The sequence below is a fragment of the Thamnophis elegans genome, unplaced genomic scaffold, assembly GCF_009769535.1.
Source record: "Thamnophis elegans isolate rThaEle1 unplaced genomic scaffold, rThaEle1.pri scaffold_76_arrow_ctg1, whole genome shotgun sequence".
NCBI classification, from domain to species: domain Eukaryota; kingdom Metazoa; phylum Chordata; class Lepidosauria; order Squamata; family Colubridae; genus Thamnophis; species Thamnophis elegans.
Window position 1 is genome coordinate 53029 of NW_022473906.1, and position 53752 is coordinate 106780.

General features: G+C 41.8%; 1 protein-coding gene across 1 annotated transcript; it reads left to right on the top strand.

Moving 5' to 3' along the window:
* Nucleotides 1-7188: 7188 nt before the first annotated feature.
* LOC116523639 (adenylyl cyclase-associated protein 2-like) lies at nucleotides 7189-52959 on the top strand. Its single transcript, XM_032238765.1, has 13 exons — nucleotides 7189-7419; nucleotides 13965-14074; nucleotides 17721-17821; nucleotides 25230-25307; nucleotides 32834-32977; nucleotides 34089-34174; nucleotides 35002-35107; nucleotides 40486-40687; nucleotides 43559-43728; nucleotides 46445-46568; nucleotides 47125-47207; nucleotides 48313-48453; nucleotides 50884-52959. The coding sequence occupies exons 2-13, from the start codon at nucleotides 13966-13968 to the stop codon at nucleotides 50965-50967; spliced, it is 1428 nt and encodes a 475-aa protein (XP_032094656.1). The 5' UTR covers nucleotides 7189-7419; nucleotide 13965; the 3' UTR covers nucleotides 50968-52959.
* The last annotated feature ends 793 nt before the right edge of the window (nucleotides 52960-53752 follow it).

Below are 53752 nucleotides of genomic sequence, written 5' to 3' on the forward strand. Positions count from 1 at the left end.
CCTCAGCTGAGCTCCCAGGACAGGAATGGGCTGGGGCTGAGGATCCTGGGCTGTAGCAGCAGTCTATCTGCAGTCTCCTTGCTGAAAAGTTGGTGCTATCTAATGCCTGCCAGACTGTTTGGCCTGCAGTCCTGCCAGCCACACACAAAGAGGCAGGAAAGGGCAGGATCTGGCACTTTACAAAAAAGAGTTTGCCAACTTTTATTCTAGACTAATAGTAGAACCCATGAAAATCTTGAATTCTAAAAAAACCAATACAGAAATTGAGATGAACTTTCAGATACGGTTCAAACTAGCTCCCAAACTAGGGCAACATTTTGGCATTATAGATATATTAAGGTCAGAAAATTCACACCATGAAGCAGTGGTGGGATTCAAATAATTTACCAAGCAGTTCTCTGCCCTAATGACCAGCTGGGTAGGCGGGGGCTCGGTGGTCATGTGATCATGAGGGCGTGGCCAAGTCAATGTCACTCAGGTCGATGGGCACTTCGCTTCAGTTGTTAACAAGGGTTAACTGGGGAGGCAGTTTCTGTAAGCAGGGCAATAAAGATTAGGCTAGAAACAACACTAGAATGTTTCCTTCCTGCTTTCCTTACAGGATTAGCCCTGTAAAGTGGGAAAAAAACAAAAGATTTCTCCCAACAACCGGGTCTCCAAACTGCTTAGAAAGTTACCATCCGGTTCTCCCGAACAGGTGCGAACTGGCTGAATCCCACCACTGCCATGAACTCTCCCTCTCAATGTCCCGTCCTCCCCTTTGCTCTCTAAGTCATCCATACAATGGCAAAGTGTTACTGCTTTGCTCAGATTCATTGCCCAATTCAGGTAGCTTCGAATTTCAGCCTTGAACTGAGTTGAGTGATGGTATTAAGATTCGGACATATTTGTGGTGGGATGAAAGACAGGAATATACTTTTTTCACACTTCAGCAAGTGTGTGGTACTGCAGAAATAACAAGTCAACCTACTTGTAAAGAAATCTGTAGGGACATTACTTAGGCTTTTAACTGTACTGTCTTCATTTTGGGGGAAAGTACGGATTTAACAGATAACAGAGACCTTGGAGGTCTTCAAATGATCCAACCCTTGCTCAAGCGGGAAACCCTGTACCAGCTCAGACAAATAGTCCAATCTCTTAAAAATCTCCAATGTTGGAGCATCCACAACTTCTAGAGGCAAGTGGGTCCATTGATTAATTGTTGTAATTGTCTATATTACTTTATGATGAACAGTGGTAGCAATATAGTCACCATCTGTAGCAATCCTGCATTTAGTGCCATTTCATAGTTGTTTGCAGATTTCTGGAACTGAGACATTTTGTGCTCTGGTATTCCAGATTTAGATACATTCCATAACTCTCCCTCCCACAGTGGGAACTACTTTTATAGATGCAGCTTAGCTGTCAAAGGCTCTTTTCTAAGGGAACAGAAATTCCACCTGAGCTATAAACAGTGTTTGAAGCAAGGGAATGCTTTTTTATTTATTGAAAAACACTAACTGCTGTTGAGTATCTCTTTTGAGAAAGGCAGTGAAGGATATAATTATCCTAAATAAATAAGTAAGAGTACAGGAGATGTGACACTGTGTGAATACAATTAACATTCAATGTTTTCTATTTTTAAGTCTCTCTTAGGGCATCCTCACATTGCACATATTTATAAATATACATCATGTTTCCTCTCGCAGGCCTGCCCTAGGTTTTATGCTTCTAATCTGAAATTATTTTAATATTTGCTTTCATAAAAAAATAGGAAGTTTAATATAGAGACATTATTTTCTATCAGTGCCTGCCTTTCAGTTAACATGTGCGTCTAATCCGTCATTATAGTATGTGCTTTTAACCCTTTCCTTTAAATGTTAATATATTGGCGGCCGGGCTTTTCGCTCCGGCGTTCACATGGGAAAAATAGCCAAAGAAGAGAAATTGCCCCCAGAAATCGAGCTTGAGAGAGACCAGGGCACGGGCGATTTCTCGGAGGGTCTGGTGCTGGCAACGGACTGGAGAGATTTTGCTCTCCAAGGCTGCCTTCCACGAAAAACGCCGACGCCGCTCGGAGGTGCCCGGAAGACGCCGCGGCTCAGCTGATTAGTGAGGCGCTTAAAGACACCGCCCGGGTGCCGTTCGGAGCCTGAAGAGAGATCAGGGCACGAGCGATTTTACGGAGAGTCTGGTGCAGGCAGCGGACTGGAGAGATTCTGCTCTCCGAGGCTGCCTTTTGCGAAAGACGCTGACGCCGTTCGGGGACGCCCGGAAGACGCCGCGGCCCAGCTGATTTAGCGCGGCGTTTGAAGACACCGCCCGGGTGCCGCTTGGAAGGCGTTGCGGCCCAAGTCGGCCAGAGTCGTTGGGTAACTATTGTTGGAGGTTCGTTGTGACCCGGCTGACCTGAGAGAGCCTTGACTCTCCTCCACTTGCTGGCTGAGAGAATCTCCCCCCCCCCTTTTATGCTAGTTTCTTTGTCTCGTCTGTGTTTTGGCTGCTGTGGACTTGCATTGGATTATTCATCGCCCCAGGGAGAAGGCGGTTAGCCTGGAACAGCACTGGGAGAGAATGGGAGGCTGTCTTCATCTGCTGCTATTGCACCCCCCTTCCTCTCCCCTCGGCTTGGCCTCCCCTGTTGGTGCATTCCCCCCTCCACTGGGCCGTCGCCATCGCAGGGCCTTTTGCTGGGCGAGATTAGACTCCTCTTGGAATGCGGCTTTTGGACTTCTTGGAGTATATCTTCATCTGCTCTTTTATCTGCACTTTCATCTGCCACGGCCATTGTTGCCTGATGCCGCCTTGGACCTGCTACCACAGATAGCGCCACTACTGGCCGAGCGGGGGTACTTACAGTACATAGAAGGCCCTCTCCTTGCCTCAATCATCTTGGACTTTTTTGGACCTTCCCAGAACTATTCGCACTTTAAACTAATCAATTTTTTGCGCAATCTATAATTTATAATTTCTTTCTTTCCTTTCATCTTTCTCTTCTTTCTTTGTATGGGCTATGCATGAGGTATGCTTGAGATGAATGAATGTCCCACTTTTATGATCATATTGTTGTAAATTTTGTGTTTTTAACTTCTTACGTGGGGACTGTTTGGGGGAGCGTATCAGTACGCGTGATTCGGAGGACCTGCCGGGAGTTGCGGGGGCCACGGGGGTGGTTGAGGGGACCAGAGACACGGGAGAGGGTCGGGGTATTGCGGTCGTAACAGGGAGGGGCAGATACGGCGGGGACTTTAGGGCAGGCCATTACCGGGGAAGGAGGGTTCGCTACATTACAGAGATCCCTCCTTCCGGCCCTAGGAGTCCCACTCCAAGACCAGATGGCGCAAGCAGTCAGGACCCTGGTCTCAGGCTGTTGTCGCTAAATGCCAGGTCTGTTGTACATAAAGCTCCTCTCGTCCGGGACTTAATTTTAGACGAGAGGGCAGACCTGGCATGTATTACTGAAACCTGGCTGGGCCCAGAGGGAGGAGTCCCCCTTGTAGAGCTGTGCCCAGAAGGATTTCAGGTGCTGCATCAGCCGAGAGCCCAGGGAAGGGGTGGGGGTGTGGCCGCTGTTATCCGAGAGTCGTTAGTTCCTCGTAGGGTCCCTGCTCCGGAGATTGTCGGGTGTGAGTCTTTGCTGTTAAAGTTGGACCTCAAGGGTCAAGTGGGTCTGCTGCTAACGTACCTGCCTCCCAACAGCGTTGCAGCAGCCCTCCCCTCGCTCCTCGAGTCGGTAGCCGAGCTGGCAATTGAGTTCCCTAGGTTGATGGTCCTGGGGGACTTTAATTTGCCGTCGCTCGGTGAAAACTCTGATGGGGCGCAGGAGTTCATGGCTTCCATGACAGCCATGGGCTTGACCCAAGTAATTCGGGGCCCAACCCATTCAGCGGGACACATGCTTGACCTCGTATTTCTCTCGGAGCAGTGGATTTGTGATCTTGGTCTGAGGGGGAGTGACATCATACCCCTGTCGTGGTCAGACCATTGCCTACTGAGGCTCGACTTCCGGAGGCCAAACCCCCACTGTAGGGAGGAGGAACCGACCAGGTGGTTCCGCCCCAGGCGTCTTATGGAACCGTCAAGGTTCCAGACAGAGCTTGGGGTTATTCCTGACACTTTCGCCCACAGTCCGGTGGAGACTCTGGCTGCTGCGTGGCACTCGGCAGCGTCGGAGGCCCTCGACCGGATTGCGCCACTGCGGCTCCTCCGAGGCGGCGGATCCCGGAGACCTCCTTGGTTTACCGAGGAACTCCGGGAGATGAAGCGCCGGAGGAGATGCCTAGAGCACCGTTGGAGGTCCGATAAGTCCGAATCGAACCGGGCAATGGTAACCACCTGCACCAGGGAATACACCAGGGCACTTAGGGCAGCAAAAAGATCGCACATAGCCACCCTGGTAGCATCCGCTGAGTCCCGTCCAGCCGCCCTGTTTAGGATAACCCGCTCCCTATTGAACAAAAGGGAGGCGGGGGAACCCTTGCAGGGCAGAGCTGAAGAATATGCCCAATTCTTAGCGGACAAAATTGCTCGGTTTCGGTCGGACTTGGACTCCACCCCTGCAGTTCCAGCCGAGGCGCAAGGGGACCAAGTAGAACAGCTCTGGGTTGAGTTTCAGGACGTTACCCCCGGGGATGTGGACAAGGCCATGAGAGCTGTAAGTACCTCCACCTGCGTCCTGGATCCGTGTCCCTCATGGCTGGTTACTAACTGCAGTGAGGTGACACGAGGCTGGATCCAGGCGGTTGTAACCGCCTCCCTTCGGGAGGGGAACTTCCCCGCCACACTGAAAGCGGCGGTGGTGAGACCCCTCCTGAAGAAACCATCCTTGGATCCAGCTGTTCTTAATAGCTATCGTCCAGTCTCCAACCTTCCCTTTCTGGGGAAGGTTGTTGAGAAGGTGGTGGCCTTCCAGCTCCAACGGTCCTTGGAGGAAGCAAACTACCTAGACCCCTTCCAGTCAGGCTTCAGGCCCGGTTACAGCACAGAAACCGCTTTGGTCGCATTGACGGATGATCTCTGGAGAGCCAGAGATGAAGGACGTTCCTCCATCCTGGTCCTCCTTGACCTCTCAGCGGCTTTCGATACCATCGACCATGGTATCCTTCTGCGACGACTGCGGGAGGTGGGAGTGGGAGGCACCGTGCTACGGTGGTTCTCCTCCTACCTCTCGGACAGGTCACAGTCGGTGTTAGTGGGGGGGCAGAGATCGTCCCCTAGGCCCCTAAATTATGGGGTGCCTCAGGGCTCGGTCTTATCCCCCCTACTATTCAACATCTACATGAAACCGCTGGGAGAGATCATCCGCAGGCACGGGATTAGATACCATCAATATGCAGACGATACTCAATTGTATCTGTCCGCCCCGTGCCAACTCAATGAAGCGGCAGACGTGATGAGCCGGGGCCTTGAGGCCGTTATGGACTGGATGAGGGTTAACAAGCTTGTGCTCAACCCAGAAAAGACCGAGTGGCTGTTGTGTTTCCCTCCCAAAGATTTGGCTACTATTCCACCACTCAGGCTGGGGGATCAAATTTTATACCCCTCAGAGAGGGTTCGCAACTTGGGAGTCCTCCTGGATCCACAGCTGTCATTTGACCACCACTTGACGGCTGTGACCAGGGGGGCATTCGCCCAGGTTCGCCTGGTGCGCCAGTTGCGACCCTACCTGAATCGGGAGGCTCTCACAACAGTCACTCGGGCCCTTGTGACCTCTAGGCTGGAATACTGCAATGTGCTCTACATGGGGCTGCCCTTGAGGAGCATCCGGCGACTTCAGCTAGTGCAGAATGCAGCCGCGCGAGTGATCGCGGGTGCACCCCGATTCACCCGCATTACACCTATCCTCCGCGAGCTGCGCTGGCTACCTGTTGATCTCCGGATGCGCTTCAAGGTGCTATTAATCACCCATAAAGCCCTACATGGCAGTGGATCTGGATACTTGAGAGACCGCCTTCTGCCAATTACATCCCTGCGACCGATAAGATCCCATAGATTAGGCCTCCTCCGTATTCCATCGGCCAGCCAATGTCGGCTGGCAACTACAAGGAGGAGGGCCTTCTCAGCAGTAGCCCCGACCCTTTGGAACGAGCTCCCCGTGGAGATTCGTACCCTCTCCACCGTCCAAGCCTTCCGCATAGCCTTGAAGAACTGGCTCGCCCGTCAGGCCTGGGGATAGGATAGTTACCCCTCCCGAATGAGGAATGTATGTTGCTTGCTATTTTATTACATGTTTGTCCTAATGTCTGTATTTCCCCTTCCCAGTTTTTGTGTGAGCCGCCCTGAGTCCCCTCAGGGAAAAGGGCGGCCTACAAATTCTAATAAAATTCTAAAAAAAATTCTAAAAATATTGACCCATCATTCATTAAAGTGATGGATTCAGGAAAAAGGAACAGATTGACGAAAGCGTTATGCAACTTTCAAGGAAACTGTGATGCGCAACCCTTGTGGCCACGGATGGCACCACAGCAGCCTTCCCAATGCTGGCACCCTCCAGATGTGCAGTGCACACAGCAGCCTTCCCAATGCTGGCACCCTCCAGATGTGCAGTGCGGCGCCCACAGCAGCCTTCCCAATGCTGGCACCCTCCAGATGTGCAGTGCGTCGCCCACGGCAGCCTTCCCAATGCTGGTGCCCTCCAGATGTGCAGTGCAGCCTTCCCAATGCTGGCACCCTCCAGATGTGCAGTGCAGTGCACCCCCACACTTTCTAACCAGCATAGTTTCCATCATAGTTGCACCCATCGCATTCTTATTTATAAGTTCCCTTGGAAAGGTTGCTCCAAGAATGTTTCCCCAAAGAATGACTTGAGTATATAACAGCTTTAATTGCCCAAAGCAGCAGATTTCTGCACCCCACTTTCTCCTTTGTGGCACTTTTAATCTGGCCTTGCCTGGGAATTTGGGGGGGGGGGGGAGGCCAGCAGGTCCTATGAGACCTCACACAGCTGGAAGGAAGGGGTGGCAAACTTTCCCCGCTCCTTTCATGAAGCCACAATGGTTTCCCCAGCATCTGTTCTCCCCTACCTCTTCCCTGGCGAGGCCTTTCCCTGAGGCCTGGGCCTAAGGGGCTTCCTACCCTCCAGTTCCTTTCAGTGTCTTAGCAAAGCCGCCGCCGCCGCTGGGAAACCCGTCACGCACACGCCTCCCGCTCGGTACATTTCCACACCCCCCACCTCCTCGTGCTTTTTTTCCCCTCCCTCCTCCTCCTCCTCCGCCGCCGCCACCCTCTTCGCGCTCTCCCGCTGGACTTGGCTTTATTTGGTGTTGCCGGGATCTCCCCGGGCTGCAGCACCCACCCACCCACCCCGTCGTTTTTGGGCTTCTTTTTGTTGTGTGTGTGCGTGAGACACCGCTTCCTACCGAGGAAGGGGAAGCGCCTACGGAGTTTCGTGGCTTTTTGGAGAGAGAGAGGAGAAAGACGCGCCGCGGCTCATCCAAGCAGGTAATGCAAGAGCTGCCGGCGGCGGGAAGGGGGCGAAGCAGCTCGAGGCTTTGGGGCAGGGCAGGGCAAGGCCGGGCATAGGGGTGGTGGGTGGGTTGGAAGGATGCGTTTTGGACAGGCAGGGGGGGGGGGGACGCTTGGCAACGAGCGACAACTGTGCAGAGGGGCCTTTCCCGCGTGTGCATGTGCGTGTGCATGTGCGCGCCTCTGCATGGAGTGTTGGAGACCCGGCTCCGCTTGGCCAGGATTGATACAGGAACGGGCACTTCTGCGGTCTAGAAAAGCAATCTGGGTCGGCCTTCCTGCTGCTGCTGCTGCATTGCTTGCCTGCCTGCCTGCCTCTCCCCGCCCATTTGGGGCAGGGGCCTGCAGCAAGAGCGGGGGCCGGGCGGGGTCTGCTGCAGGTGTCTGGGCGGGAGAGGCACATTTTCACCCCCTTTTTCGGCATGGGATTTGCGGGAGGGGGGTGAAAATTCGGTGCGCGGGCTCCGCTACGGCACCAATGCGGCACGGCGCCCGCTGTGTGACATGCTGAACTCGCAGCCTCTTAAATCTACCTGTACTTTCCACCTGGTGGGATGTCATCTCCTTTTTGAGTTGGCGGCATTGCGAGAAGCCCCCCCTATTTAGAGAAAGCAACCCTGGGTGGAAACTGATCGCCCCCCCTCCTTCCCCGGGTCATCAGGGGAAAAAAAGAAAGGGGGCCTAATAATCATTTTGCTTTCATGAACAATTCTTTTTGTTTTTAAATGCTTGTTTCCGGATGAGCTACACCTGTGTCTCTCTATATACATTTTGTATGACAACCTCCTACCTATTCCTGCTTCTGTGATCTCTCTCTTTTTAAGAACGACAACCTAAGACTTTTGGTATGCTATGAATCACTCCAAAAGGGTGCACATTAAATAAATAAAAAAGCCCTTGAGATTCAGAGTCATCAAATCAAGAGGGGATGCTTCCATGGAATTGGTTCCACCACAAAACCGCGGTAGACTAAAGCGCTCGACGAAAGCGCGTACGTGATGTCATCACAGCGCGACGAAAACAGCACGCTGTGAGCGGTAAACTTAAAATTAAAGCGTAAATCTAAACCTAACCCCCCCCAAACCTAACCCTAAACCTAACCCTAAACCTAAACCTAAACCTAACCCTTAACCTAACGCTAAACCTAACGCTAACCCTTAACCTAACCCTAAACCTAACGCTTAACGTAACCCTAAACCTAACCCTTAACCTAACCCTAACCCTAAACCTAACCCTTACCTTTACGTGAATCGGCTTGCTTTAATTTATTTTAATTTTAATTTAATTTATTTTTAATTTTATTTGTCGCGCTGCTGATGACGTCAGGTACGCGCTTTGATCAGGCGCGCTTTAGTGGACCGCGGTTTTGACGGGTCACGCATGGAATTTAGCCTGATGTGGGTTAGCATTAAATGTTTAGAAAATAGCTTATTCCAGAATTAAAAAGCAGCCCGGACCTAGGAGTGTACAGTATATTGAAATGTAAAACTAGGTTAGCAATTTGCAATGACAATTATTCCCAAATAAGGATAAATTAGTTTGCATGTGGACTGTGTGCTGTATTTGAGAGCTAATGTAATAAAACAGTACTGTTCCGTGCTTCAGTCATTTTAATAGAGTATCCAGAATTATTTCAATTTCCAAAGATAAAAAGTGGGATTGTGCCATTATTAAGAAAAGTGCATGGGCGTATCTGTAAAACCACCAGGAGTTACACTTGCCTCAAGAACTGCTTTATCTCTCTTACTAGTATGTAGAACATTTTTTTTTCAATGAAATTATCTGTGTACAGTCCTTTGTGTTCTCTGAGCTTGTCTGTTTGCTTGCAAATAACATCATCATCATCTGCATGGTTTTATTAAAAACTTAATTCTTCTTCTCTGTACAGATAATCCTCGACTTAGAACAGTTCAAAGTCCAAAGTTACAACAGCATTGAAAAATGTGACTTAGAACAGTTTTTCAGTTACGATCTTTGCAGCATCCCCATAATCACGTGATCCAAATTCAGATGCTTGGCAGCTGCTTCGTATTTATGATTGTTGCTGTGTCATAAGGTCATGTGATCCCCTTTTTGTGACCTTCTGACAAGCAAAGTCAATGGGCAAGCCAGTTTCATTTAACACCAGGGTTACACATTTATCAACTGTAGTTATTCACTTAATAACTGTGGCAAGAAAAATCGTAAAATGGGGCAAAATTCACTTAAGAAATATCTCACTTAACAACAGAAATTTTGGGTTCAATTGTGGTCATCTCAATTGCTATGATTAACCAAACACTTTTGGTATATATCGAAACATAGAAAGCTTTTTTTAGTTAAAATTCTGGCCATTGACAGTAGCTTACATAGAATAAGTACTGGTAAGAAATTTTTCTATTATCTTTCAAAATAGTCTTACACATACATTTTTACATTTATCTGAATTCTGAATGGAATAGTACAGTGATCCCCAACCCCCGGTCCGCGGACCGGTGCCGGGCCGCGGAGTACCTGGCACTGGGCCGCGCAGCGGCCGGGGGCCATGCAACGGCCGACTTCACTCATGCAGTGCCGTCGCCGGAGGGGGGGAGCTGCGCGGAAGCACAGGAGCAAGTGAGGCGAGGAGGAAGAATCCCCCGCTACTACACCACCTCCGCCCCCTCCCCGAGTCAGCCGTCCCCTCAGTGAACGCCTCCGCCTCTTTCTCCTTTCTCGCCTCAGTCGGCTCGCCTGGAAGCGAGGCGAGGAGGGGGCGGACCATGCGTTGGAAGCGGAGCCCTTGGAGGCTGCTCTCTTCTTTTTCCCGCCCGGCCTTGGCTTGTGAGAAGGAACGGCGGGAGAGGTAGAGAGAGAGAGAGAGCGAGAACGTCGGGCAGCCGAGGGCGGGGGGGGTCTTTTGAGGGGAGATGGGGGGTGCGCGATTTTGGCGCCAGATTCAGGCCGCCGCTGCCGCTATTGCAGCGCACAGTGGAAAAACGGCGGTCTTGCCCACCCCTTCCCTGCCTCCCGCCCGCTCCAGTTGTGGGTGGGGGCTCGGTGCCTGAAGTCTCTTGCCTCTCTTCCAAAATTTCGCCAACGGGCATCGGTGAAGCGCGCTCTTTCTCTTCCTCACAAAACACATTTCCTTTCCCCCCACGCGTAGTTATTGGCGATATGCACTCTTGGAGGCTGCGCTCCCGGGTCGTGTTTCCTTTTTGCAGCCCATGAGAATGCCTGGTTCTGAGCCTCAAAAAACGAGAGTTCTCTTAAGGCTGCAAAAAAGGAATATACTTTGGTCCTTGAAGCGCTTTTCCTGTTATTTGGACATTATATATATATACGTACGTACGTACGGTATGTATATATGCATGTATGTATATATATGTGTGTGTGTGTGTGTGTATATATATATATATATATATATATATATATATATATATATATATATATATATATATATATATGTCTGTAGTCCATAATATAGTGATGATTTAAAAAAAAATTAGTTGAGCACATGGAATCTTTTTTCTTTTAGTATATTTTGGAGGTGGGGGCCCACTTTGTTATTTAAGATAGTATCTCCTTTTATATATCGTAGTGAAGATACCTAATACTCCCACCCCCTATTTCCCCCACCACAACCTTGTGAGGTGGGGGGGCTTAGATAGAGTGAATGGGCTTAATACTGTATTCTTTTTACATTGCTATCCTCTGGCTTATTTAATTTTGCCCTTGCTCTTTTTATCTTTGACCTTGATTAATTCAGCTGTTTATTCCTTAAAATCTACATACAAAATGGAAGGTGGGATATGATTCAGGTGTTGAATTGGGAAGGTGGATTTAAAAAGTATGTTTGTATTCCCCCATTTTCGCCCCCCCACCCCTGCGCGCGCTCAGCGGGCCACGGTAAAATTATCAAAGGCTGACTGGTCCGCAGCGATAAAAAGGTTGGGGACCACTGGAATAGTAGACATTATGGATATTTGCCATTCATTCTTCTTTGATTCATTCAGTTCTATTAACTATGATACAAATCTCCTAGGGTTGTCAAGAGTCAGGTGGCATACCAATGTCATGAGTGACTGAATGATACACTGGAATACATGCTGTCATTGGATATTAACAACTTTTGTTTCCTTCCAGTAATTGGATTTGTGGCATTAATTAATTGGATTTCAAGCACTTTAGAATATTTGATTAGGCTTATCTTAGCGCATGGCAAAAGAGGTCCTCTGTACTTTATATAACTATTGATAGAGGGAATACTTAAAATGTTACATTTTATTGGCTGCAAAGAGAAAATAAAAGAAAAAAATAAGCATCTGTGCATGATGATTCAAAAAAGCAGCATTAAATGTTATATGGATAATTAGAAGAACAGTTGCCTTGGTAACTTTAAGTCAGTTATTTTTTCAAAATACTCTGGTTGTTGCAGCATCAAAAGATATTATATCCACATGTGAAAAAATCTTCCTTCCCTCCTTCCCTCCTTCCTATGTTATCCAGTATTTGGTATTCTAAAGCAGGGATGTCCAGACTTTAATCTTAAGACTTTTTAACAGGAAGAGACTCCTATCCCATCAAAATTGTGAGATATATTATAAGCCTACCTTACTGTTTCTTGCTATTGTTAAGGAATGATTTAGTTACAAGGAAATACTTTCTCAGTGAGTTGAATAGGCACGTCTTGTGAACTTGAAAAGATCTCATAGACTTTAGGCATTATTTTAAAAATATCCTTGGGTTTCTAGCATTTGATGAAAGTATAAGACAAGGTTAAAAATGCTTATAGGGATTTGCATAATAACTCCTGCATTCAGTTAGTGACCATTGTAAAGACTGGTGATTACTTACCTCGAGTTATGACTGGAACAATTTATTACCATAATTCCAGTCACAATTCCTGTTGTTAAATCAGGATTTACCTATAATATAAATAATATCTAATACATATTACAGCCAAAAAGAATACTTTTGAGGTGTCTCCAGCTTTCACTGCAAATTTGGGGAACCTTCTATCTTTCAGTGAAAACTGATTGTAAACAGTGAAATCACAAGAAAAGGAAATGCAAAAATTGCAAGTAGTGATAATTACCTTATTTACAGTAGTTATTAGCTAAATTGTTGGAAGATCTCACAGACTTTGTTGAATTCTCGAGGTGGTTAACACATGTAGTGTGATTTTAAAAACAGTTTAATCAAGGCAAAAACTTCAATTGTGGAATTTAGTCAAGACTGGATATTTTCTCCTTGTGTTCTACTGCTAAGATGCTAACTGACTTGAAATGTCAATTTAAAAAGAAAAAAGATGTGATTTGGCAACACTTATTCACTTCCTTGTGAAAGGCCATCCGTAGGGATGGTCTCTGGTTTCAGAGGGTTGGGGTGCGGCTGGGTGATTTAGCCCCACCCCTTTTTACATGTGTACAATGCATGCAGTGCACTTTTAAATTTTAATGCAGCGTTACAAAACCCTAGTAAGACCACAGCTGGAATACTGCAACCACTTTTGGTCACTATACTACAAAAAAGATGTTGAGACTTTGGGAAAAGTTCAAAGAAGAGCAACTAAGATGATCAAAGGCCTGGAGACTAAACCATATGAAGAACAGCTGCAGATTTTGGGTCTGGCTAATCTAAAGAAAAGAAGAATTAGGGGTGACATGATAGCAGCATTTCAGTATTTGAGGGGCTGCCACGAAAAAGAGGGGGTCAAATTATTCTCCAAATCACCAGAGGGCAGGACAAGAAATAATGGTTGGAAATTGATCAAAGAGAGAAGCAACCTGAAATTAAGGAGAAACTTTCTAATAGTGAGGACAATTAACCAGTGGAACAGTTTCCCTTCAGAAATCATGGATGTTCCGTCACTGGAGGTTTTTAAGAAGAGACTGGACAGTCACTTGTCTGAGATTGTATAAGTTCTCTTGCTTGGGCTAAACTAGAAGATCTCCAACGTCCCTTCCAGATTCCATTCCATTCTATTCTAGACAAGGTTCTGATTGCCTCATCATGTATGGCATTTTGAAGCCAGTGATTGGCACTACAGATAGCCCTGTGTTTGGAAGAGGTATTCACATCCAGAAAATTAACTAAGTTTGGTCTAGTGGTTAAGGCACCAGGCTAGAAAGAAAGAGACTATGACTTCAAGACCTGCCTTAGCCATGAAAGCTGGCATAGGGACAGAGGTGGGTTCCTACCAGTTCGCACCTATTCGGTAGAACCGGTTCGTCAAATCTACCGAACCGGTTAGAAGAGGTTCCACCAGTGGAGCCGGAAAGCAGGCCACACCTACAGAAGAGGTTCCAAAATTTTTTGAAACCCACCACTGCATAGGGACCTTGGGCCCACAACTCTCTCAACTTGCCCCACAGCATTATTATTGTGGGGAAAATAGGAGGAAGGTGTCTCAAATGTGTTCACCACCTTGAGTTACCTGTAAAAGTAATAAGAGTTGTGTATGTGTGTGTCTCTGTGTGTAAACATATAATTAAATGGTTCTCTAAAATCCACACCTCATACAACAGCTAGTATTATGTGTATCTCTTTATTTTTTTCAGAATGGCAGAGGTGGCCTTGATAGAAAGATTGGAAAAAGCTGTAATTAAGCTTGAATCATTGTTATCAGAATCACATAGAACTTCTGGAGCCATTAATGGAGTCAACGGAGGTATGATTTTATTGTTTCAGAAACATATTTGGTAGGTTGAAAAGTGAACAATTAAATGTCGTGTGGTGGTAACATTTCCCAAAGAAAGCTAAAAGATAATCAATCACTTTCATCATATTTTTAAATTACCTATGAGGAATATTAATGTTTCATTGTAATAATTTTATGGTCTGCAGAAAAGATTTGTAATTCATCTATTAGCCACATTATTGATGTTTTAAATTTCTTTCCATATTTCAACATTAGTGTTTCGATTGCTACAAATAATTTACTATCCAGTAGAACAAAAAAATAGCAGAAAAGATTTGCATTGCAAAAACGAAAATGCCTATTTTTCTACAAGATTATTTTTCAGTTTACTAAATTTTGACAGCACATTAAAAATGTGCTGGGGTCACTAAAAGTAGTTTAAGCATTATTTTTATTCGTTTTTTTTGCATACTGTTTTCCACTGGATTTCTTTTCCGTTGCATTTCTGTAGTGCATCTCAAGAAGCTCATCAGAGCTATATGATAACTTAAGAGAAAAAAAACACAGCTAATGAACTACTGATCCAATGATCCTGATCCTGCAAGTGATAGATTACAATGCAATCAGCTCTTTTAGCTTTACAGTACTGTAATACTTCATTGGACCTGGGTACTTGAGAGACCGCCTGCTGCCGATCACCTCCAATAGACCGATTAGATCCCACAGATTAGGCCTCCTCCGTATTCCATCCGCTGGCCAATGCCGTCTGGCAACCACCCGGAGGAGGGCCTTCTCTGTGGCTGCTCCGGCCCTCTGGAACGAGCTCCCCGTGGAGATTCGAACCCTCACCACCCTCCAGGCCTTCCGCAAAGCCCTTAAAACCTGGCTATTCCGACAGGCCTGGGGCTAATGAGTCTTGTCCCCCCCTCGAATGGTATGGTTGTTGAGTGCTTTTAAACTATGGTATTGTTTTGTCTGTCTTTTTTATTCCTTATTTGTACCCTTCCCCTTTGACTTGAGTTGTGAGCCGCCCTGAGTCCCCTTCGGGGAAAAGGGCGGCATAGAAATTTAATAAATTCCATTCAATTCCATTCAATAACAAATATTCATGCTTTGGTGCCTCGATTTGTGGATCGTAGAAATTCAAAATAAAGCTTTTCATAGTGTCAGCAGTAAAGGGGCTTTCCTCCCATCCCTGAGTTAGGAGAAAAGTATATCAGTAGTAATCAGCTGATTACATCTGCCTTGCCTTCGCCTCAGGGGCAATTAATGTTGTTGCCCGCATACAGTTCAGTGTGGCTTTGCTTCAGGGTAACAGTTGTTAGTTGACTTGTCATTCCTTCTCCTCCAATCTAGTGTCATCTATACAGATGAAAACCAACCAACAGTCGTGTGCTAGGGCAGTATAGAGTGCCCAGGTGTGGTTTTTGTTACTTACGTTTATTAGACTTTCATTGTGGATATTTTCTTGGACTTCATTTTTGCTGAAAATAGAGGCTTCTGCTTCAGGGCCTTATAGCTTCTATACCCAAGACCAATTTGTCACATCTTTTTCTGCTAAGGCTAAGGAAGATAAAAGCAGGACTGTGTAGGGAGAATTCCCTCCACCCACTGCAACTGCAAACTGAAATTCCCTGCTGCTGAGATGGCTATTCCTCTTTATCAAAAGCTGGCAATCGCATAATTTAAAAAGAATATAGATATATATACATACACACACACATACATACACACACACACACAAACACACACACATATAGGGTTCACCGACATGCGCGATAGACATATGCGCGGCGACAAAACCACGACATCAAAACCGCTAATTGATTTTTGACAATAGCGCGATGACAAATGCGCAATGACAAAATCGTGCATATGTACGTTATAACCCTAACCCTATTTTTTTTTTTAGATTTTATTGTGTTTGTCATCGTGATTTTGTTGGCGCGATTTTGACATCATGGTTTTGTCGGCGCGCATATATCTATCGCGCAATTGTCAGGTCACGGCCATATGTGTGTGTGTGTGCTGATAAATAAATAAAGGCACAAATACACACAAATGTAACAAAGGCAACAGTAAAAATATTGGGTTTCTGCCTGGATGGTCTCTTATGACGAGCCGATGGACAGAGAATGGAAGTAGTGAACCTCCTCCCATATTTGGGCATACCAGGGGTTGTGACTTTAAATATACACACACACACACACACACTCTATTCTATTCTATATTCTATACAATTTTCTATTGTTTTATTTCCACATTAAGACTTTCAAAGGTTAGAAGGATAATGGAAGAAGGGACCCTGAAAGATTCATAAAAGGAATCCCACTGCTCGTGATGCTCTGTAGGGCCTCTCTTTTCTCCCATGACTAATTCAGGGCAGCCTCAAAGGTCCACGCTTCACTTGCATTAAGCATCTGGACAATCCTTCCAATTCCATTTCTTGCTAATGCTCAAAGGTCCTAGCCTGATAATAGGACACCTTAAGAAGCAATGGTTCATTTTCCTGATACTTGCTAACACTTGGATGTCCCAGCTTTGCTTTCTCTTCATCTCTGGGATGGGAATCTTCACACTTGAATGCATGTAGAGTTCACTTGAAGGAACTCCTCCTTCGGTCCTTTGCTTCAAGATAGCAGTGCATTTAAGTCACTGCTTCTGATGCTGGACAGGACATCGGCTATGACTCAGGGCATGTTATCCCACTCAGATGCTTCTTCTATGGCCAGCCAGGATGGTCAGTTCAGCTAATTCCAAATAATTCGTGGTGCTAACTGCCAGATTTAGTACTGCATACTCTCTCCATGACTTTGAATGTTACAGCTTATACAGTTGGCTCCTCCCCCCTTCAAATGCCACTCCTTTTAAAGAGCCAATCACTTACTAATTGTCTGCATTTCTTAAAAAAAAAACTCTATATTTGTAGCATGTACAGTAGGTTGAAGGTAGAACTGGAGTCGCTCCTTTCCATTCCAAAGGCAGAAGGGCTTCTAGAACAATTTACTTGGATTCTACCTCTAGACATGGTGATTATTAGAACATGGATACTTCTCCCTTAACATTTTATACATTTACTTTATCAAGTGTTTTCAGTACATAGATATGTTGAAATATGTTGAATTATAGTACAAGAGAGTAGTTTTCAAAGAACTCTTCTGTTTTACCTAGGAAGAAAATTTGGTTTTAAATGCAAACTATTTCTATTCTCCTTTTCAGTCAGATTTGTAGCTACCGGTAGATATTATTGACAGGGGAATCTTTGGAACTAGATGTATGTTAATCAACTAAACTGAACATATTTTATTACTTGCTTTAATTACTTTATTACTTAAAAAGTAGATAGGGTTTAAATATACGGGTTCCAGAAAAGGAACCTTGTATTAGAATATAAAGATTGGAAGCAGCTCATCTTAAATCTATTTTACAAAATTTCATAATCACAGCTTTTGCATGCTATGTGGCAAGTAGTGTTACTCTGTATGAAAAAAAGATGGCCAAAAATCCATGTAAGAATAATCTGGACATTTTATAGCTCTGCTATGTTTGCTTCTGCAACAATTGCGTTTACAAACTGCTTTTTCAGTTGTATGAGATTTTCATGTTTGAATGTGAAATAAAGACCGTGAATGTAAAATTTTGGCCAGTTCTTTCAGTTCAGCATTTTTCCCCGCAGAGCTAGCACCATATGTTGAAGCTTTCGACCGACTCATGAATGAGAGCGTAGCTGAGTTTATAAAGAATAGCAGGATCCTTGATGGTGATATAAAGACTCATGTAAGTATTTATTAGTGGTGGGTTTCAAATTTTTTTAGAACCCCTTCTGTAGGTGTGCCTGCTTTGTGGGAGTGGCTTGCCGGCCATGTGGCTGGGTGGGAGTGGCTTGCCAGCCATGTGACTGGGTAGGAGTGGCTTGCCAGCCATGTGACTGGGTGGGAGTGGCTTGCCAGCCATGTAACTGGGTGGGTGTGGCCAACTTATAAAATGTGGTGAAACTCACTTAACAACACTCTTGCTTAGCAACCAAAATGTTGGCTCAAAAACTCTGGCATTTGAAGCACACAAGTCTTAAAGCTGTCAAGTTACAAGACCCTTGCACCCCTAACCCTTTAGAAAAAAAACCTCAGGGGTGTTCAAACTTGACAGCTTTAAGACTTGTGGACTTCAACTCCCAGAATTCCTCTTCTCACTCTTCATCTTGATGATGTGTGGACAGGCGGGGGGAGGGAGCTGGAACCGGTTCTAAACGGCACTGTAGATTTGTGGAACCTCTTCTATAGAAGAGGTTAGAACTGGCAGGAACCCACCCCTGGTATTTATTTTAATTATGAAGGTTTAATTTTCACAAAAAAGTGGGTCTTCTAGAAAGCCCAGTACTTGCTGAAATTTCAAGGGGTGAAGTAATAGCGGTCAAACCAAATCCAAACAGGAGTTCAATTCAGAACTTCCATATTTTAGCCAAAAACCGAGTTAAAGGTATAGAAAGTCAAATCCACCTTTCCCAATAGACAACTATAATTTACTTAATGTAAATATCCAACAAAAGCTTGCCAGAGAAAAGTGATTCAATTATAAAGGTTTTTGAAGGAATATAAATGGAAAGACCATTTACAATATAATACATTTTCAGACTTAAATTCAGTTTAACCAAACTCATATTTATTCCAAATACTCAGTTCTAGATCACTTGAAAACCTTTAGGAAAGTTTTTTGATATTCATGAATGAGAGCATAGCTGAATCAATGCCAACCCCAATTATACAAAAAATACTACCAATAATAATTATTACTATCAAAATACCAGTTAGTATCGAGTCTGATTTTGTAACATAACTAGACATGCTATCATATAATAGTGCAGTGACATTAGGAATTGTTCTGCATAGTGTATTTATATCATTATTTTTCTTTAGCTCTGCAACACATTTTCTGGAAGTTTATTAACTAAAGATGCATTGTAAAATAGAGACCCTGGTGTCTCTCAGTTAACTTGATCCAGCATCTGTGCTTTACCTTAGAAAGTCAAAGAAGGAATTCTTTTCTTCTACATATCTTATAGGCCACATGTCCCATGTATTATATGTTCAGCTGCTGCTGCTTTCATATCAGGAGTTGAAAAGAAAGTTGTATTAGGTTTCAGAAAACACCTGTTGTTCAGAAAACTGTCAGATACCTCACTAACTGGAGGAAACATTATATTATTTCATGGAATAAGCTTAGAGTATTTTTAAACATAATCTTATGCATAATTATGAGGGAGAAACCCAGTGAATTGAATTGAACTTTTAAAGTTAAACATTTGTAAGGTCTCACTAATGTGGTATCTATGTCCAACTTTGTGAATTTAATTTACTCAATGTGATCCGTTTACTTATACTGGGTTCTCAGTTGAATTAGGAATTTAAGTGATATTGATATTTAATAGGTACAATATATTTTGGCTGTTTATTTATCTGTAGTTTTTTTAATTTCTGTCTAGAAATCGTAAATGTTAACAGCTAAATTGAAAACTTCAAGCATAGGAGAGCAAGACATAAAAGTGTTTTAATTAAAATAACTTTAATTTATTAAAGCCTATACTGAAAAGAAAACCAACTTTTTTGAATCAAAAATCATACTAATTCACATGGAACCTTTTTGGGGCCAAAAGAATTGACAGGGTTGGTGTCCACCCACCCACACGTATATTTTAAAAGGATTTTTTTATTCTTAAATGGTTCCCTCCTCCTTATAAATAAAATAAAATACATAAATAAATCCTTGAATAATAGTTTTTTAAATTTTTTATTTAACTTGTTGAATTCAGCCATTGTGGAAACGTTGAGTTCTGGCTTGGCACAGGCTATGAAAAACGACACCCTATGTTGCATATAGCACATACCAGCAAGTTTATTTCAGCCACAAATCCCTCAACAAAGTTAGTCCCTCAAAATTGGGCTATGGAGGAATTTTGGATTTTCTTTAAGAGGTGAAATGGGTGCCAACCATCTCACCTTTTAAAAATTTGCAAGATACCCTTAAAAACCAAGGTTACTTGGGGTTCTGTCCATGTCTGTTTTTGAAGCACAGTACAGCTTTCATTATGCATGCAAAATCTATTGCAGTTGTTGGATCACCAAAAGTTTATTTCTTAATTTCCTTGTCAGACAAAACCATAAGGATGTAATACTTCTTTTATTCAATATCTTGTTTCTAATCCGACCTCAAACCTGTAATAAATAAATTTGAATTTTGATCTTTCCCCCACTTATTCAGCCCTCTTAAAAGGTTTTATGGACCATGCAAAAAGCGTGACCCGTCAAAACCGCGTTCCACAAAAGTGCGGTCGACGAAATCGCGTATGTGACGTCATCACAACGCGACGAAAAAGATCGAAAAATTGAAATAAAAATTAAATTACAGCAAGCCGATTCACATAAAGGTAAGGGTTAGGGTTAGGGTTAGGGTTAGGGTTAGGTTAAGGGTTAGGGTTAGGGTTAGGTTTAGAGCGTTAGCGTTACGTTTAGCGTTAGGTTAAGGGTTAGCGTTAGGTTTTTCGTTAGGTTAAGGGTTAGGTTTAGGGTTAGGTTTAGGGTTAGGTTAAGGGTTAGGTTTAGGGTTAGGTTTTGGGGGGTTAGGGTAAGGTTTTCGCTTTATTTTTACATTTTTCGATCTTTTTCGTCGCACTGTGATGACGTCACATACGCGCTTTCGTCCACCGCGATTTTGTCCGCGGTTTTGTGGTACAACCGCAAAAAGCAGCCAAGGTCCCCATAAGCTTGTACCTCACCTTATATACAGTATTTGAAAAGAAAAAAACCCAGAATGGATGACTCTTTTTTAATTATATTTGGGGATAGCAAAAATATCATTCTCAATTACTTGATTAGTAGGTAGGTGTTCTGAAATATCACAATTCAATTAATGATTTTGGGAGTTAGATTTGTAATAAGTGCTACAAAGCTTAAAGCATAACTCATTACACCTGGCTTAGGTGAATAACCTGTAGCCATTAGCTCAATATATAGCTTCCAAAAGGTCAGGGCTTCATTCTGAACCACTTCTTGAACTGGTGATTTGATAGATGTGTGGGTAACGAGCACCGGTATCAAGTTTGGCTAAAGGAGGAATGATAGCCACAGTTGTCAAGGGAACGTTTGCAATAATAGGTGTGAGTGAAACAAGTGACAATTTCTCAGTTGGACGTTCTCATGTGTTAAAACAAATACAAGGTTGGCTATTGTAGTACAGGTGGTCTTCAACTTCACAATAGTTCATTTAGTGATAGTTCAAAGTTACAATGGCACTGAAAAAAGTGACTTATGACGATTTTTCACACCTATGACTGTTGCAGCATCCTCATGGTCACGTGATTTACATTTGGATGCTTGACAACTGATTGATAGTTATGCAGTGTCGCGGGGGCCATGTGATCCTCTTTCGCGACCTTCTAATCATCCCTTTGGAACTATCTCCCCGTGGAGATTCGTACCCTCACCACCGTCCAGACCTTCCGCACAGCCCTCAAGATCTGGCTATCCCGTCAGGCCTGGGGATAAGATCCTAATCCGCCCCGTCCGAATGCTGAATGAATGTTGTGTTTTACTGTTTTATTTTATTTTATTCACACTTTATGTTTCTCTTGCACTACCTCCCACGAGTTGTAAGCCGCCCTGAGTCCCCTCAGGGAAAAGGGCGGCCTATAAATGCCAAATAAAACTCTAAACTCTCTAAAACTCTGACAACCAAAGTCAAAGGAGAAGCCAGATTCATTTAACAACTGTGCGACTAACTTAACAAGTTAGTTGTGTATGAAGATACTCCATCATCTAAGTCATGGGTGCTTTTTCAGGAGGCAACTGGACTTACTTGTTTTTTTCTTTGAAGACGTTTTGCTTCTCATCCAAGAAGCTTCTTCATCTCTCAAGTCTGAAGAAGCTTCTTGGATGAGAAGCAAAACGTCTGATGAAAAACCGGAAAGTCCAGTTGCCTCTTGAAAAAAACACCTTTGGGTTAACAAGTTGGGTAACCCAAGTATGGTAGACGCATCATCGCGCCTACCATTCCTGTTCTACTGTACCCATTTATTTGTACCCATTTCATTCATACTCATGTTTATTTTTATAGCAATAGGAATAGCAGTTAGACTTATATACCGCTTCATAGGACTTTCAGCCCTCTCTAAGCAGTTTACAGAGTCAGCATATCGCCCCCAACAACAATCCGGGTCCTCATTTTACCCACCTCGGAAGGATGGAAGGCTGAGTCAACCCTGAGCCGGTGAGATTTGAACAGACGAACTGCAAAACTGCAGTCAGCTGAAGTAGCCTGCAGTGCTGCATTTACCCACTGCGCCACCTCGGCTCCTCGGTATTACAGTTATACCTATTACCTTGTAAACGATTGACAAATCAAATAAATAAATAAATAGTTCACTTAAAAAATGCGGCAAAAAAAATTGTAAAATAGGGCAAAACTCACTTAACATAAATTTTGGACTCAGTTGTGGATGTAAATTGAGGACTACTTGTATAATAGATCTGACCTTAGTATTAGAGACAACGAGAAGCCATAGCTTCTGAAAAGGAGCGAGCCGCAGGGCTCTATGTGCTGCTGGCACAGGACTCATACCTTATGTTATCATGGGTTGTTTAACAAAGGTTAGGTAGAATAGGCAGAGCCCAAACCAACAAACTGGGTTAGGGTTTAGCATGGTATACGAAGAAGTCATCTATGAAGCTAGCCATCATCTCGTACCCCCAAGCCATGGAGCTGCAATAGAGCCGAGGTGGCGCAGTGGTTAGCATGCAGTACTTCAGGCCACTTCAGCTGACTGTTATCTGCAGTTCAGCGGTTCTAATCTCACCGGCTCAAGGTTGACTCAGCCTTCCATCCTTCTGAGGTGGGTGAAATGAGGACCCAGACTGTGGGGGCGATATGCTGATTCTGTAAACCGCGTAGAGAGGGCTGAAAGCCCTATGAAGCGGTATATAAGTCTAACTGCTATTGCTATTGCTAATGGAGACGGCTGTCCCGCCACTGTTGAGTAATGAAAAATTCAGCCATTCTGTTCAGCTCAGAAAACCAGGAAGCTGAGCAGGTGTACACATGGGTGGGCATCATATTGCCTTTCCTCTCGGGCAACAACATATCTTGGTTCTGTTTTGTTTTGCTTTATCCCATCCCTCTGACCCTTTTTAGAGAAATGCAAGTCAGTCTAGAGTTGGATGAATGGGCACGCTCAGTATACTATCGTTCTAATCAAGAACAATTCTGTCTTGTCTGGGTTTAGTTTCAGTTGATTACCCTTCATTCAGGGAATCAGGATATATGCTGGTTCAGTCTCCCCTGACATAGATTTGCCTGGTGTTTTTCTAAAGCCACTGCAGAGCCATTTATACAGAGGTCCATTGAAACGATTTACACTTCGAGCTTTTTTTTCACAGTGCCATTGTGATACAATTGTTCATGTTTATTTTGGAATGAAGTTTTTCTATGGCTCCCTTTGAATGTGCTAGTCAACAGTTTGAATTGATACTGAATGATATGAAGGTTGAAGTGATGATGGCATACAAAAAGATAATAGAGGAAAACAAATTACAAATAAATTACACAGGATGTGCAAAATAGTTTCCTTTGGTTGCCCTGTACATAATTTGTTGGAAGAATCTAAGATCTAATATTGTGAGACAGAAAATACATTTCTCTAATCCTTGATATACAATTTATAATTTATGAAATTATAAACATGATACTTTTCCCTTTTCTTGCTTTCTCTCAAATTAAAAATTGACAACATTTTAAACTTAAATGTTATTGACTCTCTTAAATGAGATTGAAAAAAAGAAAAACATCTGTTGGTTTTACCTAGTGATGTCTCTTTTTTTCTGTAAGCTATATATATTTACATCATTGCAAACAGTGGTGGGTTTCAAAAATTGTTCGAACCTACTCTGTGGGTGTGGCCTCCTTTGTGGGAGTGGCTTGCCGCCCATGTGACCGGATGGGAGTGGCTTGCCATCCATGTGACCGGGTATGAAGATGCCGACGACACTTGTCAGAACCACCTTAAATTACCTCACACACAGCACTGGCATGCATAAGAATATGATGTCAACTTCTTTTTTAAAAGGCATCTTTGGTTTGCATTAAAACAACTTCAACACACACAATGTTCTGATTGCACCACAAACGCAGTAGTCATCCTTACCTTTCACAGAGGCACTGAGTTTTATAAATATGAGCATGATAGCGTAGAATAATCATATCCAAGGACCAGTGGTGGGTTTAAAAAAATTTTGGAACCTCTTCTGTAGGTGTGGCCTGCTTTCCGGGTCCACTGGTGGAACCTCTTCTAACCGGTTCGGTAGATTTGACGAACCAATTCTACCGAATAGGTGCGAACTGGTAGGAACCCACCTCTGATTGCAAATAAAACAATAAAAATTGTGCTCATATATACAACTAGCCCTCAACTTGCAAGAGTTTAGTGACTGTTCAAAGTTACAAGAGCAACTGAAAAATGTGACTTATGACCGTTTTTCACATTTACGACCATTGCAGCATCCCCAGATTCATGTGAAAAAAATTCAGATGATTGGCAACGGGTTCCTATTTATGTTCATTGCTGTGTCCCAAAGTCATTTGGCGACATTCTGCCAAGGAAAGTCAATGGGGAAGCCAGATTCACAGTTTATTAACTTATCAATTGCAGTGATTCACTTAACAATTGTGGCAAGAAAGGTCATAAAATGGGGCAAAACTCACTTAACAAATGTCTCACTTAACAACATAAATTTTGGGCTGAATTGTGGTTGTACATTGAGGACTACCTGTATTAATCTTACTCACAAATTGCAGCACAAGGAAGGGAGATCACTGGTGAAAAGAAAATGGATGAAAGCAGAAATGGTTTCCGCCAGGAATGTATAGAAAATGGATGAACTTGATGAATGGATGGAAGGTCAAATGTTACCTTTACTTCTATATTACGAAGTGTGCTGCTCTGCTAGCAGATTTTAGAAACTACACTATAGCTTGGTTAGAGTACATGGGTTTGGATAAATAGGATTTGTGGAGCAAAGAGATTTGGATAGCTTAATCTAAGGGATTGTAACAGTCTCAGGTAGAGAAAGTCCTCTTAAAAGTGTTTGTTTTTAATTCTTTCAGTTCATAGCTTATTCCCTCGCTTATTCCTTTTTCACAGGCTGAAATGGTTCATGCTGCTTTCCAAGCTCAAAGGGCATTTCTTTGGTTGACCTCACGTTATCAAGAACCGCAGCAGGTAAGAAATATTGTGGTCACCTGAAATGTTCAAAGTTTTGTTGGTTGGTTTTTAAAAATGGGGGGAGTTGGCATGTTGTAAAGCAAAACAAAACCAGGCTCTTTAGCTTCATTTTATTTATTTATTTTTAAATCTGGGTTCCTGTCCTTATTTAAAAAATAAAAATGATTAGCTCCTGGAGCCCAGTGCTTTAGTTGGATGTATGCGCAGAACAAAAGATCATAGCATGGAGAATGGCAGATGAATTTCTGTAGGAGGATATAGGAGTCCCATAAATAAAGTTACTGTTAAGACTTTCCCAATCTTGGTTAAATATCTGGAAATATCTCAAAATTTCTTTTGATTCTCTAAGTAATAGTTCTGATAAAGTTGCGAGGCAAGAAACCTTTATTAAACGACAACTTAATTGCATATAAAAATTCACACACACACACACACCCCACACACCAGGGGTGGGTTTCAACCGGTTCGCGGCGGTCCCTGCGAACCGGTTGGTTGGCGAATCCGGAAGTAAGTAACTTCCGGGAACGGCGAAGGGCGCACCCGCCCGCCCGCGCTCCTTACCCGGTTTTGACGAGTTCTGCGCTTCCACGCATGCACAGGACGCATACAGCGCCTGCGCGATCCTCCAGGAGCAGCTGGAGCATCACACAGACGCTAGTACGCATGCGTGCACCGCACGCGTGCACGAGGACGCCGGCGGCCCCGTTCCAACCAAACCGGTTGGAACGGGGCGAGAAACCCACCCCTGCCACACACATACAATTACTGATCCATACTTTGCAAGATAATTGCTATGTAATTTTTTTTGGGGGGGGGGTTGACTGCATATTGTGCAAACCTTATTGAGATTTGCAAACCATAATTATTATGGTTTGGTTTGGTTTTTAGTTCGATCTAGTGGTTAAGGCACCAGCCTAGAAACCAGGAGACTGAGTTCTAGTCCCATTTTAGGCATGAAAGCCAGCTGGATGATTTTGGGCTAATCACTCTCACAGCAAAATACTTCACAGGGGTGTTGTGGAGAGAATAGAAGGAAGGAGTGTGTGGGTGTTCACTGCTTTGGGTTATTTATTAAAATAATAAAAGCAGGATATAAATAAATATGTAACATCCAGTTATATCATATTTAACAAATTATGATTAGCAAAGCATATTTTCATAAAATGGCCGAATGAGATATGACTGACATCTGCTTTGACTAAAACAAACCATGATTTAGTATGATGTCACAAGTTAATTATAATCGGGACTGTCTTAAATTATTTAAACAAATTTAGCATTCCTTATACTGAGATACCGTATATACTCGAGTATAGGCCGACCCGAATATAAGCCGAGGCACCTAATTTTACCACAAAAAACTGGAAAAGTTATTGACTCGAGTATAAGCCTAGGTTGGGAAATGCAGCAGCTACCGGTAAATTTCAAAAATAAAAATAGATACCAATAATGTTTTTGAATATTTATTTCAAAGAAAAACAGTAAACTAGCGGTGTATTCAATGAAATACTTCACTCACCTCATGATGCTGATGTCCCGCTGTGATGATGATGTCCCATGCAGCCGCGGGAGCGATGTCCCGCCTCCTATGACACACAGCACAGTGATTCCTATCATTGGATCACTGTACCAGAGGAGGTGGGACATCGCTATGTGGCTGCTTGCCATAACAAGGAGGAGGTGGGACATCGTTGCAGAGCGGCAGGAGGGGGAGGAAGGGGAATCGTAAGACAGCCCTGCATTACATTAGAACGTGAGGAGGGGGGATGGTGCGGTGTGCGCTGCGCGGCAAACTGACACAGAGGGAGAGGAAACTCACAGGGGCACCGGGCCATTCACGAGTGTCACCCAGCGGCATGGCCCCGCCCCTTTTTCTCCTCCATTTCGGGCAAATTTTTCACTGACTCGAGTATAAGCCGAGGCGGCTTTTTTCAGCCCAAAAAGTGGGCTGAAAAACTAGGCTTATACTTGAGTATATACAGTATATGGCATCTAATCTGATGTTGGAGAAAACCATGCTATGTACAAAGTGAGTGTAACTTTTTTTCTTACAAAACGCAAGGTAGCGGATTGATTCCAATATGGGACTTAAATAATTTACCCACCTTTATTACAATTTAATTCCTTTTCATTCAAGTAGGGAAAAGGGAGGAGAAAAAGTCAGTTCTTTAAAATAATTACTATTGTGCTACGGAAATAATAATCCAAGTACAGCAATGGAAGCAATAAAAGTCCAAAAGGGGAAAAAAAACAGAGCACCTGACAGCGTTCCAAGTATCATGTAGAATTAAATCAGAGTCCAAGGCAAAACGATCCTTAAAGTTCCAATTTAATAAAGCAGACATCTTAGCACATTGCTGTGGATTCCCAATTCTGGAAATTACATCAGAATTCCACCCAGTTAAAAGTTCATGATCTTGTCCCCACACCCACAATCCATCACATGGTCCAATCTTCTTCTTCTACACTGGCATCTCCACCAAGCTGCTTCCGGTCAGGTGTAAAAGTGCGGAGACAAAAGATGACCTTGGCTTCTAGTAAAGGATGACAACAATACATTGCACAATCCTACTCCTGTCTATTTCCCCCTCCCATCAACTATCGGTTTACTAATGAAACAGCATAATGAAATAAGAGAAAGGGTGGCAGGCCAAAAATCCGAACAAGAATATAATTGCAGGCCTGACAGCATCTATGAAACTCTTCAAAGATTGTCCTTCTCTCCTAAAAACCCACTAATCTTTTCTAAGACATTGACAGATTTAATGAAAGTAAATTGAGGCTAATTTTAATTAAATTTTCAGTAAAGGTCGTCCACGACTTACGACCACAATTGGCCCAAAATGTCTGTAGTTAAGTGAGACATTTGTTAAGTGAGATTTTCCCATTTTATGACCTTTCTAGCCACAGCTGTTATGTGAATCATTGCAATTGTTAAGTTAGTAACATGGTTGTTAAATTAATCTGGCTTTCCATTGACTTTGCTTATGAGAAGGTCACAAAAGGTGATCACATGACCCCTGGACACTGCAAATGTCATAAATATGCGTCAATTGCCAAGCACCCAAATTTTGATCAGATCACCAAGGCGATGCTGCAGTGGTTATAAATATGAAAAATGGTCATAAGCCAGAGACTTAACAACATGTATGAACTTCCAAGCTATAATACAATATTCTTAATTTCACATGCTGGCAAAATGCTGTCAAGAGCCAAGGTGGCGCAGTGGTTAAATGCAGCACTGCAGGCTACTGCTAAATCAGCAGGTCAGCGGTTCAAATCTCACCGGCTCAGGGTTGACTCAGCCTTCCATCCTTCCGAGGTGGGTAAAATGAGGACCCAGATTGTTGGGGGCAATATGCTGACTCTCTGTAAACCGCTTAGAGAGGCCTGAAAGGCCTATGAAGCGGTATATAAGTCTACTGCTATTGCTATTGCTATTGCTATTAAAATAATGTTTAGGATCATCCAACACAGATTAAAATCTGGAAAAGAGATGGCACATTCAAACAATTTGGTATTCTCCAGAATTTTGCACGCACACACCCCCACAATTCCTGGTAGCCCCCAAGTTAGCTATTAGTAATTTAGAACCTCTAGCAATGTTGATTAATATATAGGATGTGGTGAGTCCTCTAAGTAAAAGAAAAACTTTTTTTTTGCTGTCATGATAAGATGAAATATATTGAAGTGTAAAATTAACACAGCTGTATGTGTGTATGTAAAGCACAGCTGTCATGCAAAATAAATATTCTGTAACAAGGTTCGTCTGTTTCAGTAGCATTTTCTACTACAAGTGATATAATAGTTTCGTCTTGTTGAAAGCAATAAATATGTGTTGTAGGTTTCCAAATAGTGCATTACAGCATGAAGAAAACTCGATAGGAACAAAAGAGAAAATGCTTCGTTAATGTGACATCATCTGTTTTTTGTTTATACTTTAAGCTAAAGTAACAAACTTAAACAAAACCCAGACAGGTAGGAGAAGCATTAATTTTCATCAGAATTCCCAGGGAATAGAAAAGCATGTTAAGATGACAGCAACCTTTAAAAATGCAAGCAGTTGTGTCATTGAGCTTTGCAGACAGTTTTTAAACTGGTAGATTGGTGATCATGTCTTCACGGCTTTGCAAATATTCAGAAACAGTGTGTGTGTGTGTGTGTGTGTGGTGGGGGGTTATTGCACAATTTATCCTAAAGTAATAACAGAAAACAAAACCATTAGCATTCTGAAGCATTTAGAATTCTTTAGTTCAAATGTAGTATCCCATGCCCAAAAGTCACAAAGAAATGTTTGTTGATTGTGATTTTTCTGAGATATGTTTCTGCTAGCAAGGCTTACATTTTATTCCATCTTAAAGCGCCTGTCATTTCCCTGCATCTGCAAAAATAGCAAGAGCCAAGAAGATAATTCCAGCTGGCATGTCAATCCTGTAACAACTACAATAAATTACTTAGCAGAGTGAATGCTTTGTTCCTTTTTATGGTTATGTTCTATATTTGTATGTGAAGTGGAAATGGTCACATGAGAAAACCATCATCTGATACTACAGTTTACGTTGTACTAGCTGGCGAGTAGCTACTGCCTGCAAAATTACTCTTCGGAAAGCTGCGATTTAAACTTTTCTACTTATTTGGAATTTGTTTCGAATGCTCCAAGCAATAGGTTAAAAACAACTGTAAATGATCGTTTAAGTAAACAAGAAGTGGGAAGTTATTTTTAAAACATTTTGGAACTGGAATAAAATAAAACTAAAGTTATTATTATGTATAAAGAATTCCCACTAAAATACAGTTTCCCTCACTGTATGTGGTTTCTGTTTATGTGATTCTCTGTTATGCAATTGATCATTTCCATTCAAGAAATCACTTTATGCAGAGAAAACAGTGCTATTATGTGATTTATGCCAGTATATTCCATTTGTTATTAAGAACCAATGTGATGTACTGTTTAAGGCATCAGGCTAGAAACCAGGAGACAATGAGTTCTACTCCCATCTTAGGCACAAAACCAGCTGATCTTGAGCCAGTCACTGTCTCTCAACCTCATGACAGAACCAATGGCAAACTGAGGAAAGATTCTGAAATCTAGTCAAGAAAATAACTTCAGGGACTAATCCAGGCAGTCAAAACTGACTTGAAGGCACAAAATAAAAAAGTTCATTTGCACCAACGATCTAGAAACATATCAAGACTTCTTCCCACCAAAACTGCTTGTATTTTCCTAGCGAAACCCCTTTCTATCCTCCCTTATGCATTTATAATTAGGTTGTGCTGTTGTTCTAGTGGTGCATGTTCAATTCCATAGCAATAGCACTTTGACCAGTGGTGGGATTCAGCCAGTTCGCACCCATTCGGGAGAACCGGTTGTTAACTTTCAGAGAACCGGTTGTTGGAAGAAATCTCCTTTTGGTTTTTTCCATTTTTGCAGGGCTAATCCTGTAAGGAAGGCAGGAAGGGAACATTCTGGTGTTGTTTCTGGCCTAATCTTTATTGCCCTGCTTACAGAAACTGCCTCTCTGGTTAACCCTTATTACCATTGTAACAACTAAGGCGAAGCATCCATCGACCTGAGTGACTTTGAGTTGGCTACGCCCACACGGTCACATGACCACTGGTCCACGCCTACCCAGCTGGTCATTAGGGCAGAGAACCGGTTGTTAAATTATTTGAATCCCACCACTGACTTAGATTTATATACCGCTTCACAGTGCTGTACAACTTTCTTAAGCGGTTTACAGAATCAGCATATTGCCCCCCCCACAATCTGGGTCCTCATTTTGCCAACCTCAAAAGGATGGAAAGCTGAGTGAACCTTGAGCCGGTAAGAATCAAACTGCTGGCAGTCGCGGAATTAGCCTGCACTATTGCATTTCAACCATTGCGCCACCACGGCTCTTCCTACCAATTGTACTATGGGATTAAAACAGCTATTAAATATCTTATCAAACTTCCTTACCCAAAGGGACCTCTCCAGCACTAGAAACAAAGGGGAAACTATTAATTTGTGCTGAAGCTGGTGGAGAATCCTCGCCCTAGGATAAGCTTTTTAAACCTGAGTGAATCTACTCTGCACAAAAATTGAAGAATGCTAATGAAATTTCACAGTGCTGCGATGCGTTTCACCTCTTTAGCTGCCATGAGAACGGTGCACGTTAGAAAAAACAGCTTAAAAAGATTGACAAAATGGTTTCTCTGTACATAAAATATGAGACAAAGTGGAGGGAAGTCAGTGGTGGGTTTCAAAAATTGTTCGAACCTACTCTGGGTGTGGCCTCCTTTGTGGGAGTGGCTTGCCACTCATGTGACTGGATGGGAGTGGCTTGCCGCCCATGTGATCGGATATGAAATTATGAATTAGTACATAGGTCGGTCCAAGTAGCTATTCAGAAACTCTGGCATTGAAGCATGCAAGTCTTAAAGCTGTCAAGTTACAAGAGCCTTGCACCCCTAACCCTTTAGAAAAAAAAACTAGGGGTCTTCAAACCTCACAGCTTTAAGACTTGTTGACTTCAACTCCCAGAATTCCTCCTCCAGTCACGTTGGCTCAGGAACTCTGGCATTGAAGCATGCAAGTCTTAAAGTTGTCAAGTTACAAGATCCTTGCACCCCTAACCCTTTAGCAGTGGTGGGTTTCAAAAAATTTTGGAACCTCTTCTGTAGGTGTCCGGGTCGAACCCACCACTCGTCAAATCTACTGAACCGGTTAGAAGAGGTTCCACCAGTGGACCCGGAAAGCAGGCCACACCTACAGAAGAGGTTCCAAAATTTTTTGAAACCCACCACTGGTCCTTGGATATGATTATTCTACACTATCATGCTCATATTTATAAAACTCAGTGCCTCTGTGAAAGGTAAGGATGACTATTGCGTTTGTAGTGCAATCAGAACATTGCGTGTGTTGAAGTTGTTTTAACGCAAACCAAAGATGCCTTTTAAAAAACAAGTGTACATCCTATTCTTCTGCATGCCAGTGCTGTGTGTGAGGTAATTTAAGGTGGTTCTGACAAGTGTCGTCGGCATCTTCATATCCGGTCACATGGGCGGCAAGCCACTCCCATCCGGTCACATGGGCGGCAAGCCACTCCCACAAAGGAGGCCACACCCACAGAGTAGGTTTGAACAATTTTTGAAACCCACCACTGGCTCCTAGATATATAACAACTGAAAGACATTTTACCTCACAAGACAAATTCATCATGTAAGAACCTTAAAAGGCCCAGGAAGTTGATTTTTTAGTTTAGAGTCTATCTACATTTCATCACTCGGTATAACCCCAAATATTTCAAAAAACAGCATATCATCATCGCATTAGACACATGACTTCTCTGATAGCAGTAGCGTATTTAGAGCTGGGTAGCTTTAACACACTGAACAAAAGTTGAGAAGATCTCAGTTTCAATAATGACAATAAAATTGGTTTGTGTATGCGTGTGTGCGCGCACCACATGCATGCACATACACATACAAAAAGAAACATTTCTGTTCCTGCTACTGATTTTTTCATTTTGTTTATACTGCAGAATGAAGTTGCCATTCTTCTAAAACCAATATCGGAAAAGATTCAGCAAATTCAGACGTTCAGAGAGAGAAATCGTGGAAGCAATATGTTTAATCATCTGTCTGCTGTCAGCGAAAGTATTCCAGCTCTTGGATGGATAACAATTGTAAGTCCTGAATTTTAGAAGTGGACATTTAAAAAAAACAAAAAACTAGTTTTTTCACCGTTATCTGTTCTGACCTCCCTTGTCCCACACCAACACACACTCCGAGCCAAAGATAAGTTACGGCATTTAATTAACAGACAGACAGGTCCTTGGCAGCAAACCGGCACAGACAAGCTTGGGCAGCAATCCAGCACAGATAAGGCTTGGCAGCAATCCAGCATACCAAGCTCACAATAATGTTCTCCGACATTAATTCCTGCGTTGACTTCTGCAAGAGGGGCGTGTGCACAAGCAGTCCTTTTTATAGTCTGGAGAAGAGCCTAATGACCACCAGCTGAGTGCAATTACCTTCTGTACTTGTGCAACTGTTCCTGATGCCTATTAGCTCTTCGGTGCTATGCATACAGGAACAACTCACTACTAGCGTCCGGCTCACTCTCCCTTATCTCCTCCCCACTGGTCCAAGGCTCAGGTGCCTCCTGGTGCCAACCAGCCTCTTTGCGCCCTGTTCGGAGTCGGAATCCTGTCCAGGGTCCTCCACATCCTCCAGAGCCGACTCATAGGGCCCCTCGCTGTCGGAGTCTGGTGGCAGCTCCAGCGGCTCCTGCTGGGCCACAACATTTATCTATCATGCAACCTTGGGTTGGTTTGACTCTCGTTCAGGCCTCATTGTTTGCAGATATTTGTTGAATGGGACTTTATCCCTCAATAGTGAGATTGGCGGGTGGAAACATTTAGTTGACTTGACCAATGGAAACGTTAGATCTGTTTAGTACATGGCTAAGAGATCACCAGGCCTGTCGCCTAAACTGTGAAGTCATGAACGCATTCCTGAAATAAGGCGGTGGCAAATATTCCAGACTGCTTCCATATTGCTGCCAAGGAAATTGCAAGCATAATCCTAAACAGTTATCTGGTGTCATGAAGTGACCTTACTTTTCTTAGAGAACAAGGTCAGCAAAACAGGCTTCCACAAGCTCTGATATATCTACGTTTCTTAAAAATAGCTATCAGTCGTCATCCCCCTGCCCCATAATTACATTTACCTTTTCTTTCTCTCTTAAAAATCGATTCCTGTGGTTTTACACAATGCTCCTGTGTTCTCTTTTAGTCTGCTAAGCCAGGGCCTTACGTAAAGGAGATGAATGATGCTGCTACATTTTATACTAATAGGGTGTTAAAAGACTACAAGCATAGGTAAGTTAATACTTCCCACCACCACCTCCATCAAGCAATTTAGCTACTTTACTTTGGCTGGTGTGTCTGAATTATTACATTCTAAAGCAGGGGCGTCCAATCGTGGCAACTTTAAGACTCGCAGACTTCAACTCCCCAAATTCTGGGAATTAAAGTCTGCAAATCTTAAGCGTTAACACACATAGCATTACACACCCACACTAACCGACACAGCACCTCATTCACCACCTCACACATTCATCCCAACCCTCTGTTGCAGCATCAGATACCCCATGCTGCACATATCATGTACCCTCCCCCCTTATGTATCCCCTAACCCCCTCCTGGGAAAAGCCACTTACCTGCCTTCAAGCCTGAGAATTCAAACTTCCTGCTGGGTTATCTACTTGCACGGGTGTCAAAATCACCGTGTCACGTGACCTTTCATGATGTTTTTCCCCTTCGCGGAGCTGGGATGGGTGTGGCCTGTGTGTGATGCATCTGGACCGCTGGCTGTCAGTTTGACACCCCTGCTCTACTGAATTTTATTGTGGGAAACCAGGAAGAAATGTCTCATCTGGATTCAGTTAATGATGACAACTGGGATGCAGATATTGCCATGATTAATCAGTAGAGCCTCACTTTATAACCCAGCATGCAGGTGACATAATTTTCTCTCCTAATTGCTGCCCCAAGTCAAGGAATACCTTTATTGAATTTCAGTAGGTAGCTTTTTAAACATGATTCAAGTGATTACAAATTACCATCAGTGGCAGTTCTCTCCTTGTCTTGAAGATGAGGAGGGATCCTAAAGGAACATGTTCAAATATGCTTTTATTGTGTTATAGTGATTTGCGTCACATTGATTGGGTGAAATCATTCCTGAATATTTGGACAGAGCTTCAAGCATACATAAAAGAATATCACACCACTGGGCTCATCTGGAGTAAAACTGTAAGTAGTATATTCCTTACCTTTTCATTGTGAAAAAAAAGGGAATTAATACATTATTGTACAGTAGTGTTCCCAATTTAGTGGTGGAGGGGGTTAAAATTATTCTTGAACTCAGAGAAAAAACAAAAATATCATGTTGGTTCCCAGCATCTGTGTATATTTCCAGGATAAAGATCTTTACGAAATAAATGAGTTAGGAGAAGGTTTTAAATGTTCTGTCCCTTAGTGTCTTTGATTCCATAATTGACTGTTTCCAAGAAAATTAGGAAAACTATATGCAGGTAATCTTCAAGTTGTGATGGCGGTGGAGCCAGGAACTCTGTTGCTAAGACACAGTTGTAAAATGGAACTTCATGTGACCACATTACTTAGTGAAAGCAATTATGTCAGTTAAACAAAGACCACACGTGTTATTAAGAGAGGACCTCAGGGACGTTGGAGTCCTAATGGACAATCAATTAAATAAGAGCCAGCAGTGTGTGGCAGCAGCCAAAAAAGCCAATGCAATCCTAACAGAGGAATTGAATCAATATCACATGAGGTTCTGGTACCACTCCATAAAGCCTTAGTAAGGGCACACCTAGAATATTATATTGGGTTTCCTGCTCAAGCATTGGGTTGTTCTAGATGACTTACAAGGTCCCTTACAACTCTGTTATTCAGTATTCTGATCATATCTCCTGATCTGATCATATCTCCTGCTGGATTCCGTATTGGCTTGGCTCTCCAGCAGGGATCATTAGAAACTGCAGTCATGTGACTGTGACTCACTACGATGTCATAATTGTGAGCTGGGTGCCAATCACCCTGATCTTAATCATGTGACTGTGGAGATGCTGCAATGACCAGAACTCCAAGGAACCACCATAAGTCCTCTTGTTGAGCATTGTTATAACTTTGAACCCATTGTGGAATGAATGGTTGTAACCCAAGGACTATCTGTATACTTGGATCAGTGGTGGGATTCAAATTTTTTTACTACCGGTTCTGTGGGCATGGCTTGGTTGGCATGGCAGGGGAAGGATACTGCAAAATCCCCATTCCCTCCTATCAGCTGGGACTCAGGAGGCAGAAAATAGATGGGGGCGGGGCCAGTCAGTGGTGGTATTTGCCAATTCTCCGAACTACTCAAAATTTCTTCTGCTGGTTCTCCACCTGCTGAATACCATCTCTGACTTGGATCTACATTTTAAACATTTAATCATCACAAAGAACAACATGTCCCAGCCAAGCCAATTATATTGGTTGGGTTTCTTCCCCATTTTGTTCATGCATTCTTTTGCAACTTTACCTAACTTGGTTTTTAAAATTACTTAAATCGCCTTTTCTGTGTATTTTAATACACAGAGTTCAGTTTATGGCTTCTGTAAAATCATCATCATTCCCCAGGCATGTTACAGGTTCTCAAGAGTTGACCTTGCCTTCATGCAGCAGGTGTTTGCTATTGCTAGCAATTCATTAGATTAAATCTGAGCAGATGTTTTAACAATAAATCTTTATAAACAGCTTATAAAAACTATTTAGCACAAATGTTTACAATGTCTGTCTCCTAGGTTTATGTCAGCTGCCTCCTTGGGGGACAGCTGTTCTCTTGTTATTGTCCATTATTTCAAATGGTTAGGCAATGTATGACAATACATTGTGCCAAACTAATAATATATGATAATACTTGTGCCAAAATATTTATTGGAGGTTGCTACATATCATTTTCACATTAATTTTCAGGGAAACCGTTATGTCAAATGGATGAATATCAGGTTTTAAATGGAAGTTATAGTAATAAGCCAAAATTAATGTTTCATGAATGACAGCAGTAACTAAAAAGCTTGTCTCTAGAATTCACTTGGAATTTGTAAATGGAGAAGATATGAGAGTGTTAGACTTCTTAATTCTATTCTTCTCCCGCTAAAGATCACATTTAAAAACTGGAGTAGAAATACAATGTGCAAAGATACTGATTAATAATCCTCACACAGTGACTGAGTGGCTGTGCTGATAAATTATAAGGAGGTATGTTTGGTTTTGGCTGAACCATTGCATTTTTAATTACAGCTTCCAGCTTTAGCATGTTTCACCGATGGTTGTTGATATGTAAAGGTAACATTTTGTTAGCAATGCGATATTTGTCATAGCAACATAGCCAATTTCATTGGGTCATTAATACTGAACTGGCAAAGGTGCTCTAATGCTTAACGTATATTCTAGACAAGATGAGAGACACACAGATCAAATAAACAAACAATCAATCATAAAAGTCCCTAGGCAATTTGTTATGCCTTTTGCAGTAAGGCATGACTTCAGAGGTGAAATCAACTTACCTTCGCTACCTGTTTGCAAATGTCAGCACGCGGGGGACTTTCCGCGCATGCGCAGAGCGTCATGGGACGTGATGATGTCAGGGTGGGTGGGCTGAGCCTCCCACCGCAGCCGCTAACGGTTCGCCTGAACCGGATAGAACCATTCAATTTTCACCCCTGCATGACTTCCTTTGATTGTGGTTTTTGAACAAGACAGAGTGGCTCGATATACATATAACACAAAGCCATAGATCCTTAATAAATCTCATGGCTTTGTTCATGTTTTGTTTTGTTATTGCTTAGCACAGCCCTTGAGGAGTGTGGTGGTTAGAACGCTGGGTTGACAAACAGCAGGCCCACGTTCGAGACCCAAGTGCTACTGTGTGACGGGGTGTGCTTCTGTCATTTGCTCCAGCTCCTGCCCACCTTGCAGTTCGAAAGCGTGCAAACGTGAGTAGATAAATAGGTACCACTTCAGTGGGCGCATTAATAGGGACATGAAAGGAGCCACCAACTGGGCGTCTCCAAGGCAACAGTGATGTCACTGGATAATCTTTTCAACCCAGAAGCGCCTTGGTGCTTGAATGTGAAGCACAGCACTTTTGTTCCTCTTGGAGTTTCCTCTCCTCAGGCTAGAGGAGAGGAAACTGGAAGCAGTTTCCTGCCCTTTTGAGGTAGGAAACATGAAAATGACATTATAAGCTCTAAAAGAGGCACACCAGAGTCCAAAAATAAAAGAAATCCACCAAATGTTTGAGCCTTTGTGAACTATGTGAATCTTGCCTACCTGTCCGTATTTTTACAAACCCCTAACTCTCTCTTGGACAGATATTTGTATCAGTGGTGGGTTTCAAAAATTGTTCAAACCTACTCTGTGGGTGTGGCCTCCTTTGTGGGAGTGGCTTGCCGCCCATGTGACCGGATGGGAGTGGCTTGCCACCCATGTCACCGGATATGAAGATGCCGACGAAACTTGTCAGAACCACCTTAAACTACCTCACACACAGCACTGGCATGCATAAGAAGTTGATGTAAACTTGTTTTTTAAAAGGCATCTTTGGTTTGCGTTAAAATAACTTCAACACGCGCAATGTTCTGATTGCACCACAAACGCAGTAGTCATCCTTACCTTTCACAGAGGCACTGAGTTTTATAAATATGAGCATGATAGTGTAGAATAATCATATCCAAGGACCAGTGGTGGGTTTCAAAATATTTTGGAACCTCTTCTGTAGGTGTGGCCTGCTTTCCGGGTCCACCGGTGGAACCTCTTCTAACCGGTTCGGTAGATTTGACGAACCGGTTCTACCGAATAGGTGCGAACTGGTAGGAACCCACCTCTGATTTGTATTTATTTCTTAAGGATATTAATTCTGCCTGCCTTAAACCAGATTAATTTGTAGGTGTTTATTCTAAGTTTTCTAAGTTTATCTTTAGTGTACTTGTTCACAAATATATATCTTCTCAATGTCTGAAAAATGCTTATGTTTTAGCTGAACATCCATTTAACATCAATTAGTAAAATCCTGAAACAATAAAATCTCATTCGGTTGGTGAAAAGGCTCCAGCCCTATAAAGTTTTGTATGCTTCATATAATTACGGAGTCCTATATTGTTCTGTTCATTCATATGCCCAGACATAAAAAAGAGACTGTGAAGCTCAGAAGATCATATAACAACCTACTAGAACAGGTGGGCCATGGCCCAGAGATGTAGATCTTTGGTTAAGGTGTTTCTTCTGTAAATGTGCACTAGTGTTGTCTTTATAAAGCTTAAATGTTACACCACCTGTTTTCAAGCTGCAACGAAAGTCTAGTTGCCAGGTGAAATAGCTGATGGGCAAAGGCAGTCCTCAACTTACAGACTCACAATTGAGCCTAAAATTTCTGTTTTAAGTGAGACATTTGTTAAGTGAAATTTGCCCTATTTTACAACCTTTCTTGCCACAGTTGTTAAGTGAATCACTGCAATTGTTAAGTTAGTGACATGGCTGTAAAGTGAATCTGGCTTCCTCGTTGACTTTGCTTGTCACAAAAGGGGATCCCATGACTCTGCAACACTGCAACCGTCACAAGTATGAGTCAACTGCCGATCATTTGATCAACTTTCAACTTTTAATAGACTTGTATGCCGCCCAATCCCGAAGGACTCCGGGCGGCTCACATAAAAGCAGTTTAAAAATATTAAAAAAGATTAAAACATAAGACAGAGCGACTTAAAAACAGAAAACACAACATACACTCAGTTTTTAAAAGGGGCTGAAGTTCAATCAAGATCAACAGCCCCAGGCCTGCCGGAACAGCCAGGTCTTAACAGACTTACGGAAGGCCAGAAGAGTAGGGAGGGTCCGGATCTCAGGGGGTAGATCGTTCCAAAGGGCCGGAGCAGCAACAGAGAAGGCTCTCCCCCAAGGAGCCGCCAGCCGGCACTGCGTAGCCGATGGCACCCGGAGAAGGCCCGTCCTGTGCGATCTTATTGGGCGCTGGGAGGTATGTTGCAGGAGGCAGTCTCGGAGATATCCAGGTCCTAGGCCATGTAGGGCTTTAAAGGTAATAACCAGCACCTTGAAGTGTGTCCGGAGACAGATGGGAAGCCAGTGCAGCTCGCGGAGGATAGGTGTAACATGGGTGTACCTAGGTACACCCATTATCGCTTGCACGGCTGCATTCTGGACCAATTGTAGTCTCCGGACACTCTTTAGGGGCAGCCCCATGTAGAGCGCGTTACAGTAGTCGAGCCTTGAGGTGACAAGGGCATGAGTGATCATTTGGAGTGCCTCCCGGTCCAGGTAGGGCCGCAACTGGTGCACCAGGCGAACCTGGGCAAAAGCTCCCCTGGTCACAGCTGACAAATGGATATAGGATCATGCGGATGTTGCTACGCTTGTAAGTGTGGAAAATGGTCATGCTTCATTTTTCTAGTGATGTTGCAAGTCGGCGACTACCTGTATGGCTGTTATAGAGAAATATCTCCTCTTTTTTGTCTATTAGCTGAATTGTTCATTTGGTTGTTTTACAACATGGGAGTAAAATTACACTTTACAAAAACTCCATCTGTTTTCTTTCAAAACAATATAATTAGGGTCCAGTAGCATCAGCAGCATCAAGTTTTCCTGCCGTAGGGAACAAACAAGGCCTCCCTCCTCCTCCACCGCCACTTCCTCCGCCCCCTCCGCCCCCAGGACCTCCTCCTGCCATCGATACAGAAAATGCAAAAGATGATGCCACCGCATCTCGTTCAGCTTTATTTGCACAATTGAACCAGGGAGAAACAATTACTAAAGGTATGAAGCCTACCATAAACTTAGCATCTCTTCAAACCATTTCTCTCTACGTTTCCTCATAAAAGTTAAAAACACTTGCTTTCATGAATGCAAACATCTTGATGCTAAAGATGCTTAACTTGGAAATCTGACACTGCAGACACTTCTGGTGAAGAAATGGTGAGCTGAACATCCCTGAAGCAGTGGGGACGGCATTTATGATGGAGATTGGCAGCCAGGTGCTGAATCATGACCGGTGAAACCTTCTGGAGAAAGTTGAGATTGTGAGATTGCCCATATGTACTCCAGACAGCTCCTTCTTGTGAGTAGGCTACAGGAACCCAAGTTTTAGTGGTTGGCTTATGTGAGCGGCTGGGAGTCAAGGGATTCCATCCATCTAAGCCAGTGTTTCTCAACCTTGGCAACTTGAAGGTGTCCGGACTTCAACTCCCAGAATTCCCCAGCCAGCGAATGCTGGCTGGGGAATTCTAGGAGATGAAGTCCGGACATCTTCAAGTTGCCAAGGTTGAGAAACACTGATCGAAGCGCACAGTCTAATGTAACCTGTGTGGACACAAAACTCAACCAAACCTCATTTCTTAAACACTTTTGGATTTTGTTTTATTTTTACTGCTTACCAGGTGTTAAGAACTTTCAGAACAGCAAGTTTTTATTGCAGTCTCCTTCTCCTTAGTAAATGAAGTTTTGAGCATGAGTTTAAGAAAAAAATATTTTGGCTGTTTATAAACAGCAAAAAGGTTTTTAGAGTATTGATTTTGGAAAGTTACAAGAAGACTTAAGGGTCCAGATGAATTTGAAATGGACTTTGAAATTAATTATAAGAATCCTTCCCATGGGAAAATACTTTTGTTTTCAATTCTTTTTAGAAAAAAATGATAGAATGGGATTTGAAGGTTGGACACCAGTAGGAATAAAAGGAACTGAAGATTACAGGTAAAAGAGAAGAGCAATTAAATTTGATTTACTAATACAGAGTGGAATAAATTTTTTGAAACATTTGACATATTCTTGAGCAATGGACCCAGAAGTTAAGTTTAACGCTATCTGCCATTACAGTTAGTCCTCAACTTAGGGCCACAATTAAACCTGGAGTGATGGTTGTACATTGCTGTGCTCATTAAGCAAGGCACACATTTAATTGCCTCATTTAACAACTAGAATTCTTGCTCTCTGCGTAGCGTTCATTAAACAAATGTGTCTGTTGTTGTGTGGAACATTAGTTGTTAGTGGAGAACGGAGTGCCAGAATCAATGTTCTAATTCACCCTTTTGCTGTTTATTTCAAAAGAAAAATAAAATAAAATCCAAAGTTGTAAACTTTTTTCACTAAGGGTTGGAACGAACTCACCTGGTGTTTTCAGCTTGTTGAATCAAACATACCTTATAGCTGAAAAGCAGTTAACAAGCAATTTCTGAAAATGATTAGAAAAGGAAGTATGTGAACCTAGTACCCTTAAAAGCACCGCCACTCCCTTGTCTCCCAGAGTTTAAGCCTGCTGGAGACTGCTGTCTTGCAATCTTCTCATGAGGAGCAAGTGTTTGGAGCACTTGTTGGCAATCTCAAGTCCTTTCCTTGTCCAGAAAGGAATTACGATTAGCCGATCTACTCACTGGTTCTTTATTCTGCTGGATCTTTATTCTCTACTTTTAGTTGATCTTTATTCTTTAGTTGAGCCCTCTTCACTTGGCCATTTTTTCCTTAGAAGTCCACATTCATGTTTTATTTCTGAGGCCCAGTGCAGGCCCGTTTTTGAATCTGTTGTCCTATTTTAAATACTACAACCACATTTATGCTTGTATGTGCATCGGGCCAGCTATACATTACGGTTCCACCACAAAACCGCGTTCGACTAAAGCGCGCTCGACGAAACCACGTAGCTGACGTCATCACAGTGCGACGAAAAAAGCACGCTGTAAAAGCTAAAGCTAAAATTAACCCCTAAACCTAAACCTAACCCCCCTAAACCTAACCCTAACCCTTAACCTAACCCTTAACCTAACCCTTAACCTAACCCTAATCCTAACCCTTAACCTAACCCTAACCCTTAACCTAACCCTAAACCTAACCCTAACCCTTAACCTAACCCTAACCCTAAACCTAAACCTAACCCTTACCTTAACTTGAATCGGCTTGCTTTCAAAGCGCTATTTAAAGCAACCTTTTTTCTCCGCGGTCGCTGTTGTTGCCCTGCTGATGACGTCAGCGACGCAGTTTTAATCAGGCGCGCTTTAGTGGAGCGCGGTTTTGTCGTGCCACGATACATCACTTACTACCTAAACTAGGGATTTACTGAAATATAAATACCCACATTTGTACTGGAGAATACTAGGATCAATAAGGACCTTAATTGGGCACTGCCCAGAGTTGATTGAAATATGGGCAGCTATATAATTTAAATAAATACACAAACAAATAAATAAATACGGCAGTGAACTGGAGGACACTTAGGTCAATAAGAACACAGGTTAGGACGAAGAAGCTGTGGTCCTCCCATTGTTAATGTTAGCAACTTCCAACAGCTTTTGGCAATAACATGGAAAGTCATGGGAGATGCCGATATCTGGAGAGCTTGTCTCATAATTCTGGTTCAGATAACATTTAAAGGCTGAGAGTTACCTCTTGCAACATGAATTATCCCAGGAGGCTTAAGTTACTCCTTACTTTCTCAGAAACCTTAAGCTCTACCATTTGTTTTAATTTGACAGTTAAATCAAATGAATGTTCTATAAATAGATGTATTCAAATATATGTCAATTTACGAAATGCAGTACATGAATACTACTTTGGGTATCGTGTATTAACAAAGCAAAGCTTGTAAATTAAAAAAAAAAACTTTTTAAAAATTTCTACTATTGCTTGTGATTTTTATAGGGCTTCGACATGTCTCTGATGACCAGAAGACCCATAAAAATCCCAGTCTGCGTGCTCAAGGGGTACCAATGCAATCTCCTACCAAAACCTATGCTTCTGAGGCTCCCAAAGTACTTCCTCAAAAGAGTTACCCTCCTGTCTTAGAACTTGAAGGCAAGAAATGGAGAGTGGTAAGTTCAACTCACTTGTAGGTAACCTGGAAATTATCTTACAATTGATTGTAATTGACTTTTCCATTGAATTGTTACCTAAGAGTTGTGTGCTTGATTTTTTTTGTAATAGGATTAATAGTTTTACTTCGTAAGAATTTTAAATAACCAATTGAAATATATATTGGATCCAGCAGGTAGCAACATCTATGAGCTGAGAAGCTATGGGACTGGTTAATACTTGGATGAGCAATCACCAAGTAGTAGGGTTGTAATGTACTGTAGATTGGAAATCATACAGGAACTCTACATCATATAGTAATTCTACTTCAAATTTAGTGTGAGACTCCTGTGTGAGCAGGGGGTTGGACTAGATGACCTCCAAGATCCCTTCCAACTCTATTACTGTTTAAATTGTTACTAGGTAAGAAATAAGGCATTTCCATATTTACAGAGATTGCATGAAGAATGAAAATGATTCTTCGTGCATTTGCTAATAAAGGAAAAACAATGAATACAACTCATTCTATTCTTATCAATATTATAATAATAACATTATTAATAACACTATAGTCATGCCAAGAGATCCTAGTCTTTTCCTTGATGAAGGCTGAGAACTTCATCAGCTTCCGTCAGGATAAGCCTACAGAATCAATCTCATCCGGTGGGAGAGACAGCCCTGTAAATACCAGTACTCAGTGTTCTTAGCTTTTATGGATTGCCAAAACACTGGTATGATACCATATTTCTCAATTACTTTAATTTCTAAATTCCTTTGAAGAGCAAGACCCTATTTCTTATCCCAAGAAATTGACAGAAAGGGGAAAAAAAAGAATGTTGCTGGATTTACAAAATTCAGCCCAAAATTCAATGTTTGCTTGTATCATAAGGGAAAAGTGGAAGCAATAACTTATTGTTGACTAATTTTCATTCACATTATAAGTTGTTTCTTTAGCGAAGATCAAATGTTCAAGATAGAACGCTTTCTTTAAAAAAAATGACAAACCATTTTGTGCCTAGACAGTATAATTTACCGAATTTTCAGAGTATAAGATGCACCTTTTTCCCTCAAAAATGAGGCTGAAAATCTGGGTGCGTCTTTTACACCAAATACAGCATTTTTTTGCCTCCTGAAGCCCCGCCCCTTCACCAAAATGGCTGTGCATACCCTTATAGAGGCTTTCAGAGAGCTCCTGGGGGCTGGGGAAGGCAGAAATGAGCAAAAAAGGGCCGTTTTTTGCCCCCTCCCCTAAGCTCCCAGCAGCACTCTATAAGCCTCCATAAGGCTATGTGTGCAATTTTTTTTTAACAAAAAATGGGCCTGATTTTGTGAACAACAGGCCATTTTTTGCTCGTCCCCCCCCCCCAGGAGCACTCTTCAAGCCCCCCCCCCGGCCATTCATGCCTCTCTTGGGGGGGGGGAAACGGGCCCGTTTTTGTGAAAACCGGGCCATTTTTGGGAGGTTTGCACAGTGCAAAAACTTTTTTCCTTTTGGAAAGCTCTTTAACTGATTGATGAGAATTACACTGATCAAGTGCTGTGCCAGCAGAAACACCTACCTATCTACTGTATTTCTCTCTCTCTCTATTTCTCTCTCTCTATCCCTCTACCTACCTACCTACACACTCTCTCTCTCCCTACCTACCTACTGTATTTCTCTCTCTTTCTATCTCCTTTTATCTACCTACCTACCTAACTATTCTCCCTTTCTCCCTACCTATCTACTGTATTTCTCTCTCTCTCTATTTCTCTCTCTATCCCTCTACCTACCAACCTACCTATTCTCTCTCTCTATTTCTCTCTCTCTCTCTTTATTTATATACCTACCTAACTACTCTCTCTTTCCCCACCTACCTACTGTATTTCTCTTTCTCTCCCTGTCTATCCCTCTATCTATCTACCTACCTACTTTCTTTTTTTAATTTGCCTCTTCAAAACCTTGGTGCGTCTTATACTCCGGTGCGTCTTATACTCCGAAAAATACGATAGTTATTTTGCTCTCAAGGACTGCTAAGGGTTAGTGTTGGTCATTGGCCCCTTATTTGAACGTGGTAGCAACCATAGGATGGAACCATGTCACTGAATTGAAAGTTTGCTGCCAAATTTTAGCTGTGTGCCCTAGGAGTATTCTAGGACCTGTAATATGTATGTTGCAGGGAGCATATGTAGCAAATAAGTAATTGGTTCCTTCTTCTGTGCTTTATTTTACATACAAATATTTAACATATTGTGTTGATTTCCATTTTGAACTGTATTTCTTTTTTAATACATGTTATGTATTGCTGTTGTTATATTTTTTCATTCCACCTCTTTATATGTACAGTAACTCAAGGCAGTAAACATTCCTAATACTCCTGCCTCCTTTTTCCCCACAACAATCCTGTGAGGTGGGTTGGGCTGAGAGAGAACACCTGGCCCAAAGTCACCCAGCCGACTTTATGCCTATGGCGGAACTAGAACTCACAAGTCTCCTGGTTTTTGGACCAGCAACTTAACGACTATACCAAAGTTTCTTAAATGTAAACAGTGTTACGTCCTAATGATATATACTGCTAAATTGGGAAACAGATATAAAACAATTGTAGAATGGAATTGCAAGTTATGTTTCCCCCCCCCCCACTTGCCCTTACTCTCTTTAAGCAGTAGAGATTGAGAGGAAAGTGCAAATACTACTTTCTTATCTGTGGTAACAGCTAATATAAGATTAATTAAACTTTTTTTTTGCAAACAATGCAGGAGTACCAGGAGGACAAGAATGACCTATTAATTTCAGACACTGAGCTCAAGCAAGTAGCTTACATCTTCAAGTGCACTAAATCTACAATACAGATAAAAGGAAAAGTTAATTCCATTACTATTGGTAAGTTCACTTCTAAGACGAGACTAAAGCTGAAATGCTTATTTATCTTGAGCAAGTCTTATGGTGCACAGCAGAGCTTAATTTCAAATAAACGTGTTTAGGAACGCACTGTCCATTACAAGTCTTCTGGGCAAGCATTTGTTTATTCTTCCAAATAAGCATCATGTAACACTGCTCAATTCTACAAGGGTTTATGCCTTAGCTGAATATTTTAAGATAGTTTTGTTGACATCTGTAGGGACGATCTACCCGTAGAGATCCGAACCCTTACCACACTCCCGGCCTTCCGTAAAGCCATAAAGACCTGGCTGTTCCGGAATTGTATTTCTTTACTTTTAAATTTTTAAATGCTTTTTTATCTGTCTGTAAGCCGCCCAGAGTCCCAAGGGAGTGGGCGGCATACAAATTTTATTAAATTGAAATTGAAATTGAAATTAATCATATAACTGAAGTTATTCATAGGTATTTTCAAGAAGTGGCAAAAAATGCTTTCTTATATGAAAAACGGTATAACTGTATAAACTCTATACAATCCTTTTCTTTCTTTCTTTTTCAGACAACTGTAAAAAGTTTGGCCTTGTATTTGACAATGTTGTTGGCATCGTTGAAGTAATAAATTCCAAGGATATTCAGATACAGGTAAACCCATCTTCATATAACACTAGTATGGAAAAACAAATCCAAAATAGGAAAAAGTACTATTCAGTTGTAAAATGACCCATCTCCCCATCTTTATGCAATTGGTATTTTGCGTGGCAGAGCTAACTGGATAGAGGGAAAGAGTCCAGCACATTAGCTGAGCTTGGACTGACACAATCACTGCCTCAAGTGTTAAAAATGTTGTTTTTAGTTACTTATATCCCTTAGTTCAATTTTTCTTTTCATGTTAAAGAATGTCCTATTTTTCTCTTCTGAGGCAGGTTAAGATTTGATTTTGATTTGATTTTTTTGATTTTATTAACATTTATAGGCCGCCCTTTTCCCTGAGGGGACTCAGGGCGGCTTACATAAAATAGGGAGGGGGGGGTACAAAACAATAAACATAAAACAATACATGAGAGTAAAATAGTACACAACATTCATTCATCATCCAGGTGGGGACAGATTGTGGTCTTTATCCCCAGGCCTGACGGGATAGCCAGGTCTTAAGGGCTGTGCGGAAGGTCTGGACGGTGGTGAGGGTACGAATCTCCACGGGGAGATCGTTCCAAAGGGTCGGAGCTACTACTGAAAAGGCTCTCCTCCGTGTGGTTGCCAGTCGACACTGACTGGCAGATGGAACTCGGAGGAGGCCTAATCTATGCGATCTTATTGGTCGCAAGGAGGTAATTGGCAGGAGGCGGTCTCTCAAGTACGCAGATCCACTACCATGAAGGGCTTTATGAGTGGTAAGTAGCACCTTGAAGCGCACCCGGAGATCGACAGGTAGCCAGCGCAGCTCGCGGAGGATAGGTGTTATGTGGGCGAACCGAGGTGCACCCACAATCACTCGCGCGGCCGCATTCTGGACTAGCTGAAGTCGCCGGATGCTCTTCAAGGGCAGCCCCATGTAGAGCACATTGCAGTATTCCAGCCTTGAGGTCACAAGGGCTCGAGTGACTGTTGTGAGAGCCTCCCGGTTCAGGTAGGGTCGCAACTGGCGACCCTAATTACACATAGGCCAATGTGAGCCTCAGAGCTAAGGAATAGCCTCTTGGGGAGAGAAAGATTTATTTAGTTCCGATTTCTGACTTTATTGTCTTAGGTACTTGGGAAAGTGCCAACCATTTCAGTGAACAAAACTGAAGGCTGCCATATATACCTTAGTGAGGAATCATTAGATTGTGAGATTGTAAGTGCTACGTCATCTGAAATGAACATCCTGGTACCAGTGAACGGCGACTATGTAAGTACTACATTTTACAAAACACAGAAACATACACTGAATCCTTTAGTGTATCACTGATACTTATTTTGTCTTGAAAAAGCTTTTTGGGACAGCAAGCAAGTAACAAAAATTGGTTTGTATGACCACAATAAGAGTTGTTTGTAGAAAATAGAGCAGCTAGGAGTCTGACCAGTTTTACCTTCAGAAAGTTCTTGTGTTGGTGTTGTTATTTAGACCTCTTTTTACCCAGTTTTATTTTTTTTATAAACAACTCAAAGTGGAAAATACTTACTCCTCCTGTTTTCCCATAACAACCTTGTGTGATGAGTTGGGCTGTAAGAGAGTCATCCTCCCCCCTCCACCTCCCCAGCTTTCATGCCTAAGGCAGAACTCAATCTTCTGGTTTCTAGGCTGGTGCCTTCCCACAAGACCAAACTCTTTTTACTAGTCAAAATTTGCTTGCTAGTTTACTGTATATGTTTTAATGTTTATATTTATGATGAATATTTTATTAGTTGTACACTGCTAAATATATCATGGAAATTTTCAGTGCTGTAAGCAGTCGTGAATCAAAATGAAATTGGCAACCTGCATATTTGATAAATCACTAAAATGAAGCATTTCCCTAAAAGTCTTTAATATGGGATTTAACTCTTCTAATCCTGTTAAGATTGCATAATAGAGTGATTTATACAATATCCTTAACTGTTAACATATACATATGAGAAAGCAGTTAACATATACAAACTTGTTGGCTAAGTGGTTAGGACAAGGAGTGTAGAAAAATTATCTCCACATGATCTTGGATTTGTTGGGGGACAAAATAACTGATCCATTCAGTGCTGCTTGCTAAACAACTATTGAATGGCAATGGCTTATTTACTAACTCAGCCTTGTGTGACTGAAACTGTCATCCAGAAAATCCAGTGCCTCTTATTGCAGTTATTTTGGTTTTCATTCTTATATATTCACAAGGGAGGGGTGGGAAAGAGACAAAAATTGGGGTGGGTGGGTATTGATTATGCTATGGTAGAATTATTATTATTATTTTTTGTTACTTTTCACTCTTCTAAAAGGACTGCTTAGCTTCCCTGATTGTTTTGCAATTGCTGGAAGATCCTAACAGGGCTTCTGAAGAACTGAACAGAAGATGTACAATTGTATCTTGATGGTTATTTACCTTTTCCAAAATCAATGTGCATTAGTTGCTAGGAAGCAATGTTAGAGGAGGGTTGTTGCCCTCTAGTGCAGTGTTTTTCAACCTTTTTTCTGCAAAGGCACACTTTTTTCATGAAAAAAATCACGAGGCACACCACCATTAGAAAATGTTAAAAAAATTTAACTCTGTGCCTATATTGACTATATATAAAGTAATTTTCCCACGGCACACCTTATACTATGTCACGGCACACTAGTGTGCCGCGGCACAGTGGTTGAAAAACACTGCTCTAGTGAATGTCCCGAATCCATCAGGCTGGGTGCTGTGCGGCATAGTTTTTTTCCCGTACGTTCTTGAGGTGAAATTAGATGAGACTTAGACTTAGAATAACTTTACTGTCACGTTGAATGTACACCAATCGGCATACATTAAAATGAAATTTCATTGCATAAAGCTCTCAAAGGGGCACCACCTCCAATATACACTACATAAATATGACAAAATAAATAAATAAAAAACTACAAAATTATGCATATATCCACATGTATATGGAAAACAAAGCAGTGTATTTTGTATGTATACATGCACATGGCGAGAAAAACGAGATAAAGCATTACACGCACATGCTGGGTACATATGAGTGACCCACTTCTTCTTTTTTCCCAACTGCTATGTTGAGAAATATGCGTAGAACTTGTCCTAGCAACCTTTTTTTTTAAAAAAAAATCAATGTACCCTGTTTTATGCATTTCCACATTCAAGCAACTGATGATGTTTATGATAGCACTGTGCAAAAATGTGTATCCACAACAAAGTATACATGCATTTCCCAGATTAGCCTTCACATCTCCGAGAAGTATAGGGGATGACAACATCTGCAGAAATGTTAGAACATTGTGTAATGTAGATAACAAAAGACAAGGAAATGATAAACTGAGCAGTTCTGGGCCATGGTGCTACCTTATTTATACGCAGTAGCGTACAGAAGTGAAATTTTTACAAAATCGAGCGGTAACAATTAGAAACACAAAAAAGTATAAAGAACTTACACATAAATGGGGCAAAACTCCCTTAACTATCTTGCTTTGCAACGGAGATTTTGGGCTCAATTGTGGTCATAAGCCGAGGACTACTGTACTCTGTCTATGGTATTGATACAGTATCTGTAACGATGTGGCTGCTTGATAATACAGATGTTTCTGAGCTCTGAAAGTTAAATCAAAGGGGCATTGTTTTGATAACCAACACTTATTTAGCCAACTGATACTGTCCATCTTGTCTCCCTACAGAAAGAATTTCCTGTCCCTGAACAGTTTAAGACATCATGGGATGGATCAAAATTGGTTACTGACCCTACAGAAATTATGGCTTAGTTTCCATAGGCCATACAGAAACTGCTGATCGCTAAAGAAGTTCTGCCAGAAGAAAATAGCAGTACGAAGAACAAAAAAGTAGCACTAATGGGTGTCTCCACAGGGGGGAGGGCACCTGAGGCTAATGATGATTCATGCATGATGATATTATCATGCAAATACTACAAATTATCTGCTTGTGTCAGAAGGTAGGATGCAAGTATATTATTGATGTCACTATGCGTGTGATTTCTTGACATTACTGCAGTTTGGTGTAGATGCCAGTAGTTTACATTGCGGTTAGTAGATTTTAAAGACTCTATTCTACGGCCTAAAATCAATTGCTTCACATATAGTATTTTTTCCCGCACTGAGGTAATTATTGGAGGAAAGCATATATATATATACTGTATATATAAGAAAATGCATAATTCTATTTCAAGAAAACATGGCATTCTGCCATGATTGCACATGCTTGGAAATCATTCTGTTCAATCTCTGTACACTTTTTGTAAGTAACCTGACATTTTCTAAAATATCTACAATTTGCCTTTATTTACAGATAATATACTCAAGGTATCATATGAATGCATAAAGATGTTAAGAGTTAAGCCAGTAGCTATTTCATACAGTAAGCCTGATATAATTTGTAATATGTCAGTATATTCCTTTTTTTAATGATTGGTGAACAAAAATAACCAATAACAATAAATAATACGTTAAGGTATTTTACTTCATGGAATTGAGGTCATGTACTATAGCTGGACCTCAAGAAATCTGTAGTTTTTAATGCTTTTAAAAGTACCAACTCTGTGGAGAATATTTGCTAATGGAAAAGAAAGCCAGATGTTTTAATTATATTTTAGTTATATGCTTCCATCTTCTATTTTTACCACTTGGGAGGCCAACAAGTGGAGCATCTGTAAGGGCTCTTATCACCTACAGTCCTATGTTCATACTGATCAATACTTTTAAAAAAATGCCCAAACTCTGGTGACACCGAATGTTCCAAAAGTTTTCTGTTCTTGGCTATTTATTATTATGGCTGGTCACACAGTCTATCGGTTGTTTTGGTTAGGTTTGACATTTTTATACATCTCAGAGTCCTTCCCAAGGACCCAGGATAAGCAGCTGTTGCATGATGTTAGAGGTATAACAGGAGATAAGTTGTTCCAAGTAAAGCTGCCTTTTTGCAGTCGACTGATGGTGATTTTTGTCAATGCTATTGGTGTTCAAGTCGTGATCCAGATGTTTTGGGATTGCACCCAAGGCACCTATTACTTACTATTGGTATTATTTTTGCTTTCTTTTGCTAGTAGTTTTACTTATTATTTGTAACCACTGCTTAAAAAAATATTGACCTGTTTGCTGAATGTTTAATTTTGATCACTTATATTTCAGCTTACCTCGGAGTCCCTTTTCCAGAAACTCTTTAACAATGTTAAGATTATTATTCTAAGATGTAATGCTGTATGTTGTGTGACTATCTCCTGCCACTAGGCTTTTCAATGAATAGTAGCAAATTTATAATACAACCTAACTGTGAAAGTGAAGGATTCTGCAATAAATAAACATAGATTGAAATTCAGCAGCTTCTAGTTTTTTTAAAAAAGGTGTTAGAGATTTAAATTCGTTCAAATTAGGTGAAGTCGTAGTTGTTTTTATTTCTATGTGTAAAAATTTGCATGCAAATCTTTGAAAAGTCTTTTTCTCCATTACTTCTGAACTCAAATTGTATTTTTAGGGATATAAGCTTGATTTCTAAAACCCACATGGTTAATTTTAACACTGATGTGAATGTAGTACCTGTATAATTTCTGTGCACAGTACTTACAGTAACTCTGCTATGTATCATTGGTTACTAAATAGCAAATTTTTGCAAATAGCAAAACTGTAATAGGCTTACAAAACTACAGCAAAACCTATATTGTAATTATTGCAACTAACATTTTTTAATTGCAATATCTATTTAGTGTTACAGTAAATAAAATTTTGGTATTTGTTTAATCAATATGTATAATTGTTGTGAGTTTAGTACATGCCACTTTCATCTAGCATGAATAAAGATAAAATTGCAATTTCTTTAACTGTAGAACATAAGCTTTATTACACTATGTTAAGCCAACTATTCAGCAACATATAGGCAAACACTGCCTTACTCACATTAATATGTAGGAAAGACCACATATAGCACTCAAGTGGGAATGTACACATTTAATTTCCCCTCCATATTTAGTTCTGTTATGCTTTCATGTTTTGTAAAAAATATTTCTATAGTATGGGTACCAGAATAAAATGTGAAAAAAATGTTGCACTGAACAACATGGATAATGTGAAAACTATTAGGTGGCAAATAGTTTGTGCTATTTTAAAAACATTTTAAAGTTTTTTTTTTAGTCCACTATTTTATTTATGTTCAGCTTCCCTCTCTAGTCCTGCTACATCATGGTATTTCTGGAAGGTATGAGTGAAGAACATAAGCACGATATGCCAATTATATATCCCAGCAAGTTCCAGAGCACAAAGGCCAGGCCAGCTGCCCAGCTAAAACAAATACCTGTATTGGGCAGCAGTCATATAGGAAGATTCTAGAGGTGGATTAGGACTTTAGTGACAATGGCAAAAGCATTTCATACTGCATTGAGAGAAAGTATGGTAAATCACTCCTGTATTTTACCAGGAAAATCATACAAATAGATAATATACAGCTAGTCCTCAACCTAGTCCTCAATTTGTTCAGCAACCATTTGAAGTTGACAGCACTGAATAAATGGTTACAACCAGTCTTCCGAATTCTGGCTGTTCC

What these genes read in the sequence shown, in the direction of transcription:
- LOC116523639 (XM_032238765.1), top strand. Translation starts at nt 13,966, where the DNA reads ATGGCAGAGGTGGCCTTGATAGAAAGATTGGAAAAAGCTGTAATTAAG. An exon ending in GTTATCAAGAACCGCAGCAG is followed by an intron (nt 25,308 to 32,833) that starts GTAAGAAATATT and finishes TTTATACTGCAG; the next exon opens with AATGAAGTTGCCATTCTTCT. An exon ending in TACCAGTGAACGGCGACTAT is followed by an intron (nt 48,454 to 50,883) that starts GTAAGTACTACA and finishes GTCTCCCTACAG; the next exon opens with AAAGAATTTCCTGTCCCTGA.